At 38.1% G+C, this 72,089-nt stretch overlaps 2 protein-coding genes across 4 annotated transcripts in view; one reads left to right on the forward strand and one right to left on the reverse strand.

Annotated features, from left to right (window-relative positions):
• LOC131979873 (tissue factor-like) overlaps positions 1-12,214 on the forward strand; it is a 15,128-nt gene extending 2,914 nt beyond the window's left edge. Inside the window, exons 4-7 of the mRNA XM_059343939.1 lie at positions 4,149-4,255; positions 6,051-6,232; positions 7,212-7,374; positions 10,364-12,214. Coding sequence (XP_059199922.1) covers positions 4,149-4,255; positions 6,051-6,232; positions 7,212-7,374; positions 10,364-10,500 — 589 coding nt within the window. The 3' untranslated portion in view covers positions 10,501-12,214. The remainder of the gene's footprint in view (positions 1-4,148; positions 4,256-6,050; positions 6,233-7,211; positions 7,375-10,363) is intronic.
• Positions 12,215-17,801: 5,587 nt separating this feature from the next.
• On the reverse strand, positions 17,802-54,068 carry LOC131979864 (uncharacterized). Of its 3 annotated transcripts, XM_059343927.1 has the most exons (11): positions 53,843-54,068; positions 50,305-50,362; positions 45,298-45,459; positions 42,152-42,349; positions 39,972-40,130; positions 39,174-39,254; positions 34,748-34,904; positions 30,047-30,091; positions 24,918-25,385; positions 22,066-23,660; positions 17,802-19,499 (listed from the first exon to the last, which is right to left on the reverse strand). In XM_059343927.1, the coding sequence occupies exons 1-11, from the start codon at positions 53,902-53,904 to the stop codon at positions 19,452-19,454; spliced, it is 3,033 nt and encodes a 1,010-aa protein (XP_059199910.1). In that variant the 5' UTR covers positions 53,905-54,068; the 3' UTR covers positions 17,802-19,451. The 3 variants fall into 3 exon arrangements, with proteins under 3 accessions (XP_059199910.1, XP_059199909.1, XP_059199908.1); XM_059343926.1 differs by lacking the exon at positions 53,843-54,068 and having other exon boundaries at positions 34,754-34,904; positions 50,305-50,520; XM_059343925.1 differs by lacking the exon at positions 53,843-54,068 and having other exon boundaries at positions 50,305-50,520.
• Positions 54,069-72,089: the final 18,021 nt, after the last annotated feature.

Genomic DNA, 72,089 nt, shown 5'->3' on the forward strand with positions numbered 1-72,089 from the left:
CATTTATCGATCATTTCACTCAAAAAGGATGTAACAAAGGATGGCTGTTGGCATAGTAATAACACTATGTGTAAATGATGTAACTTAAGAGAAATAAATTACTTAAGCTATTTTTTAACATGCCTTTGTGACTTAAGCAAGATATGGTAACACTTTATTTTGAAGGTGTCTACATAAGAGTCACACAAGCCTGTCAGAAACATGACATGACAAGTATCATGAGCATTAATGTTACTTCAAAGTGTCATTAATGCTCATGACACATCACATGTCATGTTTATGTCTCTCATGTAGACGCCTTAGAGTAAAATGTTACTAATATTAGTGTCAATAATAAAACAGTGATAAACTAAACTGATAACTAAACAATCTCCCTCTAGCTCTTCTTTGCTGGGTTCTTATCTGATGCCTGTGAATGTGGCAAATTGTCAAAGAAGTGATGATCTTAAAGGGGTAAAATCACATGATCTGATCATTTGAGGAGATGATTTAGGCAAAACAAAAAAACAATTTTGACAAAAAATGACTTTGGCAATTATTTTAACAGTGTGAGGATATTAATATAAAAACATATATTTCTCTTTGATAAGTAACCGACTTGTCTTTCAGAGGCTGTAACAGGCTCAGTCTTATGAAACTAGAGGACCTCAGGAATCTAGTGGTACCAACCATGTTTAAATGAATATATCTATCTGAATGAAATGGGTTCTATGGGTACTCATGAGTCTCTCCTTTACAAACAGTATATGCCCAATTTATGCTAATCGTATATATTTTAGGCCAAAACCCATGCAGTTCTCACGCAGTACAGATTTTGAAGATACTCTAACTTCGTCAACTGGTCTAGTCTGAATCCCTTCCAGATTAACACTCCTAAAACAAAGGAGATGGGGATCGACTCCCAGACAGCACCAGTCAACATCCACAGTTCGGACATTAAAACTGTGGACACATAGAGATACTTTCTGTATCTTAAGCTGCTGTCAAGACTAAATTACTCGCTGCATGATAAATAAAGTCTTATCTCTGGTCTTATGTGTTGAGGTATTTTCACCTAATGTATTTGATTATTTCTGCATACTGGGCTTCACAAAGAATCTTGGAATTGCATAAATTGGGTATCTCTGGAAAAATAAGACCCTTGTGGATTCAAGTAGCTACGTATTTGTGTTCATGTTCATGTGATGATGTTAGTCCCCATAGAAACCATGTCCTATGGGAAGACCATTTTTTGAAACTCAGCCTCACTGTAAAATTATCTGTTGTGACATCAAAGGATGTTTTCACAACCCAAAGTTTACTCATACCAAAACAACCTGTCCCAGACCACTTGCGAGAGGGGGTCTTGGTCCGTTTACAAATGAACCCTAGGCCACGTTTAGCAGGGTATTTAGAGAAACGAATACCCCCCCCCCCCTCCATTTTCAAAAAAGTTGTCATTTACATCAACCCCCATAAATACGCCGTTGAGCGCCATTATAAGTATGCCAAACCTATTATATGGGCGGCAGTGTAGGGAAAAGGATAAAGCCATGCAAGCCAATCAGAATCCTCAGAATCAACAACAACGAATAACACGAGCGACTTCCTGTTCCTTTAAACAACTAGATAGAATGAGCGTGAGAACCTAAAACCCTGTTTCTCCCAGTTGACACGACAACACATAACTGGAGTTTTCCAAATCTCCACTTTGCCCGGAGGTTTGAGAAATAATCGTTTTCTGTGATACAAACCGGGTTTTCGTGTAAATGAGAGGCCAAACCGCATGGAAATATCTGCGTTTTCCCTTCGTGTAAACAGGGCCCTATTGTGGTTCGATTGCACTGTAAATGTAATCCAACCCAATTACAGGAAATGAACCAAAACACAGTGGATTGTGGGCTACTTGTGCAGGCATTTTGTCTGCAACGGGACAGATTTGGACTACTGAAGTCCAATGTTTGACATCAGGGCTGTCGTTTGGTAGGGACACCAGAGTAGGATTACAATTATTATATTACTATATATAATCAAAGGGACTCTGGGTGCATACAGCTCCATGTTGGTTTGTTATTTTCCGTGTATACATTTTCCATCGGCAACTTTCCAATCAATAAAACATAATACTGCAAGTATATCTCCAGCCCTCTGCCTTCCTCCACACCCTTCTGCAAATCTTGTTTTTAATTGGTCTGCTTATATTTTCGCAAACCAGACTGAATACAAAACGAACCAAAAGTATCAATTTCACTCAGATTCAGACGAACCAAACGGACTTGGGTTGTCAAAGCGCCCTCAGATAACCACAGCAAACAATCATTAGGTAACCACAAACAAAAGACCTTTCAGAGGATTTATGGAAGTCCTAGGTATATTATTAATAAGAGAGTTTCTCAGAGAACAGAAGAGCTCTAAAACCAAACAATCACAGCAGGGATCTTAATGTGGTATTTTGGAAGGAATTTATCAATTCTTGAGCAGTAAAAAATTATGTGTGAAGTGATACACAATTTATGCAATTCCAAGATTGAGGTAGCCTGGGTATACCCATACTGCCTTGCGCGTTCAATTTCATTTCGAACCTGCAGACAGTCTGGCAACGATGGCCGTTTCTTAGCCCTGTTTTAAGGATCCAATCACAGAACAGGGAGGGATGGCCAGATGACGAGACGTACTACTTGACAGATGGAAGCTTGTAGTTTTATAGTTTTCTTACAGATCCAACGTGGCTGCAGCAGACGCCAAACTCTCTTTGGATCTAGCTGTAGACAGTGTTCTAGATAGTTTAGAGCCAAAGTTTATTTTAAAAGAAGAACTTTTGACTTTACACTCCTGTTTCACCACCAAAAAGGATGTTTTAGCCTTGCTTCTGACAGGATTTGGCCAAAACCTAATCTACCAACTAGCCCCGCTACCGCTCACTGCTGTAACGCCGGAGATCTCGCTACGAGCCCAGAGACCCGCAGCAGCTCCTCTATTGCCCATAAAGTCAGTGGATCTGTGTGGCTGAATGACATGAGGGGAAATAAGGCGTAAAAATAAATAATCTTGCAGGAAGCGAGAACTGGAGAAGCAAAGCAGCAAGCAACACTCTATCTCTCTCTCTCTCTCTCTCTCTCTCTCTCTCTCTCTCTCACACACACACACACACACACACACACACACACAGACCTGGTAGACTCTGAGCTGAAACTATAGAGCAGCCAGAGTCAGAACATGCTGCAGAAAAGCATTGCAGAAGCAGAATTGAGCATTTTAGTCTCAAAGTAGAGATGGGCTAGTCTGGCTATGTAAACATCAATTTCTGTCGCTCTACATTCGTCATCTGGTATAACTGATACGATTGGCTAAGAGCTACATACAGACGCTTTTGATAGACATTCGTATCGCCCAATAAACGGCTCTGGAGGATCGTAAACCACGCCTCCTCTACGGAGAAATGAATGGCTGGTGTCCAGACTAGATCTCATTTGTGATAAGTCTGGCGTCAGCCAGGCAAAGAATGAGGAATAATCAAATACAATAGTAATGCATGGGGAACACTGCATGGTTTCTACCCAGATTGCATGGTATTAGCATAAAGTTGCCATGTTCATAAAGGGGAGACTTGTGGGGACCCATAGAACACATTCAAATAACTTGAGGTCGAAGGAACCCTTTGAAAATGTCCATATCAATGTTTTCCATACTGAAATTTTACGTTGGAGCTATATTTGCCCCTAATCAACATAATCTTCGTAGCCTTCTAATTTTATATGATACCGATATCTCTGTTCTCTGTAGCATTAAAAGTGACAATTTTTCATTGCCATTTAGGAAATGTAACAAACTTGACAATAGGCATATGTTCCACTGTAATGTGATCTTTTTCAAAGATTCATGTTTTTTTTTTTCTTCCAAAAACAATATTTCAAGTTCGATTATGCATTTATTTTCTTCAGGACAAGAATATGATTCATGATCGGTCATGTTCCTAATCCTATCTTGTCCTTCTCAAACCTAAGTTAAGGAATTTCCTGTCCTCTTCTAATTAAATAAAATACAATTTAATTTTTAAATTTTTGATAATTCTCATTGTTTACCTTATTTGCTTGAGAGCTTTGGCCTCAAACACCAAGCAAGTTGAATGCATACCACATATCTTGAACCCATATATCTGTATTTGACAGGACCTACCATGCTCAAGTGAAAACAGAGCCTGCCACCACCGACTATGACTATGACCATGAGGAGTTCCCTCACACCTATTCTACAAACTTCAACCCCTACAAAGAAAGTAGGTACTGCATGTACATACAAAAATCCTTCACTCACATTACAGTTGTCAGTGAGACATTCTGTGGAAAAAACAAGTACACTGAAAAAAAAAAAAAAATGTGGCCCTGTAATTATAATTTGAACCCTCTATATAAATTCTACAAAGAAATATGAATTCAGTGCTTTTTACTTTAAAATATCAGTTTTCCATGTAATGCATTGCTTAGTGATTGTTTGTTATTTTGTGTCCTTATTTTGTATGTAAATTGAATCATTCGTTCCAAGTAATATTCACTAAACCAGTTAATTGGCTTAATTAGTTGATATTTCCAAGTAAAATGTAATTGAGGGACATCAGTGAATCTGCAATTTACTTGTGTATTTTCATTTTAAAAGTAAGTGCTTATATTTAATAAATATTACTTAGAAACAGCCTGAGTAAAGATTACAAACACTTTCTGTGTGGAAAAACTTGCCTATCTTTTTTTAAGTAATTTTTTTTCAGTGTATGAATCTTTCTCGTAATGTATAAATCTTGATTTGTGTCACAATTTTACACTTTGCCGAGATGTGAATATGCTGTGCCAGCAAATGTAATGATTAGAAACTGAAGTGTATCCACTGAATGGTGGTTTGGTTGGTTAGGTTAGGCAAGAGAGTAAGATATCAGTTATCATTGGCGGAGTAAGCCAACCAGAGCAGAGTAGGTTGGGTCAAGAATAAAGAAGAATACGGAATAAAGAATCACATAACAATGTAAACACCACTAATCTTACATCTACTGGGCACCTTGGTGGCTATTTTGATCGTTGTTGCTTTTTCTTGTTTTTACTTATTGGTTTCAATTGTTTCATTAGTTATGCCATCTGAAATGAACAAAAAAGGTTTAGATGCACATAGTGTCCCGGTTTTGAGTCTTACAGTGATTATTATTTTTCCATGGAACATATTCATCCCTCTGTATTCATGAGACTAATATTTTTCAGGTTTCTGATCTGTGCAGGTGTCTCTTAATTTCTCAGTAATTAGTCTCTTTGTTCAGAATCCTGGATAAAGTGTGCAACAGTATCCTGGTTTGTACTGTCAGCCTGAAAATAAGGACATTGTGGCTCAGTTGGTTGGCCCCTAACCGAAGGGTTGGTGGTTCGATCCCTGACCGCACAACCTACATGTCGAAGTATCCTTGAGCAAGATACTGAACCCCAAATTGAATTGAATTGAATGAATGGCAGGTGGCACCGTTTAGGGTACCCTCTGCCACCAGTATGAATGTGTGTGTGAAAGAATGAGCGCAGTCTGTAGTGTAAAGCTTTTTGAGTGGTCGCAAAGCGACTAGAAAAGCGCTATATAAGTGCAGGTCCATTTAGCATTTACCATGTACAACTCATAAATGGGATGTGCTCTGTTTGAAGAAATAAAAGTAATAATAATAATGTGTTCATACAGTACATATTGATAGAGCACTTTTTATCCATCAGAGCATGACTCCAGACTCAATCACAGGTTTCTGGGGTAAGCCATGATTTTCCACTGCCACTTGAGCCACACCTGCATACAATATCATATTGAAATAGATGTGAACTAATGTGGCAAAGGACCATGAGGGGCAATAACAGTAGAGGAAGAAGTATTCAGATATTTTATTTGGGTATCAGTAACAATACAACAACGTAAACATGCACAATAGAAGTAAAAGTCTTGATTTACATTTGTTTTATTGTTAAAAAAGCAATGGTGGACGAATTGGACTTTTTTAAAAACTCTTCATACAGTCTGTATTGCTAATATTCACTGGTGCCTTGACCTCTCCACAGGTAACATCAGCGCTGTGAATTTCACTGTGAAGGCTATAGATGAGAGCAGTGTAATCATCAACATCACAGATACTCTGACCGCTATTCATAATTCTCGTGGGAAGCAGCTCAGCCTCAGAGACGTTCTCAGAAATGACCTCAAGTATAAAATCAGCTACTACAAGTCTGGAAGTACAGGCAAGGTACAGTATTCAAATGCTCATACTGACACAGAGTGAGATTGTTTCTTTTAAATCACCATCAATTCAGTCTGCAAAAGACTTTACAGCAGGGGTCTCAAACTCAAATTGCCTGGGGGCCGCTGGAGGCAGTATCAAAATGACCAAAAAAAGACACAAAATTACAAAAAAAAGACACAAAATGAGAGAAAAAAAACACTAAATTACTTAAAAAAGACACAAAATTAGTAAAAAAAAAAGATAGCCTGGCTAACACCAGATGCTGTTTAAACAAAAAAAAAAGATGTTCTGATATGTCAAAAACATTATTGTTAATTACGGGGACTGTTGAAATTTGATTTTAAGGTTTCATATTTAGATCAAGGTTATTATAGTGAACGAAAACTTACGAAATAATGAAAACTAAAATTGAAAAAACATTTTCGTTAACTGAAATAAAGATAAAAATAAAAATGAGAGTTTATAAAAAATGATAACTAACTGAAACTGTATTATGTGGTTACAAAACTAACTAAAACTAACTAAAATTATAAAGAAAATGTCCTTTGTTTGTCTTTGTCAACTTTTTTCATACGTAAACATACGTAAAAATTTAATCTATCTGGTTTTATGACTTAATAAACTTATTGGGGCTGAGATGGATCAGACAAAGGAAATAAAGGAAACATTTATTGTGACCTCATTGAATCTGGCACCCAACAAATCAACAAAAAAACTAACACTAAAACAAATATAAACTAAACTAAAACTAAGCATTTTCCAAAAAAGAAAAACTAATTGAAACTCACTCTGAAAACTAATTAAAAACTAACTGAATTTGAAAACAAAAATTGACAACGAAATTAAAACTAAAACTAATGACAAATCCAAAACTATTATAACATTGATTTAGATGTGGTAGTCAAATCAAGAATAGCTGAATGTCTGTTTGAAGTTACATAGTTGTTTAAATGAGTGACTGTATTTGGTCTTTACCTGATAGAGAGACATCACGTCGGATTCCTTAACAAAAGAGGTGCTTAATCTGGAGCCAGGACAAAGCTACTGCTTCATGGTGGCAGCTTTCATCCCCTCCAGAGCCACAGTCCAGCAGGGAGCCTGGAGCATCCAGCAGTGTACGACTGGAGACATAGAAATCCTGCAAGGTGCGAACACGCTGCATATACTGTACTTCACAGGGTAGAGACATTACAGTTTTTTACAACCGCTATGACCCATTGTTCAATACTTTTAACGCTTTTTCAAAACTCTTCACACAGTTACCCCAACATCAGCCTGTGTCGGCTATGCAATTAATGCAATTCTTCTTCTTTTGACACAAAATACACACATTTTACACGTTTAAAATTAGTTTTTACTCCTTTTACACACAAGCTCAATCAAGACCAAAACAGTAGATGTTCACTGGTGAATTTTCAATTGCTTACTGTGTTGTCAAATACACAAAAAGAAAAAGGAGCAGAAGCTGTGATCAATGTAATCTTCAATCCATTAGTTTTGAACATGAGGTTTTCTGTTTTGACAAACCGTGTGAAAAAAATTCACCAGTAACATCTACTGTTTTGGTCTTGATTGAGCTTGTGTGTAAAAGGAGTTAAAACTAATTTTAAACATGTAAAATGTATGTTTTTTGTGTCAAAAGAAGAAGAATTGTGTTAATTGTATGGCCCACACAGGCTGATGTTGGGGTAACTGTGTGAAGAGTCATAGCGGTTGTAAAACACTGTAATGTCAGCATCACATTAGGGCAGAGCCAGGTCATGAGTCTCTTGTGGATGAGAAGTTTTATGTCCGTGTGGCTTTACATATGACGAACTTTGTGGTCATTTTTTCCTAAGAGTTCCCTCAGCCTCTAAGAGCTTTCTTGTAAACCCACATAGTTTAGTTTACATTCACTGTGTGTCACCCAAACACACTGTGTAGTCCCAAAGGCAGCTATTTCCTCCCTAATAAATCATTGACGGTCCAGACAGGACACTCTCTGGCTTGTTGGTGGCCAGTTTGAATCCAAGGAGTATTCAAGGGCTGAGGTGCCCTCCAATACAGAGAAACATTGATAGTTGCAGAAGCAATGTCTGATGGACTGTCCATGTAGCTCAGGGGTTGCCCAAAAAGAGAGAAAACATGTTGGAATGGAGCCACAAACCTCATTTTGAGCCTTGCAATGAAGATGAAACAGCCTACTAAGTCTAAATTAGCCTACAAACATTAGTAATAGGTCATAATGAGCATTTATTAGTATTATTTTATCAGAATGCAGCCAGGACCCAAGTGCATATGCAGAATTGAAAGCTAGCCTAGTTATGGAAAACTCAAAACTTCACTTGAAGTTGGCAAATTTTAGAGGTTAATGTGTCGGGCCGTAGACTTTTGTAAGCTATAATACACAATTTAATTGACTAAAATGTTAATGTTAAAAGTTTAAAAAAATATTAGGGCTGTGACTCAATTAAAAAAAAAAATCTAATTAATTAGAGGCTTTGCAATTAATTAATTGAAATTAATCGCATTTGAATCGCATATAAATATTTGACCTGAGAACAGTGAGAAGTAATTTTTCTCACATGTATTTTTAGTATACCATTGAATAATGACTGAATACATAAGCTTAAGCAACAAAAATATTGTTTATTTTTGTTCAAGTCCAACAGACCAGTGCAATTTTTGCCATTAAATGTAACAATAGCATATTTAGAAAAATATAGTACATTTCATAAATTCAGGTAGCCTTTAGGTAGGTAGACCTTCTGTAAACTAGAATAGCTCATCCAGTGAGAAACGTTCCGCGGTGCAAAAATAAGTGTGATTAAAATGCGTAATTTTTTTAACGCATACATTTTTGTGTAATTAATTAATCTTAATTAACGCCTTAAAGTCCCGGCCCTAAAAAATATATATAATATAATAATAATAAGGTATAAAAGCTATACAAGTACCATTTACCATTTATACATTTTTAAAATTGAAGAATAAGCTACAAATAGCTTTGGGCCTACACCAGTGAAAATAAAAAAAAATTGTCAAAGCCACAGGGAGCTACTACAGACGGCCTGAAGAGCCACATTTGGCTCTGGAGCCTCAGGTTGCCGACCCCTGATGTAGGTAAAGCTAATTCTCAACATCAAACCCTTGAAATATAGCAGTTATTGCATAGTTGATTTTGACATTAAAATGATAGTAACAATTTCAAATCAGTGCATATAAAAACAAAAACAAGGACAACAGTCAAACAAATAAATTAATGGAAAAAAAACATTAACTCAAATACACAAATACTAAGTGGTGTCATGAATACAGTTCTGGTCTAGTTTTACCAGCAGATTCAGGGACATCTTTCTCTACAGATGTCACCCTGTTGAACTGGTGATGCGCCTCCCCCCAGTGCCTGACACACATCCAATTTAGTTTGTCCTACTATATTTGCTCTGTGGAATAACAATAAAGTTGAATCTAATCTAAACAAATCTAAAAACCAGTTAGACAGACAGTTGTTGTACTTAAAAACCCAAATCTACTTTAACCTGGTTGGCCTTTAGTTGAAAATGCAGTTTCCTTTTGATATCAAATCAATCAATCAAATAAAATCAAATACCATTTATTGTCATTATATAGGCAACTATACAACAAAATTGAAAGTGCCACTGCATAAGGTGCATAGTAAGACAATCATAACAGAAAACAACATGAGTAAAAACATTTAAAAATACAGAGCTAAACAAGGACAAAAACAAGAAAAAGGACATGTGATGTAATAAATAAGTATTAAAATAAATAAATGGCTACTGAAAATGCTATAATTTATAGATGAGGTAGATTGTATGTTTTGCACATATCAATTGTATTGCACATGTCCGTTTTATTGCACCTTTTAATTCATTTATCCTGTGTGGGTGTTGAGAGTTCAGATATACTCTGATTGTTAGTGCAGTATAGTGAAGTCCAGTTATGAAGGTATTGAAAAGTAACTAGAACTAAATAGTAGATACATTTAAATGTGTGAGGTTTGAATATTTAATAAAATTGTCAAAACTGTGAAGATTCTCATAATATAAAAAAGTACACTATCTGTGCTTAAAGTGCTGAATGATAAAAACAGATCCCTGTGTCTAACTGTGACTCTCATTGTCCCTGCAGCGTTGAGTATTGGAGCCTGGGTCGGTATCATCTTCATTCTGCTCACAATCCTCATCATCATCATTACGGTGACAGTCCTCTGCTGCAAATGCTGGCGGCAAAAAAACACATCTCAACAATCATCAGCACCTATTTAGTGTATGCGTGTGTGTGTGTGTGGTTGTGTGTGTGTGTGTGTGTGTGTGTGTGTCTTCCAAGCATTGGGAGCTGGTCTTCCTTCTCTATGTCCTCTCTGTTTCTAAGAAAACATCATTTTACATCACTCTGCTCTTGTTTACTTTGTATTTGTAATTTCAAAAACATGTTTTTTCCCATTTTAATAAAAAAAAAAAAAAAAATCAAACGGGACGCTGAGAGCAGCCAAACCACCAGGGTAGCTGCAGTTTAACACATTTATCAGCCCCATCACCATCAAAGGCCCTTGCCACATCCAGATTTTCCAGGACTGTTTCTACCTGTGTATGTGTGTGTGTGTGTGTGTGTGTTCTTGTATGTCCTACATAGTGAGGACCGGAACACGTTTTTAAACCAACAGAGTGAGGACCTTTTTGCGAAGTGAGGACATTTCGGCCGTCCTCACTTCTTTAAAGGCTTTTTTGAGATTTAAGGGTTCAGGTTACAATTAGGTTTATGTAAAGGTAACCATGTGTTAGGGTGAGGGTAAGGGGCTAGGGACCAAGGTTGTTATAGTTAAAGAAAACTAACGAAATAACGAAAACTAGAATTGAAAAATAATTTTTGTTCACTGAAATAAAAATTAAAAATGACAGTTTAAAAAAAAGATAATTAACTGAAACTGTATTTTGTGGTTACAGAACTAACTAAAATTTCAGTATATAATGTCCTTAATTTCCATCTTTGTCAACTTTGTCCATACATAATGAAGATGGATAAGACAAAGGAAATAAAGGCAAAATTTACTGTGACCTCTTTTAATCTCCCACTGAAAACAAAAACTAACACAAAAACTAATAAAAACTAAACTAAAACTAGCAAACTCACTCTAAAAACGAATTAAAACTAACTGAAAAATTCAAAACTATTATAACCTTGAAAGGGAATTCACTATTCTAATGAGGGCCCTCACAAAGATAGAAGTACAAGAATGTGTGTGTTTGTGTGTGTGTGTGTGTGTGTGTGTGTGTTTGTGTCTTCCAAGCATGGGGAGCTGGCCTTCCTTCTCTATGTCCTCTAAAACATCATTTTACACCACTATGCTCTTTTTTTTTACTGTGTATTGTAGTTTGCTTTTTTATTTCCTATTTTAACTGACATTAAGGTGAACATGTGCAGGATACTTTGACATCAAATTAAGTCTGCTTCTGAGGTTATCTGCATTTTAAGCCCCATCTGTGCATTTCCTCACCCATCCTGTGTTTGAACTGTGGACCCACAATCATCAGCATCAAATGCTTACCACAGCAACAATTCACACTGGAAGAATTTTGCCAGAAGGAAATTAAAGTTTTAAAATGTGATTTGTCTACCTGTTACATTTTATGAGTGTAAATGTATTTACATTTCCCGGAAATTAATCTTTTCACTCATCATGCCACTCCAGGTGCCCTAAAACTGTTTCCTCTAAACATGCTTTTCAGAGTGAATCCTTCTATGAATAAATACAAATAACCACTAGTGGTCCAGTAAATGAAGCTCTTCAGTGGCACTTAGTGGATGCTCCATGAAACTACACAACATTAGTAAATTCATCTCCTTTACAAATAAATATTTGTCTAAACTTTTAGCCTTAAGTGATAGAACTTATTTGGATTTGTTTTTTGCGTTTTACAAGACTAACTTTTATTGGTCAAATGGATGATGAAACAATAAAAAACATTAAAGAAATGAAAATGTTCTCCAGATCCTTTTATTTTTTTAATTGATTTACTATCATATCCAACACTGATATTCATCATGCTTTAGTCTAAGACCACAATGGAATTTGAAATTGTACCAATTCCTGACTGAATATGCAAAGTAATGCTGTTTTTTGATTTGGTACGGTGATTTTCAAAGCAGTCATGTGACCTCTGATGTCATGCTATCTGAATTAAAATCCTCTTTACATACATGGCTACTTTATGCTGATAACATGCAGTTTAAGGTAAAAACCACATAGATTTTCTCATGTTATACAAATTTGCCGTTTCCGCCTACACTGCAAAAAAGCCAACTTGTATTTTTTGGCCTAAAACAGTGATTTAAGTTGGTAAAACTTGGAAATATAAATTACTGACATTTAGGGCAATAATGTAAGTTAGCACAACAAAGGAAGCCAATTGTCTGCTCAAAAACAAGTTGGTAAGTTGTTGTTACTGATATCTTTAAGTTGGAGTTCACAACAAGGGACAATAGTTCTGCTAACTCTTATTTCTTTGTTGTGAAATGCAGGAAAGCGGTGAAATTTGGTCATTGGCAAAAGCTAACGGCTAACGGCGGCGCTGCTTGTTACAGCTACAAGCGAAGCCATTAGCGTATCAATGCTAACTCAAAATTGTGGTTGCAACATTAGCTGACATTTCATAGCAGAGTTACAATCGTGCCAATTCAGCACATTGCAGAAGTTAGCAGAAGTAAGGATTAAAAGTTATTACAATGTAAAATTATAAGTTAGTACAACTTACAGTTGAGTTGACAAAAATATGAATTCATAATTGAGCAAACTCAAAAACAAAACTTAAAATATTTAGTTTAATTGTCCAACTCGAAGTTTGTTGCCTTGAAATTTTGAGTTTACCCAACTTTTCTTTTTAGCAGTGTACTGTATGTGAATATTTGTGCATACTGAGGCCCCAGTTAGACATCAGTAGCCAGTTCATTGCAGTGAGGGCATTTCTTGAGTCTGGATAACTCATTGTATAAAATGAGCTGCTGTGACATCTAGGATAATCAGCCTTGTGAAACTGTACAACCATAAACTAGAGACCTAGAGCATTCAGAGGATGTGCATCTTTCCTATGTATATTGACAATAAGAGGGTTTCTCAGCAGTTTGAAGAACAGAAGTGCTGGTCATCCAATCGCTGAAATTGCAGAAATCTCCAAAACGATCAAAGTTTTTGAACCCAAATTACAGCATGGCATTTTCTATATTGTTCCGAAGGTCTTGATATATTGATGTTATATTCTGGATTTTTACTTTTTTTTTTTTGGTGCATAATTCAGCACCAAATGTGTGTAACAAATGGTATCAACCCAGAAACGACTGCAACCACTTATAGGACATAGGTGAACATGTAAACGGAGGAACATGAATTTTTTTTAACCCTTAAACACTTTAATAGGTTTAATTAATTAATTATGTTTATTAGATATTTGTGACCAGAACAACATGACACCAGTGCTGAGCTGATGATGTCAACCTCTTCTACACAGAAAAAAGAGATGTGTCAAAAAACAACACACATGGTTTAGCACATAATGTGTTATTTTTCTTTTCTTTTTTCCCCCCATGCCTCTGGATGGATTGACACAATACGTGTCATCTGACTGGGGGAGAATAGTTTGTGTTTAATAACAAAAAAACTTGATAAAAATGTATATGATAGTACATGAAATAGCCTTAAAAAGAATAAAAAATAATATTTATACATTAAATGAATATATAGGCCTGTGAATATATCAAGTTTAAAAGTTTAACGGCCATTTTTTCGTCCACCAATGGATTCGGACGTGGTTAACACATTAAGTAGTCGTTTTTGGCAATTTTCAGTGACACATTATCAACATATAATAAGTTAAAAAGACACAATTTGTGTGTTAAAATGGCTCATACATTTATTGTGTTAAATTTGACACAACATGTGTAGTCCCTAAGCACACTCAGTGCTCACACACACACAGCTCACTACATGTGTTTCAATTCTGCACGTGTCATTTTTAACACATCTCTTTTTGCAGTGTATGTGGCATTTATTGACCTGCTATCTCCCCCTAAACATCCACTGCCAACAACCACCAATTCTCAATAAAAAGGAGTCTGAATGGTAAGAGGTTATCTTGGTATCTTGATGGAGCCCAACCCAGAGCTACAAGGGAGTGAATATTGGACTTATATTCAATAAGGGGACACAAACATGACTCCAATGAATGATGTTTCTCCGTACATCTCCTGGATGTGTAAATTAGCTTGACTTGTCATGTTTCTGGATAACAGCATTTACATTGATACAAATTAAAATATAAAAAATGAAGTAGAAAACTGTTCACAGCTGTATTCCTTTTTGACATTGGTGTAGTAAAGGCACACATGACCTTATGTTTGAATTATATGAGTTTTATTTCATTTTTTTTTTCAACACAGAACTTCACATTTAGACAGAAACACATACAACATCATACATAAATGTATTTTTGTAACAAGAGCCCATGGCTTTACCATGGCAAAACACAGAAGTTCTTTTGAATATCATTTCACTCAACCATGGCTTTTAAAGTGCATACATCATAGAAAACACACACATACATACACACTGCGATGAAAATGAACAAATGAAAAGCTCAGAAGCAACTTTATCGTGTCTGTCTCTCTCCCAACAATATTACTGCTCTGACAACTGCTTTTATTTTCATCATTTCTGTGTCCTGATCATGTAACACATTTTGAAAGCCTGTTCATAAATAAATAAAAACATGAATCAATACAAAAATAAATAAATAAATATGTCAACAACATCAAATCATTCAACTTCCATCTGTGTAAATCATAAAATCATTTACAAATGTTGACAGTATACATGGAATGAGCTGTTTATTGTGCTACATGTATCTATGCGGATTGATACACTTTAAACATTTTATTAGTAAGGAAACAGATACCATTTATCAATCAAAAACTTCTTTAAGTTTGAAGAGAGGAAGGTTCATTACACTGAACTCAGATGTGGAACATTTGTATATTTCACTCGTGCTTTAAGAGGGAACTCCGGTATGAAAATTGGGGAAAGTTTTTAAATCCTTTGTACAGTTCTAACAACAAATAGGCCATATGAGTGCAAAAAAAAATTCATATATATATATATATATATATATATATATATATATATAATTTATTTATTTCTTTTTTTTTTTTTCCAATTTAAAAAATAAATAAAATATTTTTGTTATTATATTGTCATATAAATAAATGCAATTCTGATCTCTATTAGTTTTAAATTTAAGAGATTGTTGGTTCTGGTGTTTCTGGTTTGCACCAGCTTGAAAATTGGGGAAAGTTTTTTAATCCTTTGTACAGTTCTAACAACAAATCTGGCCATACGAGTGAAAAAAATAAAAAATAAAAATTATATATATATATATATATATATATATATGTTTTTTGTTTTGTTTTGTTATTATATTGTCATATAAATAAATGCAATTCTGATCTGTATTATTTTTAAATTTAAGAGATTGTTGGTTCTAGTGTTTCTGGTTTGCATGGATAAAAGCTGAGCAGTGGAGGGTCTATCTACAGACACTATATTACAGATGAGACATAGATTTGATAAATTATGTGATGCAAATATGAATGAGATCTGAAGCACTGAAAACAAACATTTCTTGCAAGGTGATATTATTTGGTCATCATCATGGATAGATATTAGGAAATAGTGGCTGCATACATTTCATATAGAATAATACAGCAGAAACAAGCAGAAACTGTATAAAATGTTCAAATGACAGAAACATTTGTCTGAGGGAAGAGAAAAGACAAAGACAAAAGAGCGTTCACCCTCTCTAATATCTCTCTCTCTCTCTCTAATAATGTCGATTATGTTTATTTCATTAGAACTGCACACAAAAACTGTTTTTTTGTTATTGTGAGTTGTGTCAGCAGATTTTTAACAGTGTCCTTGTGTTTACAGCCGTCATGCCAGCATAATGAATTATTGTTATTGGGTTTTCACATCAGGGTTTTGATTGTATCGTACAATTCTTAACATATTTCTTATATTCTCATATTTAAACTATCCATGGCACGAGAGCTAAGGACAGGAATAATTGGCCTTTAGTTTATAATTTACTGTTAAAAACGAATTTCTTCTTCCTATAACCTTCCTATAAACCAGCAAAATGTCAGATCTGCTCACTGAGCCCTTTAATGGTTATACAATGAGTACATGGATTTGCATTGACTTGACTGCACGTTAAAAGAGTGTCAAAAATCACAGAATGTTTGCTTTTACAGGATTCACAGTGTTGTCATGCAAACATGGCAAAGTAGTAATGAGGTAGGCTGGAACTGAAACTTAATATGAGCTGAAATGTTCCTTCGGAGCCTGCTAAGTCTGTTTCACGGTGAGGGTAGACTGTCATGTGGGATGTATATTCTCCATGTGCATAGGACACACCAATATTGACATTCTTCATTTTCTATAAAGATATTTCTATAGTTCATTATATCTGTATGACTTGGTTATAAGGTATATTAATGTACAATGATTTTCAGCCCAGAAGATAACATGTATTGGTTACACAGTATTTAGACTGTTTGCTAAAAATGCTTTGCATCTGCTGGATGTGTAAATAAGCTACTGTTTACGAACAAGTTCACCATATCAACTGAAAAGGTGATGATATGCTAATGCGATGTTCACAACTTGTTTCTGCTGCCCACACGTGGCAAAAAACCTCAAACACTTATTGCAGGTTTAACAAAAGGATGATGGAAAATGTACTTCATGCAGTTTAATCAGACTCCATTCAACCAGTAGGACTAACTGCTCTCCTCACCCAGAGCCATATCTCCATATCTGGACAAATACACTGACCACTGAAGCTTTCATAGGCCGAAACAAGCTGGAGCCATGCCATAAAGCCTATTTTACCTGTCCTTACTCCCCATCTCTGGTGTCTGATTCGATGAGGGTAAACATGTTTCAGTGATTTTATCTGTGGCCTATTAGACCTTTCTATAAGCACCTTCTTGTATAGAACTTGGAAAGCTTTCTGCTGAGGGAACAGTGCCGTCTGACTTTTTTGTGCTGTAAAGCAATAGACGTTGCTACTACCTGGTGACTCTGATTCTAGCAGTGTCCCAGTTCCATACTTCATAGCCACTCCAAGCATGTATGTGCGGTACATTCACACTTCATCACTGCAAACATGCTCAAAGTATATTTACTGAATCTTCTGTGTGCTGTTGATGTAAACTACTTAAATGAATGAGCTCCTCACAACTGAAACAGGACAGTGTAAAAGCTCCAAAACACCCCAGAAAAAAAGTGTGAAAACGTTGTTTGTAAAGTTTCATGGAAAGTGTCATTCCAATTAGTGAATACTGTGAGATAAATAGATTTATTCTGTCCTCAAAACTGTATACTATGACAATTAGTATATAGCCCAACTGATACTGGATTTGTGATATTTGTGAGCATAAAAATGATCTATATCCCATAATATATACATATATATAATATATATATATATATATATATATATATATATATATATATATATATATATATATATATACACACATAATAATATACATTATTATAATTACATAATATATATCTATAACGCATAAATTAAATAAAAATATTCAGTAGTGTAAACATTTTACAATTTAAAAGTAAATTCTCTTTGGTGAACAAACTGTAAAAGAAACACTGTTTTTTACCGTCCAACAAATATATGTGACATTTCTGTCTTTCTTTTGGTGCTGATTGGCTGCCATGTACCTATATAGACAATAAGCTAAATAAGCCAGCACTAGTTATCACTAATTCTTCTTTTGCTGTTAGTGTTCTCACTCTTAGCAAGGTTGAAAATGCAAAGAGAAATGCAAACAGTGGTGTGAAGACTCCAGTGGCTGCTCAGAAATAATCAACTAAAAATGTTTTATTCTCTGCATGCTGTTTTTTTCTTATTGGAATTGGCAGTAGTCTTTCACTTTTACACCTATCATTTGTGTTAGTACCAAACATTTAGGAAAATCTAAGTTTTTTTATAGTTACTACCATAATAGTGCACAGTCAACATTAGTGCATAGTTTTTTACTTTGTAGCAATAGTTTATAATATGGAACTGGGACACTGATGTAGTGAAATTCAGTGTAGAGGTTTTCACAGACGGCCCATGAGAGTAATTTAACACTCCCTGAACGTCTTTGTTTTTGCTAACTTCCAGTGGTTTAACTTCTCACCTGTCGGCAGTGATGTGCAGGTGTACTCCAGGATGCCTTGGCATCCTTGTTGGGTATGGAAACCAGTGCAACAAAGCACACTTCTGACCACATACTGGGAGGTGGACAGGATGGAACTCTGGGCCAGAGATGGCAGTGAAAAACTCTTCTCCGCTTGCTGTTAAAGTACTCTTTAACTCTTTAGGGTTTCTTTAGTAACCGATGACTGAAAACACTGGGCATGTTAACATGGTGACGGTATAGATATGCACTCACTGTACAACCCAACCAAACTCTTTATACGGCTCTCATCTGATTTAGACCTAAAACTACTAATTGACTAGATATTCTGGAAACCACAATAGCTGAGTATATCATTTATATACATTTTATCTGTGTGACGAAGTCACACAAATTCCACTTACACATGCTTCAACACTAAGCTCAAATCAAAAAGGAGAGATTTTTTTTTACTGAGCTTCCAGGCCTTGTGAAGTGCCACTCTTCATGTCATAAGAAGATCTGTTTTAGGGTAGAGGGCATTGCACAAGAGTCTGAACATATTGTATTTATATCTGATAGAATTGTCTGATGTCTTGACTTGTGCCACTTGTTGTTTCCAACCCAAATCACTCAAGACCGAAGCCACGAGACAATCAAGTTTCTTTTTGGTAATTATTACATTTTAGTCAGTTAGTCCCATGCTACCTGTATTTTTTTTACATCTTCCCTACTTCATATTTCCATTATGTCATTAATTTGTTCCTTGAAAACATTAAAACATCTGAAACTATAATTATTGCATTAAATAGCAGCAGAATGATCTCTCCCTCTATCTATTTAATCATTCACTCCCCATTTGTATCCATATTGTCAGTGCTCTTACTTCTCTCCTCATCCACTTCATCTCTTATGTTGCTGCTGTGGTCATGGAAACGCTGCTGACATGGTAACACCCACATTAGTGTTGGTTGGTGAGAGATCACTTCAGGTCAATGCCCTGAGTCTGGGACTGAGCCTTCTCCTTGGCCTAAAATACAGAAAAGAAAACAGACAGAATGATAATGAATATGATTAAAAGCTAAATGAAAACAATTAATTCATGGCATTATTTTTGAGAGATAAATGTGTTGAGCTTTTTGCTGATATAAAATATGTCAGGACAAATGAGTCTCTATTTTAACACAGGGGTGAACTCATCATCCTGATTTCAACATCACTTGTGATCACTATCTGCTCCTTCTCCAGGTTCTGCTACACAAAAGATTCTGTTCTAATGATGCCATGCGTGGGTTGTGTGGGGTGAAGCCCTGAATAATCCCAGTCTGACACTTGGACCGGGTTTGTGCTGTTTTTTTTAGTAGATCAGACTCTGCTCATTTAACAGCAAATATGTGCGCTAGGGGTGTGACGATACTCTCGGCTCACGAGAACGAGACGAGACGAGATTTTCAGAAAACTACAATGACAATAGATATGACTGGACCAACAGACTTTTATTTAACCGAGTTGCACATGCATTTTGAAATGTTTTATTATAACTCTTTACATGCATGATGTAGGCATGGGCTTTTAATATACTTCTTCTTCCACAAATTGAAACTAAAACTAAAATTTATAAAAGTTAAAATAAGATAAATAAAAAAATAAAATCCCCCAGAGGGATTAATGAGACCCCGGAGGTTACGTTTTTGGTAATCGCTTAGCAACAGTTTCAACCGTGATCCGTGATCACATACACGACGGATTAAACACGGGAGACGCAACCGTCGCTAACTGCACAACATCAACAGCTGATCAAAACAAAGCAGCATGGCTAATTATCATTAACATAGCGATCTTTAATTAACCAGCATCGCTAATTGTGCACAGAGTGTCCGGTGCTTGTTGTAAACAAACAGAGATCGCTAAGTGAACACCTCCTGCAGCAGCAGCACATACACACTGTACTGCTACAGAGCTAACTGTTAGCCTGTTAGCAATTTGCAGACTCCGGCTCTGCAGCTGGGAGAGACTGCTGCAGGAGGACTGTGCTGCTTCGATTCGTTCTTACTCTTCTTAACAAGCCTCTGTGACATCATTCTGGCTGCTTGCTGCTTCCCCTCCTTCTCCTCCTCTTCTTCTTTTCATTTTACTGACCCCACAGGTCACAAATAGTTTGATAACTCACAAATCTTGCGAGACTGATTTTTAATGCGACGAGAAATATTGTCGACTTTAATCTCGCAAGATCTCGTCACACCCCTAATGCACGCACAAGGCACAAAAGCAGTTCTCGAATGATTATTACAATCTCCAGAGTCAGACCTGACTATTGGTCAGGAACTCGGTTTGCTTTTGCCTATTTTGTTCATGTTTAGTGGCCGCAAAAGCCGCACAATCCTTTTGTGAGTTGGCCCCTGAGTGTGTTTATGTACATTCTGACTGAAGCCAATCTTATCTAATAGTGAGATAAAGGTCATACGAATGCTTCTATTGTCAATGTTGCCATGTATATTAAATTGCCTACAATGGTCAGATGAAAAATTCATGGACCTAGAGCTCAGCACACTGTAACAAATACAACGGGCTGTCGTGTTTCCCAGGCTCTGTGTGAAAGACTCACAATCATGCTTTCAAACGAGTTATAATTTTGTTAAGCTTTAGGGCTGATTTATAAGCTTGAGTCAAATATGGCTGCAACTCCCCCTTTTCCCTCCTTCGATTAATATGACTCGGAGGTGTTGATTTACTTATACTAACATTATTCTATATCCAGATTTTAGTCAGACAAAACAAATCAATGTGCTAAGATATTAAATGTTTTACTAGTATGGCTTTAGATGAGATAGTTTAGATGTTTAAGAGTAAACATTTAAATCTCCTATTTTGTTAAACTATTGGGTGATGACTTAATTTTTTTCATTAGATTTTCTATATAAGTCCTCTTCTGTTTACTTTTGATTTAAATCATTAAGGTGGGGTAGGGGTGTGTGGGGGGGGGGGGCAGACAGTTGGGTACGTCAACTGCTCAAATGGAAGCGCATGGTCTACTCTGGGTTGTCATGGTTTTGGATCATTTATACACTTGTTAAGGTTTAGGACTCCTAATCAGAACAGGTCTTCTCCAGAATGTCCACTAATTATCTATAGACCCACATAATTGGTTGGACACCACCTTAATGGACATTGCTGGAATGATCAAATACGGCTAAATATGTCATCACTGGTCAAACTTGCCAGAGACAACTTTGTGTATTATCCAACTCCAGTCCTCACTGTAAGCCATTAACATTAACAACTAAATTCATGAAGGATGTACCCAAAACCAGCAGATAAAAATGAAGAAATAAAAGAGATGTGGATCCACTGAAAGTGAACACACACAGTCCGATCCAATCAGAATAGACAAAGCAGGGATGTCAAACTGATCCAAGTAGTTTTTGTTCTAACCAGGCAAGACCACACCTGATAAAACACATTAACTAACTGAAGACAGTTCAGGTGATTGAATGAGTGTTGAGTCTGGTGTACTCCCGCTTGGATGGGAACTGCACAGACTGATAAACTTAGAAGATTACCGTAAGTAAATTGCATCTGTGTGGTTTTCAACTCACCATGAGCGAGGGCCGTGGAGGCCTTACTGGTCTGACCGGGCGCACTGGCTCTGCCACTGGAGTTGCCTGTCTCCCCAGAGGCTCAAGGTCATCAGCAACATCCGGACAACCGATGTATCCTCCAGCCCCAAACACTGAACCCAGATCACCTTCTAACATGTTGCGACTGGTGCAGGGATTGGATGATGCAATGCTCTGGTTGGGAGATATGTTGCTAACGGCCATGCTGAGGGTGTCGGCAGTACTGGTGCTTGATTTGTTGGTAGTGCAGATTCTGGTGTTACTGAGTTCAAGTCCCAGCAGGTCTTCTGATGCCACATCACTGTCTGAGCTGTTATTGGTGGGACTGGCATCATGCTCTGGTTCCACAATGCATTGGTTATTGTTCGCTTCAGGGAAAACATCCTTACTCAACAAGTCCAGCACCTCCTGGTTGTCATGGCTACCAAAGTCTACCAGTTCCTGATTTTCATTGCTACCGAGATCCAGGAGTTCCTGGTCGCCATGGCTACCTGAAACTAGCACTTCCTGGTTTTCTTTGCTACTGATATCCAGTAAGTCCTGGTTGCCATGGCTAATTAAATCCACCACTTCCTGATTTTCTTTGCTACCAAAATCCAGTAAGTCTTGGTTCCCCTGACTATCTAAATCCAGCACTTCCTGATTTTCAGGACGGGAGAAATCCAGCAGTTCCCGATTGCCATGGCTACAAGGTTCCAGCACTTCTTGGTTATCATAGTTACAAGGTTCAAGTAGTTCCTCATTGGTGATATTGCGATAGGGTTCTACCACCTCCTGGTTATCATGACTACAGAGATCCAGGAATTCCTGGTTTTCGTTGCTAACTAATCCTGTGTTGTCAAGCCTAGAAGGTTCCAGCACTTCTTGGTTTCCATTGTTACACATGTCCAGCAGTTCCTGGTTATTGTGGCGACAATGTTCAAGCACTTCTTGGTTTTCATGGGCATGAGGTTCTAGTACTTCCTGGTTGCTATAGTTAGGGGGTTCTACTTGGTCGTTGTTGTCATATGTGCAAAGGTCCATTGCCTCCTGGTTATCATGAGCACAGAGGTCCAGTACCTCTTGGTTCTCATCCTCAGGGCTGAGCTTGAATCCATAAGGATCGGTGTCCTGTTCCATTTGGGAGGAAGTGATGTCAAACCCATAGCCATCAATATTCAGTTCGTCTGGTTGCGAAGATGAGGGCTCAGGGTCAAAGGTTAAGTCATTATCAGTGGGTTCGGGGCTAAGTTCAGCTTCATCAGGGTCTAAGAGGGTGTGACTAGAATGTTCTGGACTGAGTTTAAAGCCATATGGGTCAAAGGAAGACTGACTGGTTGGTTCATAGCTCAACTCAAAGCTAAGCTCTCTGTTGTCATCTGAGTCGGGCTGAATGAAGAGATTTTGTGAGTCTAGTGAGTTTTGGGGAGTTGCAGAGTTTTGGGGTATGTCTTTGATGTTGCCAACCCATTCTGCTACCTCACTGGAGGCAACATAGGAGGACAGAGTTTGCTTTATGTCGCCTGTCCAATCTGGTTCCTCCATGTCTTGTTCACTGAGCTCAGGATCAGCCTGAGCTGAACCAGAACTCAGACCTAGAAGAAGAAAACAAATAGGGGTCAAGGCTAAAATTATCAGGGACAAGACTTTTAGGGAGGCTAAAAAGCAATAAAATGTTGTTTTTTAAAATTCAATTGACACTATGATGACCAAAATCTTACTATTTTAAATCCTACATACAGTGGACATAATATATTGTAATAGGAGCATCCTGCTCACTTATATGGCTGACCTGTTTTGGTCTAGCCTATAACTATACACCTACCAACTACCAAAACCCTCCCTGGAGTCCTTAGGCATTCCTGTGCCTTCACGCTTGGCAAGTTTGCATAAATCATGGGACGTTGAGCTGTGGTTAAGCTTGGTACACATTGCATTCCCACTGGTTCATGAGCTTGGGCTTCGACCTCATCTGCTACTATGCTCCTGCTAGACAACCACTATTTCTATCATCACCATGAATCGTGGCTTACTCTGCGGTCCAGCTAGACATCCATGACTATTTTCTCATCGGTATTTCTTATTATTGCTAGTGCTACAGACACTTTTGCTGTTATTTTTAGACTACACATTTTTACTGTTACTACCGCTGTTTTGTGATTCTAATTACCCCTCCACTTTATCCACCCTCACTCTCCCCTCTCACATCTACTCTGTCTGTCCGTGCTGCGAGGGGGATCCCTCCTCTGTTGCTCTCCCTGATGTTTCTTATTTTTTCATTGTCCACTGTGAGGGTCAAAGGACAGAGGCTGTTACTCTCACAGGGAAAATGGTGAGAGTGAGGCATATTCCAATTTGTTCATCGGTTGTTTATTTAGCATTCTGAATGATAAAAGCTGTGTTCTATCACTGGGGAGAGGTTTAAAGACTCTATCAGCCTGCAGGTCACAACATGTGTTTTAATATTACCTTACTAAAATCCTTTAGGGGAGGTTTTAAATGCCCAATCCACTGTAAGTGTTCTAAGGATTCTGATTTAACAATGTTATCTGTGAGTTTGTGGCCTGTGTTGCAATGTAGGCCTGGTGCGAGCCGTACTTCTTATTTCACGAGTTCAGTCATTACTGAACCCTCATCACCATCATGGATCAACACTGATTACTGCGCCCTAATTGGCACTGTTATAACAATCCATTGAGTGCTGAAAAATTACCCTTAAAAACATATTTGGAAACATTAGGAAAGCATGAAACATAGGTTGCAACATCAGTTCACACATTCAGAGGAACAGTAAAAAGTAGTAATAAAAATGACTGTAACATAAAAAACGTGTGTATATCAGTATAAATCACCTTGTTCCAGTCCTGCTGTTGCCTCGGTGGTAACCTCTTCAGCCAGAGACCCCAAACTCTTTTCTTCTATGTCAGAAGGAGGGGAGACAGCTCCAAGGTCCAACTCATACCCATTAGGGTCCGATTCTATAGAATACTGACCCTGGGACCTCCAGCCCTGGATGGGCTCTGGCCCCAACTCCTCTGATGAGCTCTGAATGGGTTTAAATCCACGAGAATCATCCAAAACAGCAATGGCGTCCAGATCCTCTCGGCTGTAGCTAATCTCTATGTCGCTGTCTTCATCTGGGAATTCAGACTCGAAGCACTGAGTTCCTGTTGAGGCTTTGTTTTCAGCACAGGACAGACTTGTGTCCCCCTCATCAACAACATTTTCGGCCCCCCCATTAGTGCTGACGTTCACCTCTGAAAATAACATATCTGCTGCAAAGGGGTCGCTACCTTTGAAGGGATCTGAAGCGAATCCACCTGGCAAATAGGGTATTCAGCAAAAACTTCAGTTAAAATGTGACATCTATCCTAATTTTAATTTTATTCAAAAGAACAAGGAAAAGCTGAAATCAGATGCCATGACACTATAATTTCCTGACAACAGATTAGTAAGAGTTGTAAGCAGTGGTAGTATTTAGGTCAGAATAGTAACTATGCAGGTTATTTACTATCTTTATTCTTCTCTTTATTCAAGCGCAGGATTTTCAGTTTGAGAGTAGGATTACTTGATTTTGCGTTCAGATTGTTTTACTGCTCTCTCTCAAACAGCTTCCCTTGCACTCAAAATGTCTCTAAGCTCAAAAATGTGTGTTTGCACTCAAACTTCAAGCGCCCTTATGAAGCTGACACATGAAGAAAGCTCCGGAAGCAGCAGACAGGTATCGTTCGGCCGGAAGGGCTGCAGCTCCGGCAGTCGCGGAAGCAAAAACTCAGGAATGGGAGGACTTCGGGGAGGCTATGGAGGAGCACTTGTGGTCAGCCTCAAAGAGCTTCTGGAAAACAGTCGGGCGACTCAGGAAGGGAAAGCAGGGCTTGGCCCAAGCCCAAGCCGACCTGTGGATGTCGTCAGACGGTGGAAAGAGCACTTTGAGGAACTCCTTAATCCAGCCACCACATCTTCTGTGGAGGAGACTCATCAGTTTCCCTGGCAGTATTTCCCGAGGTAGTTAAAAAGCTGCCCAACGGCAAGGCACCAGGCTCGGATGAGATTCACCCTGAGATGCTGAAGGCTATGGACACGGTTGGGCTGTCATGGTTGACACGCCTCTTCAGTGTCTCATGGAGGACTGGGTGGTGGTTCCCATTTTTAAAAACGGGGACCGCAGGATGTGTTCCAATTACCATGGAATCACACTGCTCAGCCTCCCCGGGAAAGTCTACTCCACAGTGCTGGAACCTCAGATTCAGGAGGAACTACGTGGCTTTTGCCCTGGCCTTGGAACATCGGACCAGCTCTTTACCCTTGCAACGAGCTATCCGGTCCCTATATAACCAAAGTTAGAGCTGTGTCCGTATACTTGGCACAACGTCAAACACGTTCCCAGTGGGTGTTAGCCTCCGCCAGGGTTGCCTTTTGTCTCTGATTCTGTTCAAGATCTCAAAGCACAGCCAGGGGGAGGAAGGGCTCTGGTTTGGTGACTTTAGAATTCCATCTCTGCTTTTTGCAGATGATGTGGTTCTTTGGCTTCATCATTCCGGGACCTCCAGCACTCATTGGGGCGGTTTGCAGCCGAGTGCGATTCGGTAGGGATGAGAGTCAGCACCTCCAAGTCTGAGGCCATGGTTCTCTGACAGAAAACAGTGGACTGCCCCCTCTGGGTGGGGAGAGAGGTACTTCCTCAAGTGAAGGAGTCCAAGAATCTCAGGGTCTTGTTCATGAGTGAGGGTAGAACGGAGCGTGAGACGGACAGGCGGTTTGGTACAGAATCAGCAGTGATGTGGGCGTTGTACTGGACCATCATGGTGGAGAAGGAGCTGAGCCAGAATGCAAAGCTCTCGATTTACCAGTCCATCTACGTTCCAACCCTCACCTATGGCCAGCTCTGGGTAGTGACCGAAAGAATGAGATTGCGGATACAAGCGGCTGAAATGAATTTCCTCCGTAGGGTGGCTGGGCTCAGCCTTAGAGATAGGGGGAGGAGCTCAGACATCCGGAGGGAGCTCGGAGTAGAGCCGCTGCTCCTTTGCGTCGAAAGGAGCCAGCTGAGGTGGTCTGGGCATCTGGTAAGGACGTCTCACGTTCAAGGTGTTCCGATCATGTCCAACTGGTGGGAGGCCCCGGGGAAGACCCAGAACACAGTGGAGGGATTATATCTCTCTCCTGGCCTGGGAACGCCTCGGGGTCCCCCAGGAGGAGCTGGATGTTGTGGCTGAGGAGAGTGATGTCTGGAATGCCCTGCTTAGCCTGCTGCCTCCGCGACCTGGCCCCGGATACGCGGAGGAAAATGGATGGATTGATGGATGGACTCAGAACTTACACACAATGGGCCTCATTCATGAAACGTTAGTAGATTTGTGCGTAGATTTGCACATAAAAGCCTACGCTACTAAAAACCTACTCCGGATTCATGAACGCCGCGGGAAACTCAGATCTGATCGTAAACACGTGTGTATGATCATGAATGCCAATCCATCGTAAGGTGGCAGCGCGCTCCCGATAATCAGCAATTAGCATGAACCCCGCCCATGAATTGCTAATGACCACCATATAAGGAGGTGTGTAGAGGCATCCTGTCGACCTGTCAGTCATGGCACAAAGAAAAAAAGAACGAGAAAGAAAAAAGAATTTTTCCGAAGCGGAGATTGAAGTTATTTTGGGAGAAGTGGAGTCCAAAAAAAAATTTTTATTTTCATCTGTTAGTAGTGGTGTGACAGGGACAGGCAAAGCGAAAGCGTGGAGGGAGGTGACGGACGCAGTAAATGTGGTTTCTGTAGTGCAAAGAACTACGTCCGAGGTTAAACGTAAATGGTTTGACATTAAACTTGACGCAAAGAAACGCATTAGCGCACACAAAAAAAGTACATCTGCCACAGGAGGAGGACGCTCAGAGTCCAAATACCCCGTTGGTGCGCTCTACAACGGCCCGAGTAGCCGCGTGCGCCTCATTGTATGCTCCTGTGGTGTCTGCGGGCTGGCCAGTGGGGTCATAAGCCACGGCGTCAGTGGGTAACCCCTAACCCCTATGGATATAGAAAGGTAAGTCCATATATAACACACACACATGTGATTATGCAGGCTATATTCTTACCAATGAGCCAGCCGTCTCTCACAGCTCCATCCTCCAAACGCGTGCCAACTGCGCAATTACGCAGGATGAATGCGTCATGCGTCCCACCGGGCCACCGTGCCACAACGTTTAACAACACACACTTTGCGTCACAGATCAGTTGCACATTCACGGAATGAAAGTTTTTCCGGTTAATGTAAGCAAATGCATCACCGGATGGAGCCTTGATGCGTACGTGTGTGCAGTCTATGGCACCGATAACACCTGGCATGTTTGCAACTGCACTGAACCCCTGCATTACTTCTGTCTGCCGTTGTGCGCCGTATGGAAATTGGATATACTCTGGCATTAATTTAATGATACCTCTGAGAACTGCAGGCAGGATGCGTCAATTTACATAGATAATTCACAATTATGAGTTTAATCTGAATCTTAATCCCGCCAATTGCCAACTAATTTAACTAAATATGTCATATTTTTAATCGTTTGCCATGTTTATATCACATGTTTCAAAGGCATCTGCGTATTGTGTACATAACAGAACGCATTATGAATTAAAATTGTAATTTCCAACAGTGACGAGCATTATTTATATGCGTTTTTAAATTTACACAAGCACTACGTGTGGTCAGCAGCATGTGTAGATTTTGTTAGTAGCTACGAAAAGATCGGAGCTACTAAAATATTGATGAATGCGGAGATGCACGTAAATTTCCGTCTGCGAACGGTTTACACACAAATTCGTTCTGCTCACGTTTCATGAATGAGGCCCAATGTCTTCACTCTCACTTGAACTCTTCTCCTTGGATTCAAACAGTTTGTGTACGCTCTCAAAACTCGTGTTCTTGTTGACCACAGTGTGCACACTTGGAACTTGAGCATAACAACACTACCAACATTCAGAGCTCATTGAGTGCTCTGTATGGGACTAACCAATCACAGTGGAGCTGCCCTCTTGCAGGTCACTTCTTTTTACAGAGAGTCCTGTGCAGGCACATACTTGTGCATTCACCTGGTTCGTTCAATTCTGCCATAAAGGGCTTTCTTGAGTTTTCCGCACATTAATTAAGTACCTTTGGGATAAAATAACAGTCGATACAAACAAACTATTTTAAGTGCACACACAAGCTGTTTGAATCCAAGGAGAAGAGTGAGAGTTAATACAAAATTTGTGTAAACAGCAAGTTTCAAGTGCAAACACAGATTTTTAAGCTCAAGGAGAGAAAATCTAAGTGTGAGTAGACATTTTGAGTGCAAGAGAAAAGGTTTGTGAGAGAGCAGTAAAAGAATCTGAATGCAAAATCAAGTAATCCTACTCTCAAACTGAAAATCCTGCTCTTGAATAAAGATAGTAAATAGACTCCATAAGTAACAAGCAAAAATATCTAAATAAAAAAAAAGTTATGAGTAAAAGTCCTGCATTTAAAATCATACTTAAGTAAATTAAATCAAAAACAAAGTATTAGGGGCAAATTGTACTTGTAGTATATCATAATTCATTTTGGATTTTTTTTGGAAAAGTGTTTTTTTGATATATTGTAGATAATGATCTTATGTTGAGCAAGTATTTTAACAAGTTCCTTCTGAATTGCATTAATTTAGAAGTACACAGTAATTATAAAATGGAAATACACAATTATAGAACAAGTATTTCAATAATGTACTTAAGTTCAGTACTTATGTGGAAATGAACGTACATGCCATTTCTTCAGTTAGTTTAAACAAGACTTGTGGTGCTAAATCAAACATCAAATCTTACAAAATATAATAATGGTTGCATTCAGAGAGTTTCAGACGACATTGTTACACTGCATACATGGTAAGTAAGACCTTGTCCTTTCATATACCTGATCTCCACCAACAACATGGACCTAAACTGCTCTCAAAGTTTCTGAGATTATTATAACTTACCAGATGAGTCAGTTTTAGGGAACAGGTCTTCATTGAAGAGATCATCTACAAATCAAGTGAGAGAGAAATTTGAAAATAATTACATAAAACTTTATAGGTTTATACTTGGCAAAAACATGTAAAGAATGTATTACCATCTTGCAAAAATGATAGTCAGTAAGGAGCATAAACCTTATGACTGAGTAAAAATACCATGGACATCTCAGAGCCAGTAACCAGTAACTACTGGAATTCTAATGCTGGATGGCAACCAGCAGCTGTTACATCAAAGGTGCAATTACACTGGGGAATTGGAGGTGAGTGAACTTGGTAAAACAAAGCTAATTTCAGGTACAGCTGTATCCAAAATGAAATAAAATAAAATCAAAATTACTTTATTTATCCCCAAGGGGAAATCGAGTTAGTCTGGTAGAATCTCTGTTACAATGAGACAGCCTGGTGGCTGTAGGAGAGAAGGATCTTTTGTAACTCTCCGTCCTGCAACAGAGAGAGAGGACCCTTCCACTGCTGTTTTTTTGGTCCATAAAGGTAAATTTGTTGCTATGTCGCCCTTGGTCACCTGTTGTGTCATGGGATCACCTGTTTAGGGACTGTTTTTGTTTATCTTTCCTGTCATTGCAGATCTTGCCACCCTCATCTGTCCTGCCTACTTCCACACCTGGCCCTTATTATCCTCATCAACTTCCCATTTAGTATCCCATTAAATACTACCCATTCTCATTCACCCTCTGTCAGATCGTCATGCCACATGCCCTGAGCCCTCTAATACGAAGCTGGATTTGCGGGTTATTTTTTAATCTGGCAATATCACCATAGCAACTCATGCTGAGAAGTCAACCTGGTCGGGAGCAGGTTATGTTACAGATAAGAGATAAGTATCTATAAAAGCACCGCTGACTAACAATTTCGCTGACTATCAGTTCTCTTGGAAAATGGCACACCCTTTTGGGAAGATCCTGTGGACCTTGTTGCGGATAGAGCGAATGTCTCTGCGAAGGACAAGAGTTTTTCGAGGCAGATAAAACCCGTTAGAAACCCCGAAGAATATTTATATGAGAAACACAGATTCTCAGTGGGGAGAATAAGATATGAATGTCAACGTGTTGGGTCGTAACGTTACATTATGTCACCAAACGGATCCGTGCAGTTACTGTAGAGTTACTGTGTGTAACATAACTGCAGGTACAATATAGCAGGGGTACTCAAATACAAATCTTTTTTTTTGTCCATTTATTGAGGTCACAAAATCGTGACTCTAGCTATCGCTTTGCATATGTTGACCACTTTGCCCATCAACACTAAAACAGGCGCATTCAGCTGTTATAATCCTGTTTAGTAATAATGTACACAAACTGTCTCTAACTGTTATAAGTAATGTTAGAGTGGCAATAAAGTTGCTCATAACTAAACTCAACTGGTTGTTTTTGTCTCATTAAGGTAATAAAGAGGCTTAGATACCTATGAAACACAAGCTTTTATCTTAAAACGTATACTATTACTACCAGGTTATACACCAATATAGTCTTCAGGAGCAAAGATCAACTCATTCAAACAAACAAAACATTTTACTCAGTTAGATACAATTTCTAAATGCTGGAGGCGACACTGTTCTGTGCATTATTTGGGTGAATAAAATAGTTCTATACATACCTCAGCCTACTGTTTATTATGTTTAAGAATGTGGGACATTTAAAATGTAATTTCAGTGTGCTACCCTTCCACAGTCTGTGCCCCGAGCGTGCCCCCCCAAGAAGAAAATCCTAGACACGCCCCTGAGGTTGGTCAGACCACATGCTACATTCAAAAGAAAGAAGGCCTTTTTATTCAAAACAACAAAAATATGAGCTTAAATAAAATATAATTTCCACTTCATGATTGTAGTCTTTAAAAGTCAGTTTTCAGTGTAATAGTGAGTGCAGCTGTCAGGTTAGAAATCAACAGTAGTCACTGAGAGCGCATGGAGTGGTGAAATAAATATATTAATTTTTGAATTCACACTTGTTATTTTCTGCCAAAATTAATCATGTGCCTTATTGAGAGCAACCGTATTGCTTTTAGCTGTAATAATAATTCATGTTCTTCATAGAAGTGGGCGGAAATCGATTGATTTTTTTCAAGTAGTTGAGTCAAATGATGCTCCCAACACCCCATTATGTGAACGCGCACAGAGCCTGAAGAGGAAAGCCTGGGTAACTCCGAAAGTTGATAACCACCTTTGTGATACCACTTACCCGTGACTGCGGTTGTTAGGCTTAGTGAAGCAAGAAAACGAGAAGATATCCTGGGTATGTTGAGCTCGCTTCGTGTACAGGGCTCTGCTCTGGTGTCTTGTCAATTTTTTGCTCTGCCTGTGACTTCTGCTAGAGGATTTTTTGGCCTCTCTTTCAGTTTAGTTAGCGTTTTTGTTTGCTGCCTAAGTCTTTTTGCTGCTTTAAATAAACTTTGTTTTTGGACACTGATTCGTGCTTTTGGGTTCAGTGCTTTCTGAGTCATGCTAGGTCGCTACATTTGTCATTCACAAGCATCTTTCTGAGAACGACTGGCAGCAATTGGGATCTGAAGATTTCATCTTATAAGCTTCACATATAACCCACTGTATGATTTGATCAACCAATTTGTGAGGTTTCGGTTGAATGTTTGGTTTTGTTCTGTCTGTGGAGGACTGTTGGATGTTGTGTTTCGTTTGCTGACTCTGCTCCCACTCCCTGCAGTGTTCTCCTTTTCCTGCAGTGTACGGCAGGGGGCATGGCTGGCTTCTCCTCTGGCAGGCTGTTGAGACCTGCATGAGATCAGTAACCAACCTCCCTTTAAAGTCACCCTACTCCAGTGCCAGATAATTCTGTCTCGTTCCGTAGAGCTGATCAGTCTCTTCAGTCCTTTTCTCAGTGTTTATCCCCTTGAGTATTCCCAATGTTTTCTTGGACAGTTTTGTGTTTTCTCTAATGTTTCCTAGTTGCCTGTACGCCTGGCTGACCAGCCAGCCCGGTGTGTTTGTTCCATGCCAAAGTCCTCCCATGTGCTCCTTCTCTGTGTTATTTGCCAGAAACCCTGCTGCCTCATATGTTTTCTGACCGTGTTAAATAAATAGTTTGTTAGATATTCATCTTTGTTATTGTCTCTGCTTTGTGGTCCAAATGTCATCGGGGCACACAACAGAATAATCTGGCCTCTATGGACCTCACAGGGTTCTTAGCAGGTTTGGTCCTCACAAGAAACCCTTTCGGGTCAGCATGAGACTGTCTTTCAGTGGATTACGGACACTCTCCACAACCTCACCATCAGGGTGGCTCGGCGCCTGCATAGATCACATCCCCATTCCCCTCTCTAGGCTGAAGACTTCAGCCCCAAGAGCCAGCCTTCCAGTCCAAGCCCCGGCTGTCCAGCTGGCCTGTTCTCCCATTCAAGCCCCAGCCCGGCTGTCCTGTCACACACTCCCCGAGAGGACAAGGTCTGTTGGAATCTCTCAGTCTCTGTGAGGCTAATATTTGGCCAGATAATTCTGCTGTGCCAGGAAGGCATGGCTGGCTGCACATTGGTCACAGTGGGTCTCAATCAGCTCATGAACCTCACATAACCTCACAAGCTTTGGTTTCAACTCCACTACAGTGCCAATTTTTAATTCAGTGACATTCCTGTTCCAGTGTAGCCTGGCTAACGGCAGACTAATCACAAATGAGATTAGTCTGGTTACCAGCCATTCATTTTTCCGTAGAGGAGGCGTGGTTTACGATCCTCCAGAGCCGTTTATTGGGCACTTAGAATGTAAGTGTCTGTAGGTAGCTCTTAGCCAATCGTATCAGTTATACCAGGTGACGTATGTAGAGCGACAGAAATTGATGTTTACATAGCCAGACTAGCTCATCTCTACTTTGAGACTAAAATGCTCAATTCTGCTTCTGCAACGTTTTTCTGCAGCATGTTCTGACTCTGGCTGCTCACAGTCTACGGGCAGTGTTGGTGTGTGTGTGTGTGTGTGTGTGTCTGTGAGAGAGTGTTGCTTGCTGCTTTGCTTCTCCAGTTCTCGCTTTCTGCAAGATTATTTATTTTTATGCCTCATGCCATTCAGCCACACACATCCACTGATTTTATGGGCAATAGACAAGTTCTTCTTTTAAAATAAACTTTCGCTCTAAACTATTTAAAACGCCATCAGCTAGATCGAAAGAGAGTTTTGCATCTGCTGCAGCCATGTTGGATCCATAAGAAAACTACAAAACTACAAGCTTCCATCTGTTGAGTAGTACGCGTCATTGTCAGCAGGCCTCCTGCCTCCACTGCCCTTGTTGTAACTTTTTTTTAACTTATTTTTTATGACTTTGTTAATAAAACCTTTTTTGCACTTTCCGCTGTCCAGTTTTCTGCTTTGGGGCCCAAACTAACCCAGCTGCTTAACACAATTGTCAGCACCAACTGACCAACACTGGAGCAGACCAACTTGGTCCCATCAATCATCAGGCCTAAACCCTATTTACAATTAGCTCAACAGTCCTAATGTATGTCCCCACCTTAAGACCTGCATCTTTATCTTGTTTGACCAAATACATTTGTCTTATGTCTGGTCTGTTATGTCTGGTCTACTACTTGTTCAATAAGTTACTGCAGCTGTAAGACACAGTCTTAGTCCAATCTTAAACTTAATTTTGTTACCAAGTCATTCAGTGAAAGGTATTTTCAATCTGACGGGCTTAGGCTGATACATACGCTCACTCTGACAGTGTGCAAAGGGGTCGGCTTGGTAGAAGTCCAGTTGGCTGACAGGGTTTGGGTTTACAGTGGACTCTTCCTTCTCTCTCTGTTTTTCCACTTCATCGTTGATTTCCCCCTCCTCTGGGTCATCCTCTATGTCAGATCTATCCATCTGTGAAACATGACAACACAGTGTTTAAATCCCAAACCAAGAAGGACAAGTTATACAAAGGGTGACCACTGCATGTTGGAGAGCTTTATTTGGCCAGAGATATACTTGCTTTTAAACCACACGTTTGCATAGACACCTGGCTGCTTTGTGAATGGAATTGTTCACATACTTATGAACAATGTGTGTTACTGGAGGATTCCACAAAACGGCACCGAGAGAAGTCAGACTGTGTAGGACTACAGGATTATCATTGATCAGACTTCACTTTGAGAGTCCTGAGTTCTTCCTGAACAGCTACATATGTTTTTTGTGAAGAAAAATGAAGAAATAGCTTTGCAACAGGGATCTGAATAACTGTTAAATATGCTTTTCTACAGAAATCTTCCTGCGTTTTTATTGTTCTCTTTCGCTCATTTTTTTTCAGCCGTCCCATTCACTTCAATGCAAAATTTTGCGCAGTTTTTCGCGACTTAAGTCACAAAAAATTATATTCCATAGGGAAAAGTAATAGCACACTGATCCCGATCAAACCGCTTGTTTTGATATGTAATTTGTCTTGACTAGTAGTGGGACGAAATTGCGTCCGGAAGAGGAAGAAGAAAAAATCCACAGTATAACAATTCTAGGGGCTATTGCTGTAGGGGCCAGTGCTCGGTGCTATTGCCCCATGGCCCTAAATAACAAAGAGAGCAACACAGCAGGTGGTCACTATACTGCAAGTTCTGAGATCATGGCAGAAAAAGTAACTGGGGTGCCATCACAGATGACAGGACCAGTAAATGGGATTTACCACAAGTTGTTACACTTGACTCAGCAGCTGTTGGAATTAAAGAGTAGCAACTTCAGTCCAATTGGTGGTGATACTGAACCTCTATGCTGGTATGCCAACCATCAATAAACAGAAGAAAAAGAAGAGAGTCAGGCTTATCCTTCCTCCAAAATGTTTGCAGATGGGTGAAGTTTGACTTTTCTGCAGCATCTCGTCTTGAAAGAAACGTGAACTTTGTAGTAAAAAAAAACACAACATGCTCCATGTGTATCTTCCACCCTCCCACCTCGACTGATCTCCTTCCTGGCTTTCAATGGCATTACCCAGACGGATAAAAAAAACAGAAAAAACAAACAATGCTAATATATGTTGCCAAATACAATAGTTAAATAGGAAAATAGTCTATGTATGAAAGCTCTGGTATGACAGCATGATGGTGCTAAATCCAACTTGACAACAGGTTGCTGATGTGTGGTTTTTTTTACTTTGTTAATGAAAAATGCCGGTTCAGCTGACTGGTATAAAATCAACCTGGTTTAAGCTTGTACACCTACACAGCAAAATATGTAGTGTTGTTTTTTTTCAGTGTTAATAATTTGATGATTTTGGAGTTGTTTTAAAGTTGATTTTCAGATCTTGAGACTTGTATGTTCGGCTAAAGACAGAATGCACTTTTAATGTATCGTAAAACAAAACAATGAATGTAAATTTTCACATTAGTGAAAGGAAATAACATGATTTTAGGGTTAAAAATACACTTTAATGTGTCAAAGTAACACAATGTATGTTAACAATTAACACTCACAGTGAAGGGGATTAAAACACGATTTTAGTGTTAAAAATACACTTTAATGTGTCATTAAATAACACGATGTATGTTAAAAATAAACACTCAAAGTGAAAAGGAATAACACGATTTGGAGTTAAAATTGCACGTATGTGGTGTCATACACTTTAAATTTAACACTATTAAAGAGTTAAAATAATAACACTTTTCAAAGTGTAATTGTAACTCGGAATCCGTGAGAACTATATAAACTCTGAAAAAGTGTTACATTTAACACACCGATTTTGCTGTGTAACTCTATTACCAACACTGCAAACTGATGCATGAGCAAGCTTACATGGCAAGGAAGGGTTAACCACACCTGTCACAAAAAGAAGTCAAGTTGTATGTTAGTCTATATGAGCCTACCTCTCACTTGATCTATTAGCACACAAAGCATTCTCATAATTCCTGTATGGTTTTTCAATTGTTAGTTTAAAGTCTTCTTCAATACAACGTGATGTTCATTTAGTAAACAATGTGGTTTTTCATTTCAGAACATTGAATGTTGTGTTTTCAAAGTTAACTGAAAAATTGTATTTCTAAAAAATGTTAAGTGTTCGATACATCCCATTAAAAAATAAAACATAAAAACATCTCATTCAAAACCCCACTGGAAGGGTTTTTCGAAGCATTTCTTATGTCTGTCACCAGCTTATCTCATGGATCAAATATGATTTCATAATGTGTCAATCCTCACTGAGATTGCGTCAAGTCTATTTTTGTTGGGTTAAATGAAGCTTTTTTTTTGCATAGACAGCTGATCACACAGGCGTCTATTTTTACATGTGTTGTTTCACTGCACGCAGATTCTCCTGACAAGCAGTGGGCAGAAAAATAAAATCAATCAATCAATATATACAAACATTCTTAAATATTAAGTACATCAGTAATTTCAGTAAATTTCTGCTTGTGCCAGCCTGCTGAAGACAGTTTAGCCAGCCACTGTTCACTCAGACACACCAGGAGCCTTGACAGATCAATTAAAATGTGGTGAGATTTTCAAAACATATCCAGATCAGATCCATTATTTCTGGTCGAGGACGACTGACTCTATGCGCAACTGGACCTTAACCCCCTGAGCCCCTCCCTCATCCCAACCCCTCCCTTCCCTCTTATGTTGTCCCTTTCTGTCTGTTTGTGTCTTACCTTATTCAATTTTTACTATTATTATTATTATGTATTTACTTATTTTTCTATTTTTTTATTATTTTATTTATTTTTATTTTATTTTTTTTTTCATTCATTTATTTGTTTTTGTTTTTTCTATTTGTTTTGTTTTTGTATTTTTTTTACTATAACTTTGGTGTTTTCATTTATTTTGTACTTGCCTAGTCTATGGGTGTATTGGATAAACTGATGTGTGCTCTGACAGCTGATATAATTATGCATCCAAGGAAAATCCAATAAAAATAATTTTGATAGGTAAGCATAAGATTTAAAAAAAAAAAAAAAAAAAAGATTTTCAAAACGTATACATGTACAGAAAAAAACAATATTGTGACAGTCATAAACCAAGATGGCGATGGCAAAAAAAGCCAAACTTGAAGCTTCACAGCAACCCTAAAAAACAATGGATGATGTCATAGTGACTATATCCAATATGTTTATACAGTCTCTGCGTTGGATAAGTAAAGCAGCCATCATGAGCCTGAGATGCCGTAGATAAAAGAAGCTCTGGCACAAGAGTGGTTGATAAAGGGTCTGAAGGTTCTGCACTTTGGATGGGAATCTTCTACTATAGCCAAATGTAACCTTAAAACAACCTTAACCTTAACTCTCCAACAGTGAAGTGAGGATACATTAGTCCTCACTTCTTCTCTTGGTTAACCCTCTGGAGTCACCAAAAGCTCCAAATCCAGACTTCTTCATGACATCCAGACTAGAAAACAAAGCAGCGTGGAGCCCTACTGTAAATTTACCTCTAAAGTTCTGGCTGTAAACTCCATGAGGCCAGTTTCAGTTTGATGATGATATACCAAGTAAAACTGGAGACAAGCTCACATATATTTAGTATAAAATGATAGAACTGGATGTAACCCTCTTATATGTTAGCCTATATTTGCAACATTTCAAATTCTTCATTGAGCATGATAGTGTTTTGGAAGTAAAAAAAAAACCTGATTCAAAATCACATTTTATGTTGTTTTTTCTTTGTTTCTTTTGGGTTCAAACTGTTGATCCAGTAAGTCAGTAGGAAAAAACAATTATCAGGTCATATAGGTGAGGTTGTGCTGAAAAAAATAGACCAACATAGCATTTAAACATTTTTTAAGTGGCATAATGAAAAGGATTAAAAAATGGACAAAATAGCCCAAGAATCAATAGAGTTAAAAATGGTTACGGTCCTCAATATGTTGCATACGCAGTTTTGCTGACCTTGCTTATCCACTAGTTTAAACTTCTATTTTATTCTTCATTTGTTGTGCTGATTTTGTTTTTGGTCGTTTGTTTTTATATTTTATATTATTTCTTATGGGTGTTTACGTACCCCTGTACTTGTCTTCAATTGCTCTGTAGTGACTTTATTTCACCTTAATAAATACATTATTTCATTCTGAAAACAAGCCCAGACTATATTGTCAAACACTCCAGTTTCAGTTCATTGTTCTCTTAACACTGTTGAAAGCATTACATAATTCTTATTGTGCACGATGAGAGGTAATAAAGCTACCTTTGGTGAGCTGGTCCCACTGTCGTCTGCCTCTTCTCTGGTATCTGCAAGATTATTGCAGAAAGATGAACCACTGGCCCTCTGGTAGAACCCCAGACACAGAGAGAGAGGACAAGATAGTTAGTGAGTTGTCACATGAAACAATTTATAAAGATTGTTCATTCACATAAAAGAAAATGCAAAAATCTAAGACTGAATCAAATTATTCAACATAAACTTGCAAGAAGCGAACAGGGTTTTTTTTGTGTAAATTATTCTATCATGCCTGAGAATTTCTTCGCTTGACAGTTTGTACACTGCAAAAGGTATGTCCAAAAACAAGATAAAAACACTTAATCTGAGGGAAATGATCTTGCTGCATGGACAGATAATTTCACTTGAAAAGATTTCTTAAATTAAGATTGTTAAGTCAATCTAGAAATAAGCATGTTGTACGCTTAAAATAAGAAATTAACTCTTATAACAAGATAAATTAAAGCTGCAAGCAGCGATGATCTGGCCCGAGCAGAGTGACCTGACAATGATTTGTTTCTTACCAAGATAAAAAAACTTTAGATTTAGAAGTGTTAAATCATGTGTCTTGTTTTGAGAGTTGTTTTAAGATAATTTCCCTCAGATTTAGTGTTTTTTTCTTGTTTTTAGACACCTTTTTTGCAGTGTATGAAAATGATAATATCGTGTAAATAATGTTTAAATGTTTAAAGTCAAAAGTGCCTCGCTCCCTTCACCTTCCTCTCTCTGTCTCTGTGTGTGTTTGTTTGGCCTTTTCGTCTCTCATTTTCTCCGTCTGTGATTTACCATTATTAGGTCAGCGTAGGCAGGCAGTGACTGGCTTCTTCCCCACGGCCTCATAGGAAGAGGATCATCTTCAGTGGTGTCTGCAGGAGATGTTGACTCCTCCAGCTGGCTTTCTGGAGTGACTGCACTACCTGACAGAGAGCAGAGAGTGTGCTCCTCCTACACAGAAGAGAAGAGGAAAGAAACAGTCATACATTTAGACAGATTTCTCTTTAAAGACCAATTACCAGTAAATAATGTCTAGATTCACCACTGAGCCTTATTAAAACAGTAAATTGTGACATTCCCTGGTTGTTAATACTTTCTAATGAAAAATAATAGAGAAAGACTCTCTAGATAATGGGTCTCAAATTCGCGGCCGCAGGCCAATTGCGGCCCTCGTGACGATATGTTTTTGGTGTCTTTTTTAAAGTAATTTAGTTTTTTTCTGACATTTTGTATCTTTTTTTGGTAATTTTGTGTCTTTTTTTTATTAATTTAGTTTTTTTCTGTCATTTTGTGTCTTTTTTTTTCAGTAATTTTGTGTCTTTCTTTGGTCATTTTGTGTCTTTTTTAAAGTAATTTAGTTTTTGTCTGTCATTTTGTGTCTTTTTTTTAAACTAATTTAGTGTCTTTTTTTGTTTTTTTTTTGTCTTTTTTAAGTAATTTAGTGTTTTTCTGTCATTTTGTGTCTTTTTTTAGTAATTTTATGTCTTTCTTTGGTCATTTTGTGTCTTTTTTAAATTAATTTAGTTTTTTTCTTTTATTTTGTGTCTTTTTTTTAGTAATTTTCTGTCTTTTTTGGTCATTTTGATACTGCCTCCAGTGGCCCCCAGGTAATTTGAGTTTGAGACCCCTAGATGGAAGTATATATATATATATATATAATATTAATCAGGTCTAATATTACATCTAATTTACAATACCAGGTAGGTAAAATACTGCACCACGTTAACATATTCTCAGCAGACAGCTCGGCAGGATAAAAGGTAAACTACTCCTGGAGCTATTGAAAAGAAGAGATATCCCCTGGTTATCTTTCTTAACCAAACTGTTTGGAGAAAGAAGCTCCTCCCTGAAAAGAAACACTCACAGTGACAGAACGGGAAACAGAAGAATCTGATGGGTCTTCACAGTGGAACATTTTTAGTTATCTTTGGTTGGTAAGTGTAACACGTTTACATGACATATTTTACTGTGTTCAATAATCAGATAGGGACTAAATGAAATCTTTCAGAATAATACACTTCAGATAAAGGTGTTGAATGAGCTCTTACTCTGATTGTAAGTGAATAAAATTATACACATGTGAATGGGTAGGGGTTAATTTTTCTGAATTTTAAACATCCTCCTTTTTCTCCTACAACCACTACTAGTACTCCCTTTATCCAGCAGATCAAACAAAAAAGATTAGACGCCAACATATTAGATTTAGAAGAGAGCACAGGCTGACTCTGATTTAAAAAAAAGAGTGATTCAATTGCACATCGAGACTTATTTAGTTTCTTTTTAAAGCAGCAATACATGGTTTGTCTGAAGATCACAGTATTGGCAGGATTGGTTTCATTCCTACTCAGTGGTGAAATGTAACTAAGTACATTTACTCAAGTACTGTACTTAAGTACAATTTTGAGGTAATTGTACTTTACTTGAGTATTTCCATTTTATGTAACTTTTTACTTCTACTCCATTACATTTTGAGGCAAATATTGTACTTTTTACTCCACTACATTTAGCTGATAGCTTTCAGTTTGTTTAGTTTTCAGTTCGAGATTTAACATAAAAAAATATGATCAATTAAAAGTGATTAGACTTTTTAAAAAAATGTTTTATTAAACCTCCTTACAGTATATTAAGTAGTTAAAATGAGCCCTGTCTTTACAAAATTAAAGCCCTTACATAAATGCATCAGTACAAATAATCTAATAATATATTTGGATTGTATAAAACAATCTGAGTGGGTTCATTCTGCAGAACGAGTACTTTTACTTTTGACACTTTAAGTACTTTATGATGCTGATACTTTTGTACTTTTACTTCAGTAAGTTTTGGATGCAGGACTTTTACTTGTAGTGGAGTAATTTCACGGTGTGGTATTAGTACTTTTACTTAAGTAAAGGATCTGAATACCTCTTCCACCACTGTTCCTACTGTTGCATCAAATATACACACAAAAAGTACACATGCATGTAAACATGTACCTGCAGGATCTCTTCATAGGACTGCTGGATGGAGTCCTGCAGAGGTGTGTTCCTCTCCCCAGCCTCCTCCACCTTCCTCTTGGCCTGCTTCACCTGCTCTCTGAGCTTCCTCAGCCTCCACCTGACTCTGGCCAGCTCCCTCTCATATTCCTCCACCTGGCTCTCCTTCTGCACCTCCTCCGCCTGCAGAGACAGGATCTGGCAAGGAAGGACAGAGAGTCAGCGCAGAAACAATTGCCAGCACGGCTTTCTGTCACATACAATGAACTGCTAAAACGTCCATGATAGAGATAAGGGAACTGTGCAAATAATTACAATTATAAATAAACTGCTGTCTGAAATCAACTTACACACTATATTTGAATGGTAAAGGATGATTTATTTGTAGTAGTTTCTGTTCTGACCATAGATACACTCAGAGGCTGGGTAAGCCTCTTACTGAGTGTGCTGGTTGTTCCTCAAACCAGCTATTCTCAACCTTGGGGTCCCGACCCCAATTGGGGTTGCAAGATGATTTCTGGGGGTCGCCAAATCATTTTGGAAGTCAGCTCTGTCGCCACTGTGTTAAAGTGTTTTTGTGTCATCCAATGTCTTTTTTTTGTGGTCAATTTGTGTCTTTTTTGGTCATTTTGTTTCCTTTTTTTTGGTCATTTTGTGTCTTTTCTGACAAATCCCAAAATAGCAAGTTCTTACTTTCCAAGGAGTCTCTGGTTTGAAGCTGACTGTTACACACTCAGGAGGTCAGAATGGACCTTTAAACTTATAGCAAAGGACTTAGATTAAAGTAACAATACATATAAAAACATATATAAATGCACAGACAGAGAGATGTTTTAGTTGTTGTCTGCTTCATTATTTGTCCAAAATTTGTCGTATCAACTGAGTTTGTATGATCTGAACTGTGAGATTGTGTTCAGTGAACTTACAACATGCATGTTTAATTGGGGGTCACGACTCAAAAAGGTTGAGAACTACTGCCTCAAACAACCATCTTAGCTACTGATGTCATGAACCTCACCACAGTTAAAAGAGATGGTTCTGATGTTTTGAAGCGGGGTTGCTAAGTTATTATCCATAGTCAGTGTATTACCTACAGTAGATGGCTGTTGGCTAGCCCCCAGTTTAAAAAAATCAGCTATGAGTACTGACACAGAAGCTGAACAATGTATTGCTTTGAATGGGTGCTAGGCCTGTCATGATAATATTGATATATCCTGTTTGTTGACTGCATCATTTCAGATGGCACACTGCAAAAAAGATGTGTCTAAAAACAAGATAAAAACACTAAATCTGAGGGAAATGATCTTGCTGCATGAACAGATAATTTCACTTATTTATTATTTTCTATTTCTTAAATTAAGATTATTAAATCTAAGCATGTTGAACGCTTAAAATAAGAAATTAACTCTTAAAACAAGATACATTAAAGCTGCAAGCAGCGATGAACTGGCCCGAGCAGAGTGAGCTGCAATTTATTTTTCTTACCAATGTAAAAAACTTCAGATTTAGAAATGTTAGATCATTTATATTTATATTTCTTATTTTAACCCTCTGGGCTCTGAGCCTATTTTGGTTGCTTTTGAATACTTTTGATTTTGCCCTTCATGTAGCCTACCACATAAAAAATGTTTACTACATCCACATTTGGTATCCATTTTTTCTTCAGCTATATGATCTGACATTATTTTCTCACTTTAACCTACTTTATCAACATATTTAGCCCAAAGATCATTAAATCCGGGTAGAAAAATTATATTACTTACTACAATAAAAAACCACAAATATGTTCAATGAACTGTTTTGGAACTTCAAAATGTAAACATAGGATACAAATATGAACATATAAAAAGGTAAAAAAATGTATATATAATAAAACTACATACAAAAAAGTCCCATAAATCATGTATATTTATAGGCCTTTTCCCTTGTTTGCTGCAACTCTTCAAAACAAACTACGGTATGTGTGAAATTACACAGAGAGCTCCACCAACGCTCAAACATTTCTGCACTATCAAATTAAAACTATCATATCTTTGGTTTTACATGAGCTGGGAATGTAAAACAAAAATTGGGAGAAAGTTGCAAGTCTGTACTTTGGAGTGAAGTTGATAGCAGCGCTCCATGTGACCTCGTTTTTTTGTTAAACGTCACATGATCTGATCAGGACAGCACGATCATGGACCCCAGAGGGTTAAGCGTTCAACATGCTTATTTCTAGATTTAATAATCTTAATTTAAGAAATCTTGTCAAGTGAAATTATCTGTCCATGCAGCAAGATCATTTCCCTCAGATTTAGTGTTTTTATCTTGTTTTTAGACACACCTTTTTTGCAGTGCAGGTTTTCAACACAAATAGTAGTTGGAAAAGACTTTCCTATTTCTTCATCCTATAAATAAAAAAATAGGAGTACTGGTAAATGGACAAACTGGATAAATGAGTACCTGCTATTTTAATATCAGACTGTTATAACTACACTGTAATAAATTATTCTGTAGTCATTTCATTTTACTTAATATATTTGATAAAATGTATTGAATATAAATGCGTCCTTGATTTTGAGGCAGTTGTTTAAGTAACTTTAATATAAAATGTTTGAGATAGAATCTACTTATTTTGATCACATTAAATATAATCTTTATGTGTATGTAATTCTAAATCAAGAGCATTTTGAATGAATCCAACACAATAGAATTAGCCCGTTTTTAATTGACAGGCACTTCCTGTTAAGTTATTAACTCAACGTGTAACCTAGTTAGATTTAATTAATAATATTGCGTACAATCTGTTGCCTCAATTTTATTGAGTAGATATTGTTTATCTTTTTTTACAGTGTATGAAAAAATGACCCTAATACCTATGAGATGTCCTGCTGGGCAAATATCTTTGACATAACTTTTCTATAACTAGATGTAAAGTACACTTACAAACAAAACTAATACTTGGTGATATGTAATTGTCCTTATAATGCTACGGGGTATGCAGTGGCCCTGTATTGGCCGGGTTCTATTTGGAAGTAAAGTGTGAACTGGTTATTAAGAAACATATCAGTGCAGCATCACAGACTGTAACAAAAGCTCCAAAAGAAATGTCTGCCACAGATAAGCTAGCATTTACTTAGATAATGACCGTAGCAGTCCATCATTACCTGTTGACTCTCTTCATAGCACTGCTGTCGAGTTGCCTTTATCTGCTGCACCAGCGTTACTTTGTGTGACTCTAATTTAACCAGAGTCTCCTCCAGCTCCTTGCGGTCCGACTGCTGCTCCTGAAGCTCCAAGTTCTCCACCGCCACTGCATTCTCTAGCTCCTACAATCACACAGGAACACAAACACTTTTTAGGATTTTTTAGGATTTTAGAATTATGTAAATACATATGTGGAGTTATAAAACATGCATGGAGATGTACAAACACACACAAGAACGTTCAGGTTTTGAGATGGGGACAGAAATGTTCTTTCACAACATCCAAATGATCCTATGTATGTCTAATATCTTAAGATTAGTTTAATGTGAACAGAGGGAACCATCCACATACAGTAGTGTTCAAAATAATAGCAGTCCAATATGACTAATCAGATTAATCCAGGTTTTTTTAGTATATTTTATATATTAAGCATATTGCTACATGGCAAACAAGGTATCCTAGAAACAAAAAGTTTGTACAAAATAGTTTCGAGTTTGTAAAGTCAACGGCTGACACTGCTATTTTTTTGAACACACCCCTTTCAACTAATTGCCCAATTGCATAGCCTTAAGAGCTGTATATCACGAATGCTGGGTCTTGTTGGTTTTCTGAGAATCTACTGCACCTACTGGTACCTTGTTTGCCATGTAGCAATACAAAATATACTAAAAACCTGGATTAATCTGGTTAGTCACATTGGACTGCTATTATTTTGAATACTACTGTACATTAAAATGCACCATGTTGGCTCAATATATGTGATTTACATCAGCTAAATAAAATAGTTTGATAAGATATGACTGAACATATTACCCTAGCATTGCTGTTTAGCTTAATTTAGCTCAAAAACTGGAATCACAAAGGTTCTGCTAGCTTAGCTACAAAATAAGTGGAAAATATGTGTTTCAACAACTTTATTCCTGTCTTGTATATTTACAAGTGAGGTCGTCGCCAATCCATTCAAGAGTCAACTTGGAATATATTTTAAGACAATAAATAAACGTTTTCCAGTACAGGGTTCGTACACTTTAGCAGTGGTAAAATTCAAACATTTTTCAAGGACTTTCGAGGTAAATTTTCAAGCTTTTCCAGTATCTCACACCTGTTGTAAGTTGCATGTTTTAGATGAGTACTTACATACTAAAAGAGGGAGATTTCACTTAACCATACCAACAGTGATGGTATTACACTTTTAGGAGGAACGGTCTTCATTTCAGATCTCATTATTTTTTACATTGAACATGTGATTATCTATAGTCTATAGATGGATATAGTCGATTGCAAGAGAAATACAGTAAGAATTTCAAGCATTTACAAGCACTTTATCCAAAATCCAAGCACTTTTTAAGCCTTGAAAATACATAATTTAAATTCAAGCATTTTCAAGGATTTCAAGCACCCGTACGAACCCTGAGTACTGCTACAGCAGTACTTGGGCCCAGGGGAAACATGAGCTGTGGGCCCTCATTGACCCATGATCCCCCCAGTCTCTTTGCATTTAGTATGAATCCTGCTGTCAGTAAGTACCCACCAGGTATGGTACACGCTGCAGATGACAAATGGCAGCTACATCTAACCAGTACTGAGTACTTTATGCTGGAATATTGCCTGCCTTCTGTGGGCAAGATTGGCCAGATTATTTCCGAAGGTATTTCCAAAATATTATCTCCAATAGACAGGACATTAGTGCTTAAATAGAAGAGGAATTGCTCTGCAACGCAGCATAAACAAAAGGTTTTACTTTCTCAGTTAATTAATTACAAATGACTTCCGTGATCCATTGTAAAACTGTGGAATTTCTCCATAAAATGTTCCTATGAACTGTTGGTTATCTGCAGGTGGAGTGATGAAAGCTCCCATGTGATCGTACATAGCTGCACAGCCAATGACATTGTGCCAAACAGGCCTGGAATTTCGTAATTTTAGGGGCAAGGCCACTTGGCCTTTTGTGTTGCCAGGGAACCAAGGCCATGACATAAAACAATGATTTTAAGTCCACGTTCATATTGAAACTAATTTAAGGACTAGCAATGACGCTTCTGAGGAAGATTGGAGTCTCAGTCTAAACTATTAAGCAGGTAAAGAAACATCTCCTTGTAAAGTAAAATGCATCAATCTCATGCTCTTTGACATCTAAATGAGAGCAAACACCTCACATAACATTTTTCACAGTCGAGAGATACTCTATAATGGAATCTTTGTTATCCTATACTGTGTCATTTTTAATTGCTGTCAACATGCTTACCACTAGGACATGGAGCAGCCAGCCAGTGTGGAAAAATAGCTGGCTAGAATTTTTTCCATAAAAATTTTTTTCTTAAAGGAGAATAAAGGTTTTTGTATATTTTATTTAAGGCATCTTATTTTGACGGTCTTCTTGTAAATTCTGTGGTCTATTTCTGTATGGGCCATGGTCCTCGTGGCCCTCGTGAAATTCCTGCCCTGTCCTATAAAAATGAGCCACTGGCAGCAATTAATAATTATTCCTTGAAAATGTAATTTTGTATTCCTTTTTATTAGTCAAACCAAATAAAGGCAATGCTTTTTTATTTAGTTCAGACTAAAAATCTTTCCTAGGAATTAGCCAGTATGTACAGTACATGGGAGAGAAACTTGGCCAACATTGTCAAGAATATAAAGCAGGGATGGGCAACTGGAGGCCCGGGGGCCGCATACGGCCCGCACCCTCACTTGAAGTGGCCCTCAGTACAACTACATGCATTTGAGCATGAAATCTTAAAAGTGCAGGGTAAAAATGCACAAAATTACTTCTTGCAATAAATGCTGGTCTGCTGCTCTTGCACTGAAAAAAATAAATCACAGTAAGTGGTTATTTTTTATTTGCTTCAAACCGTTTGTATTCCTATTTATACTGTTATACACTGCAAATTATTTGGTTCTTTAAATAAAACAAACTTAGATTTAGAAGTGTTAGGTAATTTATCTTGTTTTAAGAGTTAATTTCAAATTTTAAGCGTTCAACATGCTTATTTCTAAGATTTAACAATCTTAATTTAACAATTTAACAATCTTAATTTAAGAAATCTTGTCAAGTGAAATTATCTGTCCATGCAGCAAGATCATTTCCCTCAGATTTAGTGTTTTTATCTTGTTTTAGACACACTTTTTTGCAGTGTACATGCATTTGAGCATGAAATATGTTAAGTTACTGCACTGTAAACATATTTAAAATTGCAGTTTCATCATATCTGGTTAAGTGCACGGTCCTATACGTGGCCCTGTGGTAGTGCCGATGAAAAATTGTGGCCCCCTCCAGCATTTAAGTTGCCCATCCCTGATATAAAGTGATGTACGTGATTTAGTGATGTAGGTGTAGTAGCATGTGACGTGGTTGTGTTGGTTGGTTCGGTTGTTACATATCAAAGTTTAAAAAATGTTTAAATACAGTAACTTTTAACAAGGGACATGAGCAACAATTTCCTGGGAGAAAGTCCTGTGTTTTTCTTTGACCTATCCATCCACATGTGGACTTTGTAGTTCTTCATACTGTGTCACCTGACTTCCTTCTTTGTTCCCGTCATAATTACTATAGCCCACAGAAGTCATTGCAGCCATTTCTTGGGTGAGGATGGTCTGAAATACACATAGGCACTCAAACAAATTGACAATTAATTAGTCAACAAAAAAATATATTTAGCAACACATTTGATAACTGCTTTCTAACTGAAGTTTTCTTCTATCTAATGGAAAAAACAAATGAAAGATCAATCAAATCAAACCTGACATACCAAATGATGGCATTTCTGAGTAGCCTTACATATTCTCAGAATACTAGTGTATGCCATGTAAAGCTAAGACCTATTGTGACAACCTGGTCTCACAGGAATCCGTGATTGTAACATTAGTGTCTCCCGCTGCAACAGAATAATATGTTGATCAGCAAATCAACCTCAGACACAAGGCATGTAATGGGCGAAGGTGTTCAGGATCAGGGAGATTTCAAAATAAAACACAGCGGATCGTCTTTTTCTGGCGAGATCTTCGCCACAAAGTGATTATGTACATTCACTGAGTGAATATTTGGAAAATAACACATATATTTCTTGCTAGAAATGTGATCAAAATCCATTTTTATGCAGAAACTAAGTCAAAATATTGATTTTTTTCACTAAAAATGAGAGAACTGTCCGCCATGTTTTTTGTTCTGACCGCCGGAACCTTAAAAGTCACGTGACTTGGAACAAACCAATAGGAAAAAATATCCATGGAATAGCCACCGGATATGACATTGTAGCGAAATCCGTGTCAGTTTCATGGAAATTTGAGTGATTTTGTGGCTATTCCACGGATTTTGAGTTAAGCAAATCCGTGGCTATTTCACGGATTCCTGTGGGACCATGTTGATTGTGACCATGCCACAAGCCTATAAAGGAGTGAAAAGACTGAAAAACATAAATATATTTAAGAATAGCCATCATGTATATACGTAGATTATAAAAACCGGAACAATAAAGAAATAAAAAAGTGGATTTTGCAATGTCCGGGACAAGGCCATGGCTTTTCAGTTAATAGAGAAATGATCACTGGTAAAATGAGCCCCATCATGTTATTAAACTGTAATGAAATTAATTGAATAACAACAAAGCAGAAAGTGAATCTGGGGCCTACAGGGCTTACAGTGGTCCTTAGGGTGCCAGCTTTGACCAGCTGGTGATCCAGACTGATAACGTGTATCTACAGCTTCATCCAGAATGACTAGTTTTACAGCATCGTAACATCACACTAGAGCATCATGGGAAATGCAGTGATAGAGGAGTCCTAAACTGGAAATACCATGCATACACACACACACACACACACACACACACTCACACATGATTGATGTCTTGTCCACATAATATATATTAACAACAAAGCAACATAAATCACATCTACAGAGATGTTTAAAACTTGACATACACACACAAACATGCACACACCAGCGCTAGGTGCTGCGGTCTTCTTACTCTGATCTCGGTTGCCTTGGCGAGGACTCTCTCATCTGTTTCCACGACGTCTGTGTCCCTGGGAGACGACCAGCAGAAGAGACAAGAGTGTTTAAGGAGGGAGGATAGGGAGCAGTCGTTCTTCCAGTCTGCCTTTCCTGCATCATTCCCTCCTTCCCATGATCCCTCTATTTTTTCCTGCTGCACTGCTGGCTCCTCCATTGCTGCCCTCGCTAGCTGTCGCTACACTGCAGAGGAGGCGGAGCTGCCTCTGTCAATGTGTGTGTGCGTGTGTGTGTGCGTGTGTGTATGTGGGGGGTGATACAGGCAGAATGCACCAATGTGAGAAAGGAAAGAGAGAGGGGGATGAGTCAGAGTCAGAGCAGTAGGGTATGTTTATCCATCCATAGGAGAATGTATTTCCTCTCCTCTAGTCGCCTCCCTTTATCTTCTTTTCTTTTTTTCCTTCTACCACCATGCTGCTACTCTAGTCCTCACACATCTCTCTCCTCCTTCTCTATCCCCTCCTCCCCGACCATCACCATCACTGGCCACTGCAGTATGCATCAGTTTAAACACACACACCCACACACACACACACACACACACACACTGAAAGCAGTGACTAAGCCATTCATAAAAATCCTAGATAGTACAGAGCAGCAGGGTGCAGGCAAATGTTACTAATTAATCAATTATTATTCACAAATGCATTTTAAGGTGAATAATGTATTTGAGGTTGGTGATTTTTACCAATATTGCTTTAGATCATTATTATCAAAATATAATATAAATATATAATATAACAGTAATGCATTTAGTTCATAGAGTGCCTAATCAGACACAGAACCCCGCTGCAAATAAGACGAGGGAAGTAAAAAAAAAAAAAGCTGCATTTATCGTTGTTTAATTTGTGTGCCACTAGGGGGCAGCAGAATGAGCTGTAAACACACCACTGGGCACATGGTTAACAGTAATATGGTGAACATGTTATGCATATATACATACCACATCTGCATAGAGGGCCTGTTGTCAATATATTTATTGTTATATCTTATGATGTCATCATCTGGCAAAGAAAATCCAGGTACAGGCTAGTAGTCATATTCAGATTTTAGTCTAATTTCCTCACTATTGGTAAATGTTACATTTTCAAATTGTAACAGATCATCATAAGCTGTTAAACCTTCTTATCTAAATGAAATATTTGAATATAATTGTATGAACTGTATTACTGTATCTGACTGAATAACATTTTGTGATAGCAAATAGTGAAGTACAGTAGCTTAGCTTTCATAGGACAAATGGACAATGCAAAAAAGGGTGATTTAGAATTATTTTCAACATTATTAACGGATATTGATTTAAACAAATTTAACTACTGAATTGCTTTTAGTATTAAAATGATATTCTGTGGACCAACGACTTGGTAAAAAAAGATTCCAGTATATAATGTACATAGTACACAAACATATTATTTAACTGAGCCAATCAGCCTCATTGGCACCAATACCTGATCTAGCTCTTTGAATAAGTAGAAGCCAGAAATCCAATATAGGTATCGTTGCATCACATAATGTAATTATTTCATATTTTATATTAGAGCAACAGTCTATTGACAAGACCAATAAATCAACTGATATTAAATGACTGCAGATATATGGATTTTGATGTGTTGGCCTTTTTTTTTTTAATTGAAAGGATCCTTATTAAGATTTCTCACTTATGTTATGTTTTTCTGTCTGTTAAAAACATAAATATAATTTGAATATACACTCACTGGCCACTTTATTAGCTAGCAAGGTGTACCTAATGTAGCCCATCTGCTTCAAGGTTGGATGTGTTGTGTGATCAGAGATGCTCTTTGGTTGAAACAAGTGGACATTTGAGTTCCTGTTGTCTTTCTATCATCTGGAACTATTCTCCTCTGACCTCTGACATCTACAAGGCTTTTTGTCTCTCTGGGTATTTCCTCTTTTTCAGACCATTCTCTGTAAACCCTAGAGATGGTTGTTAGGGCAGCAGTTTGTGAAATACTCAGAGCAGCCCACCAATAACCATGTTCAAAGTCACTTCAATCACCTTTCTTCCCGATTCTGATGCTGGCTTTGAACTTCAGCAGCTCATCTTCACCACGTCTACATGCTTAAGGGCCAATGACGTGATCTAACCCAGTGTCAGTTGGTGTAACGATTCATTTTTTCCCATAAAAATGTGATTATATACACAGGAAAATAAATGTGAACTAAAATGAAAAAAATATACAATCCATGTTTACATTGCAACACGATGATATACAGCAAAAATTTACATAATTTGTCAAAACTTTAGAAAAAAGTGGTTGTTTTTGGAATATGTTCTGCTCAATATTGCCGAAATATGTAAATGTAGAAATACTCCCAAAAAAATGAATTTGATATTTTTTAAAATGAAGTAATTATATGTATAAGTCCACTAAATACAATGTAGGTGGATGAAGTATTTAATATTTATCCTTTTTTTTGTGGTGACACCATTTAAGGGCTGGGTGATATATCGATATTAAAAATATATCAATATGTTTTTAAATGTGATATGGAATTAGACCATATCGCATATATCAATATAGTTCAATTTTTTTTCTTTCTTTATATGTAAATGCTTCCCTTACTAGGGTTTGTCATATTTAGTTATTTTGTAATGTTTGTTATTCTTTTCTCATAATAAATATATTTATTTCAGAAAAAAGATTGGCCTATTTTATTTCATAGGCTATTCTTATTTAAGATATTTTTTTCTTTAAATGTGCACTTTATGGAGCTTTGATTTTCATAAAAAGGTTATCCTGTTGTAATACAGTATTTATGTTCACTAAAATAAACGGTTTCAATAAAACTACTTGTGACATGTCATATTTGACTTTGACTGAACATTTGCTCTCACTTTGCGCTAAAAATATTGGGATATATATCGTTTATTGATACTCAGCCTAAATATATCGGGATATGACTTTTGGTCCATATCGCCCAGCCCTACACCATTTGACATCTTGCCAACCCCCATTTGTCACTGACCCTTAAATGTAATGATTTGCTGCCATGTGATTGGCTGAGAAGATATTTGCTATAACGAGTATTTAGTGGCCTGTGAGTGTATTTCCTTATCAGATCTTTTCAGCTATCAATATCTTTACTTGTATCAAATTATTAGTATCAGACAGGCTATATTTCATAATATATTATTTGTATGTAATTTTATATACTTTACAAAATTTGATCTGCAACTTAGCCTAACGTCTATCTAATGTTATATGGTATAATGTAGTCTAGTAAAACTACAAGAGTTACCAAATGTTGTTTGAGTTGCAGCATGGGAACAGCCCAAGCAGGAGGAACAGCGAGTTGGTTACTACCCAGCACAGTAAAGAGATATTTGGCGCACACATCCCATACATACTAGACTAATAGGTTACTCCCATTTACATGTTTAAGACCAATATCATGGTTTTATCTAAAGGTTAAAATGAACTAGTGCATCTAGAGACTGATGGTTAGTGAAAGAGGGTTTAACGGGTATTTACCCTTCATCCTTCGGGTTTCTCGCTCTCTGTGTCCTCAGGCAGTCCAGAATAAAACGCATCATTACTGCAGTGCTCGGGCTCTCATCATCTGACTGTCAGGAGACGGGACCAGGTCTGGACTGGTGCAGCAGAGCACTAGATCTATCAGATCAACTCTCAGCTTCCTCTCTCTTAACTAGAGACCGTAACCAGGGAAGTGGAGAGGAGAGCCGAGAGCTGACAGGACAGTCAGAGCGGCGACACGCACCAACACAAGCACCACTTCCTGTCCAACCTTTCAACATAAGACTGGGCGTGTGGCTGAGTATTAAGCCTACTTGGTAGCACATACAACACCATAGTCCAGGGGTAGGCAACCTTTTCCATGAAAAGAGACAATTTTAGCCAAAAAAACAGAAAGAAAAATCCCTCTGGAGCCGCATCTTTGAGCCTTATAATCAGGGCCAGATTAACACTTTGCTGTATCCCAGGCAACAATATTCAAGGGCCCCACCATCACGACCCCAGAATCACCATGATCTGGCAAAATATAGAATGAATTACAGTAATATACAGTTAATATACTTAATAGATCAATAACTATCTGTCATCAATTATTTTAGATGTACAGATGTGCAAACTCAATGTACATAGATAATAATAAATAAAAAAAATAAAATAATAATAATACATTTTATTTGGAAGGCGCCTTTCTTGGCACTCAAGAATACCGTACAAAAAGATAGAAAAAGATAGGGAAGGAAGTGTCCTCAATTTTCACAAAAAAAATAAGTAAGCAACCACTTTCAAAGCATCCAATATTTATTTAACAACACTTATTCCGAGCAGCACAAATGTATTGAATTGATAGAGCCATTACAGAGGAGGACAATACACAAACAAGAATCAAGAATCTACAATCAAGTAGCATTTTGGTCCTCAACTCATTTTAAACAGAAATCACCCTGAAATCACCTCAAAATGCATTGTTGAGCAATGACTCCGATGGACAGTTAACATATATAACGTATAGAGATAACCAGATATTTTGCTTGTGCCCACACTGCCCACGGCCCTTTAGAGGTCGTGGGCCCCTGGCCAAATGCCCAATTGCCCATATGGTTAATCTGGACTTGCTTATAATGAAAGTAATTTGCTAATTTCTCGCTGCAAATCAAGCAAATCACTCATCGTGAAGCACTGGTAGTGAATGTAAACAAATCTGCATTTTATGCTAGCTATTTTGGGCAAAAATTTAGAGGACAGGGCAAAGGGCCAGATGGTCATAGGCTATGATGCACATTTAAGTCGACTAAAATATATATATTTTTTCCTGTCCGTAGGGTACATATTTTTACAATTGGAGAATGTAAGAATCATTACAACAATGTGGATAAAACTGTAGACAAATTTCATATCGTTTTTTTTTTGTCAAAGCAAGAGCGAGCCACTGCAGATGGCCTGAAGAGCCACATGTTGCACACCCCTGCCATAGTCCTACTCGACAGACAACAAATATAATGCATTATGTAGTATTTTTGTCCGCTCAACATGGGGTTTCACAGTTCTCGCCACTCAAATAGCTTGCTTTTATTTTGAAGGGCTATCCGAAGTGTTTCCGGTATGAGACTGTATCCGTGCTCTGCTTGTCGCAGCTCTCAGGCTGTCTGCCGCATCTATGTGGTGTGGTCGCTCTATAAAAACTAATTGCATAATCATTTATCCAGATGGGAAATAATCCATAGGCTACTATTGATGGAGGACAAACGCGCTCACTGTTACAGTCACCGTGTCAGTCCTTTGGTGTCCTTTAGCCCACACCAGGGACATGTCCCCAACACTTCATTAAATTACAAATTTTGTCGCCATCATTTTGTGCAAAAATGCAAAAATGAAGCTCGCACCTAGAAATGTACGAACAGATGAAAAGTGTTTGAGAAAGGCTGATTTGCACTTTAAGAGAACGATGCAATAGGCTAAATATTGAAGAAAGAAAAATAGGCTACATTGTCCAAAAATATGCTTAATGTAAGCTAAAACAAACAAAAATACCAAGCCTACTGTCTCTTCAGTGATCCAGTCCATACAGAAATGTAATATATGATGTATATTATATATAGAATGATGTTTCTATATATGTTACATCCTCTGGATATATGAAAATATAGGTTCATATGTGAAATATCCATATTAAAGTTTGTATATGTACCTTTATTAAAATTATCTAGATGGTGAATTTTTAAATGGTTTTGTATGTTGCAACCATAATTGTTATATATTGTTATATATATTTTCATTCACAAGCTTATGGAAACAGCTTAAACACAAAAAATTCAGTACTTTACATATTCTATACATGTTTAATGCAATTGGTGAAGGATGTGGGTGAAATGGGTGAGGGGAGAGAAGCAGGTGAGGTTGCATTTAAAGTAGCAGGTGAACTAGAGGAGGTAGGTGAACCGGGTGAGGCTGTAGGTGAGGCTGTGGGTGAGGCTATAGGTGAGGCTATAGGTGAGGCTGTGGGTGAGGCTATAGGTGAGGCTGTAGGTGAGGCTGTAGGTGAGGCTGGTGAGGTGAATGAGGTAGGTAAAGTAACAGGTGAGCCTTGTGAAGAATTTGAGGTCGCTGTCCAGTGTGAAGCAGGTTAAGAGGGAGAAGTAGGTGAGGTGACAGGTGAGTCAGGTGAAACACAATTAGCAGGTGAGCTGTGTGAGGGAAGCACAGTAGCTGAGGCTAAAGAGATGGAGGCCTGTGAGGCTGAGTGTGAGGCTGAATGTAGAAATCTTATTTTTATTTATTTATTTCATTGTTTTTATTCTGTTTTTTTTTAATTATAGTTTAGTAGTTTTAAAATTGTGTCCTAATGGACTCAAACTGAACCCACAGCACTTACTCTTGCTATGTTTCTTGACTTCATCCTTGTTGTGTTGTATTAACTCTCATTTGTATGTCGCTTTGGATAAAAGCGTCTGCTAAATTACACTGTAGAATTTTAATTGTACTGAAAATGAGATTTTAGATCGTAACCATGCAGAGCCTCATCCAGTATCCCAGCATGCCTTGAGGCAGCTGGTCTCCTCCCATGGCCTGGTGGACGTGTGGAGAAGGATGCACACAGGCTGCAGACAGTATACATGGTCCCACGTTAGCGAAAACAGAATCTCCTCGGCTAGACTAGATTGGTTTTATGTTTTAAGCACAGAATCAGTGCTGTGAAAATGAGTAGAATTTTACCAGTTGGTTTTACTGATCATTCTCTGGTTTTTGTATCGTTTTCATAAGAAATATTTTATCCAAAAGCGCCTATTGGCAATTTAACTTGGTTTTAATTATTGATAAATCTTTCAAGGAGGCTTTAAGCTTTTTTGGAACGATTTTAAACAGAGAAAAGGCGAGTTTGTCAGTCTGAGGCAATGGTTGGACCATGGAAAGGTTCAAATTACGCTTTTATGTCAGCAGTACACGCTCAATGTCACAGGCGATTGATATTGTGGATCTCGAGTGTGAAAGTGAGTCCACAGGAAATCGAGGATATTTTGAAATCCTCAAGACTAAAAAGTCTTGCGCTGGTCCGGTCGCGGGTTCAAAACATTAAGGAGATGGATGCTCCATCTAGCTACTTCTTTGGACTAGAGAAGAGACAAGTGCAGAGGAGACAAATTCACTCTCTGTTCTCTGAGACGGGGCCAGAGCTGACAGAACCAGGCCTGATAAGGAAAAGAGCTGTTTAGTTTTACGCCTCACTATTCAAAAGTGAATTAAAAGAAAATGAGGAACTCATGGAAGAGGTCTGTGGTAGACTGCCTCAATTACCTGAAGAGACCAATTCACAGCTGGATAGGCCACTGACTCCACAGGAGCTCTATGCTGCACTGCAGAGCATGCACGGGCTCCAGGCTCCAGGCATTGACGGCCTTACTGTGAAGTTTTATAAGGCATTCTGGGACATCTTGGCCCACGACATTTTAGATATTTTTAACGAAAGCTTGGTGTCGGGGTCACTGCCTTTCTCATGTCGGAGAGCCATAATCACCCTCTTGCCAAAGAAAGGGAACTTGCAAGACATCAAAAACTGGCGCCCTATCTCTCTCCTCTGCACAGACTATAAAATAATGTCCAAAGTCTTGGCCAATAGGTTGAGAGGAGCCATGGAGCAGATTCTCCACCGGGACCAGACATACTGTGTGCCCGGCAGGTCCATGGTAGATAATATCTACCTCATTCGGGATGTTTTGGAGGTCTCCAGTTCATGAGGCATAAATACAGGATTGATCTCATTAGATCAAGAAAAGGCTTTTGACAGCGTTGAACACGGTTATGTAATATATATATATGTTAGGTGACCATGACTTAACCGAGGTATTGTTGGAAGAGGTAGGTCTTCAGCCTGCGGCGGAAGATGTGCAGGCTGTCTGAGGTCCTGATGTCAGTGGGGAGCTCATTCCACCATTTGGGAGCCAAGACAGAGAAAAGTCTGGAGGAGGTTTTGAGGCGAGTTGACCCACGCAGGGTTGGAGTCGCCAGCTGTTTGGCTGATGCAGAGCGGAGAGGACAGGCAGGGGTGTAGGGTTTGACAAGGTCCTGGATGTAAGTAGGACCTTAACCGTTAGCAGCGGAGTACGCCAGAGCTAGAGTCTTGAAGCGTATCCGTGCAGCCACAGGTAGCCAGTGGAGGGAGCGGAGGAGGGGTGTTGTGTGTGAAAATTTGGGAAGATTGAAGACCAATCGAGCAGCTGCATTCTGGATGAGTTGCAGAGGTCGGATGGCTTTGGCAGTCAGACCTGCCATGAGGGAGTTGCAGTAGTCCAGGCGTGAGATGACCAGTGCCTGGACCAGGACCTGAGCTGCCTTCTGAGTGAGAAACGGGCGGATTCTCCTGATGTTATGGAGCAGGAATCTGCAAGATCTGGTGGTGGCGGTGATGTTTGTTGAGAGGGACAGTTGGTTGTCAAGAGTCATGCCAAGGTTTTTGGCGGTTTCTGTGGAGACAACCACCGTGTTTTGGACAGTGATGTGGAGGTCAGTGGTCGGGGAGCCCTTCCCTGGGAGGTAAAGTAGCTCAGTCTTTCCCAGGTTGAGTTTGAGGTGGTGCGAGGACATCCACTGGGAGATGTCGGCCAGACATGCAGAGATACGTGCTGCTGCCTGTGTTTCAGACTGGGGAAATGAGAGGATTAGCTGGGTGTCGTTGGCATAGCTATGATAGGAGAAGCCATGCGAGTGGATGAGGGAGCCAAGGGAATTGGTGTATACAGAGAAAAGGAGCGGACCAAGGACAGAGCCTTGAGGGACCCCTGTGGTGAGTAGACAGGGTTCTGAAACAGAACCCCTCCAAGTTGAGATAGGATTTGAGCAGAGACAGGGCAGAGCCCGATACTCCCAGGTGGTGAAGGGTGGAGATGAGGATCTGATGATCAACAGTATCGAAAGCTGCAGAAGCATGATCACAAGCCTGCGGTGCTGGTCTTTCAGGATTTATGTGCTGACTGATGAACCAACTTTGGAGAGGCTGCATCTACAACAGACCAAGTGGAACCATTGTTGCTGCCCCAGCCGTCAGTCTTCGCATCACCATACACTTACGCATTGACATAGTGTGACTCTGGCACATAGCTTGAGCTGTCATTTGAATACGCAGCCGCCTGTCCCTTGACGGGTGCACACGCATCGACCGAGAGTTCTACTACAGACCCAAAAAAGTTGTCACTTGTTGGGGCATGAGGCAACTTTTCTTCCAGTTTATCAGAAAACCCAGTTCTTGAAGGTGATCTGTCACTGTCTTGGTGTGCGTAATGGCACGGCTCTCCAACTCTGCCGCCATAAGCACATTGACAAGGTAACACTATATTCTTATTCCTCTCTCGTGGAGAGGGGCCAGGGAGAGACCGAATGGAAGGACACAATTCTCGTAAGCTTTGTCCTGAAAAGTGAATCTTAGATGTTTCCTGTGTGATTCCACTATGGGGATGTTAAAAAAACGCTTCTTTCAGATCCACCAATTTGAAATAATCTACCTGTCTGATCGATTTGAACAGACGCCGTTGTGTCAACATACGGAATGGCAGTTTCCTCAATGACTTGTTTAATTTTATCAAATCAAAAATTTTCCGCTTCGATCCGTGTGTCTTCGGGATTAGTAATTATCTGTGATAAATAGCCTGTGTTATCTCCTGCAGTAGAACCGGGGCCAGCTTGGCCTGTAGTGTTGTCAGAATAACACCAGTGAATCATGGTGGACTGGGAGCAAACTGTAAGGAGTAGCCTTCCTTTAGAGTGTTGGGAATCCACGGGGAAGGGTGGCACAGCCGCTTCCACGGTGACAGGCTGCCTGACAGCGCTGACCTCTCGCCACAGGAGGGCAGCGTTGCCACTTCTGTGGGATCGACTTGCTGAGGCGAAGCAGCTGACTGGTCCACTACAGCTAGGCTGACCGCCTGTGTGTTCTTTAACACTACTTGACAACGGCCCGGCCATGTAGCTGGCTTTGGGTCCATTTGCTCTTGCTTTAACCATGTAACAGGGCTCGGGGCTCACTTGTTCTCGATGTAAGCTTGTGTGGAAATGTCCCGGCCCTAAATAGGGCTTCGGGCTCATTTGTTTCTGCTCCACACATAACAGGCTTCAGGCTCATATCTGTGGTGGCTCTGGTAGAGCTGAGTGGACAGAGATGTTGCAGTTTGCCTGAGGGGGAACTTGGTCGAGAGAGTGTGTGCTAAGTGACTGGGTGTGCCGAGCATTTCTTTTGTCAGCATGAGTAAGAACTCAAGTTCAAAATTAAGCGAAACATCCAAGACTACAGGCGGAGCCATGACAGGAAAGCAGAGGTTTTTTTGAACCACCAGTCCTATGAGAGTTGAGCTCTGCAGGCAGCTCCAGTTCCTAGGTAAGATCATGACCATGTCTCTCCACCCTGACATATACGCTTAAAGCTGTACTTCTCTTTGAGCCTTTGAACGAAAGAACAAATACTCAAAACTGACTGCTTTGTCCAGGGTGTCTGGCTGAAGGACCGCCATCTACAAAGTGGAGGTTGGATGTCATGGCTTTGTAGAAGTGTCAACTACACAGCTGCTGAGGGATGCAGGAGTGACAGGAGAAAAGAAAAAAGGCAGAGAATGACCTGGCAGAGGAGGGGGAGAATTTTGGCTTTCTGCTGTGCCTGAGGATGAAGGGCAAATGTTGCAAGGGAGCACCTAACCCACACGCCAGCTGCAAGCAGGGAGACTATGTGCCACCAGAAAATGAATCTGACTAATTTATATTTGAATTAGAATAGTTCTTCAAAATCTATAAAAAGTAAAATCTCCTAATCTCCTTTTAGGGCCAGATCTGCTGTGGGTGTTGCAAATAGGCTCTTTACATTTCGGCCAAACTTGGTTGACGCTGATTTGTGTTTCGGGAGCAGTGTTGTAATGCTGGAGTGTGTCTGAGAGGGGACAGTTTGCCTCAGCACAACTGACATAGGAGACCCTTTTTATGGCTTTAAAGTGAAAAAAATGAAGTGGGCATCTCTCTCTTGCTCTCTGTGTGTGTCTATTCAATCTATTTCCTCTGTTGCCACTGACAGTCCCCCCTCCATGCCGGTTACCCGTGTCTGACTCTCTCTCTCTAAACTATGGTGACATGACCATTGTTCTTGATCACAGATGGCCTATTGTTCTCTGCTAGTGTGGTCTGCGCAGTCTCTGTGCCCTGACAACTAACAATAAAAACAACAACACACAACCCTGTTCCTCATCCCCCCAAACAAAAACAAGATAACAACAACAACAACACTAAACATCACAGTATCTTTGTAGTGTTTTAGTTTTTAGTTTATTACTTTTTCAGTGTCTAATTGAATTGTACTTCACACTTTATTACTTGATGCACTTAACCCTGTGGAGCTCCAAAAGCGCCAAAGCATGACTTCTTCTTCACATCCAGACTGAAAGACAACTGGAGACAAGGTCAAATATATTATGTATAAAATGATAGAACTGGATGTAACCCTCTTATATGTTATATTTGCAACCTTTGTTCACATTTGCAACATTTAAAATTCTTTAGTGAGCATGTGTTTTGAAAGTAAAAAAAAAAAGATTCAAAATAACATTTTATGTTGGACTAAAAAAGACACCAAAAGATACAAAATGACTAAAAGAAAAAGTGACCAAAAAAGACACAAAATGACAAAAAAAAAAGACACAAAATGACCAAAAAAGACAAAAAAAGACATGAAAAGGATTCAAAAATGGACAGTTAAGCCCAAGACTCCATAGAGTTAAACCCTCCACCTAAATTCATAACGTATCATAAAGTCATACAAATTTAACAGGATAGGCGTCTCAAACATGACCTGCGGGCCACTTGAACTACATACATTACACTATTTCAATTATTTCAACTAGTATAATCAGAAACCAGACATGTGAACAGCACAAGCAGCTGCCTCAGTTTCTTGTTATTATCCAGGTCAATCAATTTAGAAAGTGATATTGCTGTGAAGACATGGTGCTTTAAGTCATAGCTTAGATGTTTGGGTTTGATTTGGTTACAAATTGCACAGTTAAAAAAAGCTTGCTAAATGAAAAAAATCGAGAAAGATCAGATTGGCAAAACATAAAAATTACATTTAATGTATCAACACATTTTTTATATATAATTTTTTAATTGCCTGACCTTATCTCAAAGCAGGAAGTCTCTGCTATCTTTTTCCTTGCTTGGGTGTACTTATATTCTCACACCTTCAGCATCCACTCTTCATGCATGCTCACTCATATTTCCTTGCTGTCATCGTCTGGGGTTGTCAATCAAATTATCGCTTGTTTTCATCAGCAGACCACATATTTAAAAGCTTAGTGGGTAACACTTTACAATAACCAACTAAGGAATGTTTATAGATGGTTTATAGACCAATTATTAACTATTTACAAAGTGCTATACAAATGTAATCCTTAAATGTTTTAAACCAATTTCTTAAAGGTATATGAATCATAAACATACTTAATATGGTGTTAAAATGTTAAAATGAGTGCAACTCAAACTATTAATAAACTATTAATTATAATTTAAATGTTTGTTAATGGTAAAGTAACTATAAACTTACATTAATATACCATCTATTTGTCATTTATAAATGATGAAGTTAGTTAAACATTAATAAAATTATGAATTTACCATTCTAAATGGCCTATATACGGTTTATAAGTGGAGATTAAACATTGTTTACCATTTATAAATGATGGTTATTGTAAAGTGTTACCGCTCAGTGACACACCTACTTTTTTAATATTATTTCTGCTGCCTCTTTTTAAATATGATTATCCTATTTGATATAATTCTCTGCCTCAGTAGTTTCTGCTGCTGTTATGTGCACCCCATCGCCACAGAGTCTTCTTATATTCACCAGCTGAGGACTCAGGACTCCGCCAAAGAAAACCGAATGATCTCATATCATCTGTTTATGATAATTAATTTACAAGCATCCCATGGTATCTGTTAAATCACATTATCACTCTCTAATCTCTCCTGATTGAACTCCTATATAGAGGGTCTACAGGGGATTAAAGCTCAGCCCTAATACTGCCAGCAGAGGGTGCTCAATGTGCAGGACATGCACAAAGATTTCCATCAGTAGGAGACTGAGTTGAACCCCCCTGGTGACTACACCCGTACTTGATGGCGTATGCTTTTTCATTATTTTAGTGTGTATAGAGTGTTTATAGAGTATTCAGAAAATGTGAAGTCCATAATGGAGGAAGTGTTGTGAAAGTTCCTTCTGGTATGACCAAAATTTTGGTCCAGAATGCATGACAGAAATTTCCATCCCTTTCAGTTATATAGGTTTAATGTAAATCAACTAATAAAATTAATGTGAAGCAGGTAATGTAATAATACTAATAAACTCAATGTGCTTCCATTATACAGTATACAGTATACAGTATTTGTTCACCCAAACCCAACAGTGAAAATGAATGCAGTCATTTTGAGTTTATTCATACCATTTCATAAATCGTATTACTTGCTTCACATTAACTTTGTTAGTTTATTTATATAAAAACTATGTAATTCAAATGGATGGAAATTTTGTGGCCAAAGATTATTTTTGAGTGTAGGACCACATTGTGCAAAAGTACAATTCATATAAAACAAATTTAAAAAATAAATAATAATACAGGACTAGAACTCACTCTGTCTTATACTGATTGACAGGTTCACAACAAATTGGCAACAATTGATAAACAACCTCTTAATATAACATATAACATTAACATATAATACAATTCTGAACTTGTGGACTTATGGGGTTTCATTTTTAATTTTATAGATTAAACAATTGACAGCTTAATTGATTAATACAATTTAATCTTAGTTGACAATGTTTTCTGCTGCAGTTAAGGTTTATGTCACAAATGTTAACACATTACTAAATGTTATTGTAAATAATCACTTAACAAACAAACACAATGATATTCTTTATCATTAATTTAATTTTTTAATCATGTATGTGACTTTTACTCAAGCATAAATGGCCGGGCAAAAAACACCCAAAACACACACAGACACACACACAGACACACACACACACACACATACACACACATTCTTGTACTTCAGTCTTTGTGAGGGCCCTCATTGGAATAGTGAATTCCCTTGCAAGGTTATAATAACTTAGAATTTTTCATTAGTTTTAGTTTTAGTTAGTTTTTAGAGTGAGTTTGCTAGTTTTAGTTTATTTTTTATTTTTTCGAAATGCTTTCGTTTAAGTTTAGTTTTTATTGGTGTTAGTTTTAGTTTTTTGTAATGGATAGATTAAAAGAGGTCACAGTAAATTTTGCCTTTATTTCCTTTGCCTGATCCATCTTCATTATGTATGAAAAAAGTTGACAAAGACGAAAATGAAGGACATTTTCACTATAATTTTGGTCAGTTTTGTAACCACACAATACACTTTCAGTTAATTATCATTATCATGTAACATTTAACCCTTAAAACAAAGTCTGAACTCTTTAACAAGCCTTTAAAGAAGTGAGGACCGGTCAAAATGTCCTCACTCTGTTGGTTAAAAAATGTGTTCCGGTCCTCACTATGTAGGAAGTACATGAACACTCACTCACACACACACACACACACACACACACACACAGAGCTCAGAGTTGTCTGTTGATATGTGTCATTGATCCTCCATTCATTCCTTGACCAGCCCAGCTGTCAGTCACTTCCACGTCAGTGCATCTCCAACGGCTGCACAGTGTCACAGTGGAGCTCCAGACGCCTATCTGGACCCAGTTATGCAATTTGCCTGCTTACTGCTACAAGATCAAGCGACAAAAAACACTGACCCTGAATCAGATCCTTATGGGACACTTTGTCACAGATGGAAGAAAGGACAGAGAGAGGCAGAAGAAGTTGGAGGGGAGGGGGGGAGAGAAGGAGAAGGAAAGAGGGAAAGATGTTTGCTAGGATTGACATGAAGGAGTAAAGGGAGTACCAAGCCAAATCAACCAACAGGGAAGAGTGTTCACTATCAGATCAACACCATCAGTCAGACAGTGCAGCTCTGCCCTCAGAGACACAGATTTAGGTTTTGATTAATTAAAAAAAATAGGAGCATATTGTTTAGCCCCCAGGGCAGACTCATACAGTAGAGAAGCTACGCCAGAAGAGACGGGGGTGGGGTCACATCTCCAGCCAGCAACAGAAATATCCAATAGAGACAGGAGGGGGCGGGGGCCGTACATTTCCTCATCCAGGGATTATGCAGCTCAATCAGACTTTAGCAGATTATGTCTGACCAAAACAGACTCCATCGGGAGGGAGATTAACAACTATTTCCAAATAGTTTTGTTAGGTGTAAACAATAAGCTTTGTGATTAAGAGGAGCACTACAGGCATCAAATGGCCCACAGATGTAAAAGCGATGGTTTCTGGAGATAAATCTGTCCAGTAAATCCTCTCAGATCCATTGGTTTCAATATGTTTGGGAGGTTAGTTTGTAATTGGCTTGATTTTACTAATCCAAAAAATATTACCAGACAGCTTCCAAAACCCAATTAGAAGCACAGAAAACATGTCTATCTGGGAAATAATTAGAAATCCTCATAGTGTCATGAACACTAATCCAATTTAAATGTATAAAATGCACAGATTAACTACAGATACAGACATGAAAAGAAAAAAACAAAACACCGTCTGGAATTATTAATAAATTGGCTGGATTTCTATTTATGCTGGATTCCTATTATACATATCCATATACATGTAGTCTTCTGGACCTTGAGGACCAATAAACACGGCAGATTTCAAAATGTGCAAAGCTTGGTAACACTTGGATATTCAGTTATTCAGCAGATAGTTCATAAAGTATTTGCAACATTACAAAGCTTTTTACTTGAGAACAGATTATCCATAGAGTAGGCCTATATGACAGTTCATAACCATAACTACATATTCTCAGAATACTTTAGTTGAACGTGAATTCTGAATTCAGTGAATTACTGCACCTCAGCTTTTAACCCATAATTTAACCACATATATTTTGAAAACATTAAATTCATCATCACTTGCATAACCAGTAAGCATGTGTAGATTTTCCTCTACACTACCCCAGTAAAGTGAAAACTAGACAATTCCACAAACTCTTCTCCATATACACTGTAAAAAAACAGTTGTTTTTATGGTAAAAAACCTGCAGCTGTGGTTGCCAGAACTTTACCTTAATAAATACTGTGCAACTTTTTGTAATATTATGGTAAAAATTATATTAGCACTGTTGATTTCACGCAACGATTGCCATTTTATTCCATATTAAAATGATAAAGAAACACTGTTCTGCCATATAATTGACAAGAAAATAATTCATAAATGCTGCATGAATTGATTTTAGCATTAAATATTACAGTATATTTTTGTTAGATATATGGTGTTTAGTACATTCAACAGTGAGAAAAAGTATTTTTACAAAAAATAAATGCAAAAAACGATGGCTTGTAGTATATATATTACAGTACATTTTTGCTACAAACACAGTGGCAGTGTATTTTACAGTGGAGTAATGTATTTTTTTTTTAATGTAAAAAATACTGTTTTGGCTGATATATACATTTACGGTGTGTCATTGTTACTGAAACTGAATTAACCCATTTATCATTTTATGGTCTTTTACTGTCATGGTTTCGCAGTTTTTCACCGTAAAACACTTGTATAGCATAGGTTGAGTATGTAGGTATGATCATATTCATGAACTGCTGAATGTGTTGAATATCTACAGAAAAAGAAATAAACAAAAAGCTGATGAAATTTTACAAATACTTTTACAAAACTATCTGTTGCTTATTTTCCAAGTAAAGTGTTATGATCATTAATTTCAGTTTTATTTGTACTAAAGAATGATTAATTCATAAAAACCTAGGTCTTATTTTATTAGCTGTGGTGTCAGTAATGCTAATATTTCACTCTTTGATAATAGCTGAGATCTGGGAACACATTCACACAGTCAGGATCCAGGTAGACCACCTGAGTACACCTGATTCTGGATTATCACATGTACCAACAACGCTCATAATTCAACTGCTTGCCTTCATTTTCTTTTCTGAATATTTTGGATAAACTTGGTCTCTGTTTACCAGATAAATGTTTGTGAAGTGTTGCTGCATTTGCAGGATCTTGAAAAACTTTTTTTTGTTACACAACCTTGATTCCAAAAAAGTTGGGACATGTTAAAATGTAGTAAAAAACAGAATTCAATGATTTGCAAACCCTCTGGGACCTATACTCCATTGGATATGATACAAAGATAATCACTTCATGTTCAAACTGGAAAACTTTTGTTGGTTTATTTCTCTACCAGCCCAGTCTCACTCCTGAATCATCAGATAACAACATGTTTTCACGGCTCTTGGCGTGTCTTACCAGGGCACACTGCATCCTTTAGCGAGTATGAGATACACCAGGCTGTCCACTGACTTTAATGTAAATGCCTCCGCAGCAGTAAAATATGTTTTTGTGAATGAGGGAGCACAAAGGGTCAAACAATCCCTGAACTTTGACTCAGGACACTGATGCTTCTGTCTGGGAGACAAGGTTATTATAGTTAACGAAAACTAACAAAATAACAAAATCTAGAATTGAAAAAAACATTTTCATTAACTGAAATAAAAATAAAAACGAGAGTTTAAAAAAAAAAAAAAAAACTAACTGAAACTGTATTTTGTGGTAACAAAACTAACTAAAACAAACTAAAATTATAGTGAAAATGTCCTTAGTTTTCATTTTTTGTCAACTTTTTCCATACGTAAACCTTTTTGGTTGATATGAAATCTATTTCATCTATCTGGTTTTATGACTTAATAAACTTATTGGGGCTGAGATGGATCAGACAAAGGGGAAAAAAGGCAACATTTATTGTTTTTTGAATCTGGCACCCAACAAATACCCCATTACAAAAAAAACTAAGGCCCCGTTCACACGAGGACGCTCGCGGGTGAAAACAACCATCGGAAGTGCCTTTCGTTTAGACGGTGACGGCGTTTTGGGGGCTTAAAGACGCAAAAATCTGAAACCACCCTCCAAAGTGGAAAAGTTAAATACGCTCCGCCGTATCGTGTCCGTCTACACTGCCAAGACGCAAAACTCTGCTCAGATCTGCTCACGTCACGTATGTGTTTACGTCACATACATGCTCCAGTACAGGAAAATAAACAAATGTGGGATTATTTCCATGGTGGGACCTTCAAGCTGCTCTGGCAGCTCTAATAAACTTACAGGAGTCTTTCCACCAAATGTACAGGATATGTACAGATAGTATTAGTGAACAGAGAAGGATCTGTAATTACCTCTATCACATTTTGGATGCAGCAATTTGTCGGAGGTGAGCCAGACGGCTGTGAACGAGACCTGGGAGATCTAGTGATGGAGGAGAACTTTGTGGAAGGAGTAGCTGATGAAAATGTGTGGCGTGAAAACTTCTGCATGCCCAAAGATGCTCTTATCGCTTTAAGTGATGCCGCCTGGCTGCATACAATCCAATTTCACACACTTTTGCGTCACCGTGTGCACGCAGATTTCCTCCCGAAAATGCTCGTCTAAACGAGGAATAAAAAGTGAAGACGCGACGCCACTTTTGCGTCTTCTGTTCAGACCGTCCTCGTGTGAACGGGGCCTAAAACTAACACTAAAACTAATAAAAACTAAATAAAACTAAGCATTTTCAAAAAAAAAAAAACTAATTAAAACGAGTAAACTCACTCTAAAAATGAATTAAAACTAACTGAATTTGAAAACAAAAAATCACAATGAAATTAAAACTAGAACTAATGAAAAATCCAAAACTATTATAACCTTACTGGGAAACCCAAAGTCCTCAATTGTGTTACTTTATTAGAACCTGCATATCAAATAGTTCTATGAATCGGGCTTGTAACCAGAGGGTTGCCGGTTCGAATCCCAGGACTGAAGTGCCCTTGAGCAATGCACCTCACCCCCCACTGCTCCTAGCATGGTGTGTGTTTAGTGTGTAAAGAGGATGGGTAAAATGCAGAGGGTGAAAGTTATTATTTACTAACAAAGGGAAATCTAAATCTTAAATATGGAAGAAGTTATTTTAATGCACAATTTGTTCTTTTACTCTCATCTTAGTCAAGTTTCACCATTTTTTGTGAACATGGAAGTTTATTTTTAAAACTCTCTTATGCATGTACAGTAACTAGCAGAAATGGAAACACCATCTCTGAGCCATCCACACTCTAGGAAAATAAAATACAGAGTTATACCTTTAGGGGTACAATGGCTTGTCACTGGGGCAGGACCCTCAGAAGGTACAGTTTTGTACCCTTGACACTGGGTACTTTTTTGTACCTTTTTTGTGGTTTGTTCCCTACAAAGACCAATATTGTACCTCTGGTGGCAATTTTGTACCCTTATTTTGAAGTACAAAAATGGACATTTAAAAGGGTACAAAATCGGCCTTTATAGGGTACAGTGTAGTACCATTATTTATTTTATATATTTTTGTGTATCTACATGATACAAAAGACAAATATATTATACATTTATCAGAATGTATTTTTCATTTTCACATTTCAATTTCATTTAATTATGTAAAATTGTCTATTTACAATGTAAAATTGTCCATTGCAAGCAAATCCATTCTCCACCAATCTTATGACAGAAGATCTAAGATTTTCACATGTCAATTTTGTACATCTTTAAATACTATGTTGATGTCTTACATACAAACTGTTATCCACAGAATAAGTGTAACAATGCTGGAGTAGAGTTCCAGAATTAATGTTTAGCTGACAAGTCTGTACATCTGAATCAATGCCATAATAATCTGGGCTGCTCTAACTGCAAATCATGATCCCCAAAAATGCCAACTAAAGGTCTTCAGTGCTCTGAATTGAATGTTAGGCCTAAAACATTTATCAATTATGTTTGATTTATTTAAGGAATAGCATTGTTGCAGTGGTAGTAACAGCAGTGGTGGCATAGAACAATCCCTCATCACAGTTTTAGGACTGACCTATCGATGGCGATATTTCCCAAGTAATAAAACTTTTTCTCCATTGATTTGTCCAGTCAGAGAGAATGAAGGACAGTTAAGTTGAAGATAAAAGATTTGGTGATGAAGCACCAGCAGCCATCCCCCGCTCTGCCCCTGTAAACCGTTATTATATTCTTTTTCACACCAAAAATCCCATTACTGTCTGTGGCCTACACAATTTCAGACGTCATTTCCTAAGTGCTATGCATTGCAAAGGGTCCGATGGAGGAGGTGGTCCTGAGTCTGGAGCTCTGCTGCTGGACCCATCTCCCTTGTTTGCATCCTCTGACAACAAAACTCTTTTTCCTTTGCTGGGTAGACGTTCACATTTACTCCAGTTGTTCCACTGTCCACCATTTCCTCTACCTGCACTGCAAAAAATGTTGGGTGAACTCAAAATTTCAAGGCAACAAACTTAGATAAAATTTTAAGTTTTGTTTTTGAGTTTGCTCAACTCTGAATTCAGATTTTACAATTACAATTTTACATTGTAATAAATTTTAATCCTTACTTCTGCTAACTTCTGCAATGTGCTGAAGTGGCACGATTGTAACGCTGCTATGAAATGTCAGCTAATGTTGTGACCACAATTTTGAGTTAGCATTGATACGCAAATGCTTACTCTTGTAGCTGTAACAAGCAGCGCCGCTAGCATCAGTTAGCCGCTAGCATCAGTTAGCCGCTAGCTTTCGCTAATGAATTTCACCACTTTCCTGCATTTCACAACAAAGAAATAAGAGTTAGCAGAACTATTGTCCCTTGTTGTGAACCCCAACTTAAAGATATAAGTAACAACAACTCACCAACTTGTTTTTGAGCAGACAACTGGCTTCCTTTGTTGTGCTAACTTACATTATTGCCCTAAATGTCAAACATTTATATTTCCAAGTTTTACCAACTTAAATCACTGTTTTAGGCAAAAAAATACAAGTTGGCTTTTTTTGCAGTGTGGGGTTAGCTAAGTAAGCTATTTGGTTGAGTTGCCACTGAAGCTTGAAGGTATTTAAAAAATGTAAAAGCTGCCTGCAGCAAAAAGCCTGCGCTATGCCAAGATCATACCTTAAATTAATGCATTATTTTTCCACACAAAATTGCATTATATTCTATTTTCAATGTCTTTTACTTTCTCTTCTTATCATTCTGTATTCGTACTGTATTTCATTGCATAATGTATGTCCCATGATATATCTGCATGGTATTTCTATAAAATGTCTGTATAGAAACTCAAATGTTTTTATAGCACAAACGCCTAACACCCCACCAAGCAGTAACTAATCATAAAATAAACACACAATATTACACAATATTATTTCAAAATGTGTTGAATATCTACAGAAAAGGCAAAACCAAAAAGCTGTATTTTACAAATACTCTATGAAACATTTTTTGTTAGGGTTAGACAACAGGGTTAATACAACCCTGATCCCAAAAAAAGTTGGGACACAAAATGTAGTAAAAACAGAATTCAATGATTTGCAAACCCTCTGGGACCTACAACCGACTGAATATGATACAAAGGTAAATTACTTCTTGTTCATATTGGAAAAACTTTAGTTGGTTTATTTCTCTACCAGCTCAGTCTCACTCCCGAATCATCTGATAACATGTTTTCACGGCTCTTAGCATGTGTTACCAGGGCACACTGCATCCTTTAGCGTGAGTATGAGATACATAAATACCACTGACTTTAATGTTAATGCATTAATATATGTTTTTGTGAATGAGGGAGCGCTGTAGAACCTG

Source organism: Centropristis striata, chromosome 11 (assembly GCF_030273125.1).
Source record: "Centropristis striata isolate RG_2023a ecotype Rhode Island chromosome 11, C.striata_1.0, whole genome shotgun sequence".
In the NCBI taxonomy this organism is placed as follows: Eukaryota; Metazoa; Chordata; class Actinopteri; order Perciformes; family Serranidae; genus Centropristis; species Centropristis striata.

Coding starts and splice junctions, on each gene's coding strand:
- LOC131979864 (XM_059343925.1), bottom strand. CDS start 50,505: ATGGAGGAGCCAGCAGTGCAGCAGGAAAAAATAGAGGGATCATGGGAA. Junction 42,350..45,297: donor GCTATGAAGAGAGTCAACAG/GTAATGATGGAC, acceptor CTTCCTTGCCAG/ATCCTGTCTCTGCAGGCGGA. Junction 25,386..30,046: donor CCCTAAAACTGACTCATCTG/GTAAGTTATAAT, acceptor CCTATTTGCCAG/GTGGATTCGCTTCAGATCCC.